At 35.6% G+C, this 69264-nt stretch overlaps 8 protein-coding genes, 1 long non-coding RNA gene and 2 pseudogenes across 27 annotated transcripts; 8 read left to right on the top strand and 3 right to left on the bottom strand.

Moving 5' to 3' along the window:
- The first annotated feature begins 928 nt into the window (after positions 1–928).
- LOC145030623 (protein HOTHEAD-like) lies at positions 929–6697 on the top strand. The gene is made up of 6 exons (XM_078979004.1): positions 929–1154; positions 2098–2500; positions 4946–5256; positions 5345–5730; positions 5822–6390; positions 6506–6697. Exons 1-6 carry the CDS (start codon positions 1082–1084, stop codon positions 6555–6557), a joined length of 1794 nt encoding a protein of 597 aa, XP_078835130.1. The 5' UTR covers positions 929–1081; the 3' UTR covers positions 6558–6697.
- Positions 6698–8502: 1805 nt separating this feature from the next.
- Positions 8503–12876, top strand: LOC145030659 (chaperonin CPN60-like 2, mitochondrial). 3 transcript variants are annotated; one of them, XM_078979058.1, is made up of 11 exons: positions 8503–8643; positions 8740–8761; positions 8890–9077; positions 9147–11219; positions 11315–11490; positions 11565–11660; positions 11738–11842; positions 11938–12024; positions 12134–12223; positions 12315–12395; positions 12581–12876. In XM_078979058.1, the coding sequence occupies exons 5-11, from the start codon at positions 11392–11394 to the stop codon at positions 12665–12667; spliced, it is 645 nt and encodes a 214-aa protein (XP_078835184.1). In that variant the 5' UTR covers positions 8503–8643; positions 8740–8761; positions 8890–9077; positions 9147–11219; positions 11315–11391; the 3' UTR covers positions 12668–12876. The 3 variants fall into 3 exon arrangements, with proteins under 3 accessions (XP_078835184.1, XP_078835191.1, XP_078835175.1); XM_078979065.1 differs by having other exon boundaries at positions 8946–9077; positions 12475–12876; XM_078979049.1 differs by having other exon boundaries at positions 8946–9077.
- Positions 12877–13201: 325 nt separating this feature from the next.
- Positions 13202–17990, top strand: LOC145030679 (protein HLB1-like). 15 transcript variants are annotated; one of them, XM_078979156.1, is made up of 14 exons: positions 13203–13809; positions 13970–14208; positions 14379–14460; positions 14548–15205; positions 15317–15445; positions 16006–16218; positions 16312–16341; positions 16432–16489; positions 16587–16656; positions 16754–17046; positions 17120–17248; positions 17319–17389; positions 17518–17609; positions 17840–17990. In XM_078979156.1, exons 6-9 carry the CDS (start codon positions 16051–16053, stop codon positions 16613–16615), a joined length of 285 nt encoding a protein of 94 aa, XP_078835282.1. In that variant the 5' UTR covers positions 13203–13809; positions 13970–14208; positions 14379–14460; positions 14548–15205; positions 15317–15445; positions 16006–16050; the 3' UTR covers positions 16616–16656; positions 16754–17046; positions 17120–17248; positions 17319–17389; positions 17518–17609; positions 17840–17990. The 15 variants fall into 15 exon arrangements, with proteins under 15 accessions (XP_078835244.1, XP_078835282.1, XP_078835297.1 ...); XM_078979171.1 differs by having other exon boundaries at positions 16432–16473; XM_078979163.1 differs by having other exon boundaries at positions 16432–16473; positions 16587–16666; positions 17840–17989.
- Positions 17991–18492: 502 nt separating this feature from the next.
- On the bottom strand, positions 18493–21494 carry LOC145004308 (putative glutamyl endopeptidase, chloroplastic; annotated as a pseudogene). Its single transcript, XR_013662347.1, has 7 exons — positions 21116–21494; positions 20355–20562; positions 20111–20221; positions 19998–20053; positions 19795–19908; positions 19229–19742; positions 18493–18743 (listed from the first exon to the last, which is right to left on the bottom strand). The product of XR_013662347.1 is annotated as a putative glutamyl endopeptidase, chloroplastic (transcript).
- Positions 21495–28998: 7504 nt separating this feature from the next.
- Positions 28999–35087, top strand: LOC145030633 (Vps51/Vps67 family (components of vesicular transport) protein). The gene is made up of 21 exons (XM_078979015.1): positions 28999–29110; positions 29245–29769; positions 30600–30739; positions 30859–30913; positions 31016–31123; positions 31214–31312; positions 31417–31494; positions 31589–31666; positions 32259–32402; positions 32479–32579; positions 32664–32731; positions 32811–32884; positions 32981–33047; positions 33178–33296; positions 33386–33673; positions 33746–33853; positions 33947–34018; positions 34111–34161; positions 34234–34458; positions 34519–34701; positions 34789–35087. The coding sequence occupies exons 2-21, from the start codon at positions 29602–29604 to the stop codon at positions 34879–34881; spliced, it is 2319 nt and encodes a 772-aa protein (XP_078835141.1). The 5' UTR covers positions 28999–29110; positions 29245–29601; the 3' UTR covers positions 34882–35087.
- A 1368-nt stretch (positions 35088–36455) lies between these two features.
- On the top strand, positions 36456–38046 carry LOC145030767 (DNA replication licensing factor MCM7-like). Its single transcript, XM_078979182.1, has 5 exons — positions 36456–36583; positions 36646–36772; positions 36875–37028; positions 37157–37317; positions 37412–38046. The coding sequence occupies exons 3-5, from the start codon at positions 36973–36975 to the stop codon at positions 37453–37455; spliced, it is 261 nt and encodes an 86-aa protein (XP_078835308.1). The 5' UTR covers positions 36456–36583; positions 36646–36772; positions 36875–36972; the 3' UTR covers positions 37456–38046.
- An 11673-nt stretch (positions 38047–49719) lies between these two features.
- Positions 49720–50235, bottom strand: LOC145004336 (uncharacterized). The gene has a single exon (XM_078963231.1). The coding sequence runs from the start codon at positions 50233–50235 to the stop codon at positions 49720–49722; it is 516 nt and encodes a 171-aa protein (XP_078819357.1).
- Positions 50236–50696: 461 nt separating this feature from the next.
- Positions 50697–55078, top strand: LOC145004345 (protein HOTHEAD-like; annotated as a pseudogene). Its single transcript, XR_013662351.1, has 5 exons — positions 50697–50771; positions 51003–51070; positions 53829–53955; positions 54047–54615; positions 54721–55078. The product of XR_013662351.1 is annotated as a protein HOTHEAD-like (transcript).
- Positions 55079–56745: 1667 nt separating this feature from the next.
- HSP60-3A (heat shock protein 60-3A) lies at positions 56746–60410 on the top strand. Its single transcript, XM_078979027.1, has 17 exons — positions 56746–56897; positions 56994–57015; positions 57200–57331; positions 57401–57560; positions 57656–57831; positions 57906–58001; positions 58079–58183; positions 58279–58365; positions 58475–58564; positions 58653–58733; positions 58817–58885; positions 58983–59156; positions 59229–59328; positions 59432–59535; positions 59619–59724; positions 59831–59909; positions 60117–60410. The coding sequence occupies exons 1-17, from the start codon at positions 56860–56862 to the stop codon at positions 60226–60228; spliced, it is 1731 nt and encodes a 576-aa protein (XP_078835153.1). The 5' UTR covers positions 56746–56859; the 3' UTR covers positions 60229–60410.
- LOC145030649 (uncharacterized) lies at positions 60410–62390 on the bottom strand. The gene is made up of 2 exons (XM_078979038.1): positions 61304–62390; positions 60410–61220 (listed from the first exon to the last, which is right to left on the bottom strand). Exons 1-2 carry the CDS (start codon positions 62287–62289, stop codon positions 61046–61048), a joined length of 1161 nt encoding a protein of 386 aa, XP_078835164.1. The 5' UTR covers positions 62290–62390; the 3' UTR covers positions 60410–61045.
- Positions 62391–62735: 345 nt separating this feature from the next.
- LOC145048959 (uncharacterized) lies at positions 62736–63383 on the top strand. The gene is made up of 3 exons (XR_013683119.1): positions 62736–62937; positions 63011–63065; positions 63158–63383. It is a non-coding gene; the product is annotated as an uncharacterized LOC145048959 (long non-coding RNA).
- Positions 63384–69264: the final 5881 nt, after the last annotated feature.

Genomic DNA, 69264 nt, shown 5'->3' on the forward strand with positions numbered 1-69264 from the left:
TATGCCGTGACCCTGTGCTATATCACCACGATACCGCCAACTATGAACATAAAATTAAGTTAGGTTTTTTTGAACAATTGGATTTTATTAAGACAAATGCCTCGGCAAGACATTAGAGGAAACGAGTGATAATTATACTAAATTGGCATCGAGAGGGTTTTGCAAATTGCAGCCACTCAATCCAAAAAATAACATTCCTTCTATTTCTACCCTTGTACCAAGTAAAAAAAAAAAAAAAAAAGACCCTTAATAGAATCACGACTCATTTGTTTCGGATACTTGTTTGCAAACTACAACCACTCAACCCAAAAAATAGCGTTCTTTCTATTCTCACTATTTCCGGTTAATTGTTGATCGCTATTAGTTGGTCGTTAGAGTGTTTCTTAGACTCGACACGAAATCCCAAAGTGATACACATATGAAACCTCACATTTCCTCCAAAACAAAAAGAATCAAATTTAAACTTGAATTCAAAACTAGAGGTCAAAAGTTAGCCAATAATTAATAATTCGAGTAGATAGCTTTCATAAACTCAAAGTTGAACCGCTTATATGTTTCAACGTCGTAGTAGTATCTCGAACTTCAATGACTCAATAAAAAATTTGACTTATTATTATAACCTTTGTAAGCTTGCCTTAAATCCAACGGCCATGATTGCATCCATACCGAACTCATCTGTAAACATTGATTCATATTTCATAATATGTGTGTAGTAGGAGGAAGATGGAGCGGTCATTAAATGTTCTCCTCTCTACCAGTGGTTCAGTTTCTCCCTCATTTATTGCTCTCTTCTCTCTTTATCTCCTTCTTCACATTATTGATGCCATAATTCCTCTCTTGATACAACTCTACAGAATATAATTCTTGTAGCTCAACCATAAGTGACTCCTTTTTAATATTAATCATATATTTTACAGTTGTATATGCATAGAGTGGGGGTATTATATAAGGGTATGAGTGAGTGATGATTTGAATGTAAGAGGCAGGGTGTGTTTGCACTTTGCACACACAACAACACCAACCACAGTTTGCCACACAACTCAAATTCAGATTTGGAGGTGGTGCAGTGTCTCCTTCTCCAATGGCATTCATCATCAACTACAACAAGCTCTCTCTCTTTCTGTTTCTTGCCACTCTACTCACCCTCTCTCAAGGTTCTTGTTTTCCTCTCTCTCTCTCTCTCTCTCTCTATATATATATATATATATATATATATATATATATATATATATATATATATGTTATGTATATACTATCTTCATTCATATCCTTTAAATATGCCTTGTTTTTAGGTCATTTAGTTTCTGGGTTTCTAGAGGAAAGTTTCAAGCTTTTGTTTACATCTCTAAATTTAAAGGGTATTAGTGACGGATGGTGTCGCATTTGTACTTCAATTTTCTAGTAGTGTATGTGTGTTTTCTTATTATGGGCTCATTCTATTTCTCGGTTTATGTAGTGAAGGCTTCAACTTTTTGGAACAAAAGGTCGAGCCTTGATCGGGGAAAAAGATTAATTTCTTTGGATATTAATTGCTGTTAAGTTGGAAAAATTTAGGGTTTTATTTTAAAACATACACGCACATATTTATATAAAACATTATTTAGATCCATATATATATATATAGATATTAACTTACTTTTTAGTACTTGCAGTTCTCGGTTTTAGCTCGTTTTAATTAACTCTTATCTTCTTCTCTTTTTAGCATTAACGTTAATTAAAATGGTAGAAACCCAATATTGTACTACATTCCCGTAATACTGTTGATATGATAGTTTCAACTGTTCGATCTTTGAATAGTTAAAGATAAATAAAACAAATTCATTGCATTTCTTGATTTGTTTTTTAAAGATTCAAGCTTTTGGAACAAAAAAACTAACATTTTATCTATGGGTTTGTCAAAAAATGCAATCTTTTTTCGTACACCACCACTGTAACAAATCACAATTTCTTAATCTTTTCGCACATTTTTATGTCATATTATTTCGGATATATGTTTGTCCAAAAATGTAACTTTTTGTAACAAAAGGTGGCATATCCGAAAAATATACATATATAGTCAAGGGCAAAATAGTAATCTTACTTTCTGATCAAATCCAGGTGATAAGATACCCTGGCAAACCAAGTACCCTTTCATCCGCCCATCGAGTTCATTCTCATCACCATCACCACCGTCGTCATCGGCAAAGTCAATCCCATCCAACGGCGGAGGAAAAAAGGAGGAGTATGACTACATTGTTGTCGGAGGTGGCTCTGCAGGGTGTCCATTAGCAGCCACATTGTCTCAAAACTATCGGGTGCTCTTACTTGAAAGGGGTGGTGTCCCTTTTGCGAATAGGAATGTCTCATTTTTGTCAAATTTCCATCTTACCCTTGCCGATACTTCTGATTCTTCTGCTTCACAATACTTTGTGTCAAATGATGGAGTCTTCAATGCAAGAGCTAGGGTTTTGGGTGGTGGTACTTCCATCAACGCAGGATTTTACACCCGAGCAAGCACAAGGTACAACTCTCTCTCTTAATCAAGCTTCCTTTATTTTTTTAAACAAGCACTCTTAAACAATTAAAGAAGGATTCAAAATTGTCTTGAAAACAAAGTTTTTTTCCCCCCGAATCATCTAAGATGTGTATTGAGAAAATTTGACAGAATGATAGGCCGGGGGTTGGGTGATGAGTTAATAAAATATTACTACGTTTTTTATTTTATAAATAATTGATGCATTTAATATGATTACAAACGTTATCTTGTTAAGGCTGTTTTATTTGGGGTGCTGGTTTATTTATCGACTTTTTTTTTTTTTAGCAACTCAAAAAATAACTAAGCCTGATTTTTAGAAACCTATTTAGAATAATTTTTCAAATAAAAAACTAAAATTTTAAATATACTTTAATTAACTATAAAAACATATTTTTTTATGTCCTTTTACATATCAGCTAGTTTATCAGATATTATTTATTTCGAATGTTATTTTTATCGTTAACTTATAAACCAACAACCAAAATAATACTAGTATTTCAAATATAGCTTAAATAACAAGACAATTCTTTTTTGACGTGACTTTAAGTTTAACGCATTTGAAAGATTTTCAATATAGGAGTTTAATTTCTCTTTTCAATTATGTGCAAGTCATTTAATCGGTCAATAATAAAATATGATTTAAATGAAGCTAGTTTCTATTTAAATTCCATGATACGTGTTTTGAAAGTAGTGGTGGTTTTGTGCATTAATAACAAGCATCCATGTCCATCATAATGTACGCTTAAAGTTTACTTTTATTGTTTACTTTTTAGCAACACGTACGAATTTTATCACCTGCTCACTTTTTTTTTTTTTTTTTTTTTTTTTTTTTTTTTTTCACCTACTCACTATTCACTAATTTCTTTTTTTTTTTTTTTTTGCTTTTCCTGCCTTTGCTTTTTTTGGCAGTGGTTTAATATATTTCCGCTGTTTCAGAAAAAAAAAAGATACATATGACTTTTACCAAACGCATTAAAAGCTTTATTTTTATTTTTGAGAATTTACTTTCTAGCAACAATTATAATATTATATCATTCATTTACCACTACTTTCAAAATTAATATATAGTTTTTCATCACCACTTTAATTTCTAATTAATCTAATTTTGGTTACCAATCTTACAAGATATATGTTAATCTCATGGACTCATGGTCATTAAAATTTTGCTGATTTAGGTATGCATAACTTGATAAAAGATCGAATTTATTGTATAAGAGAAAATAGTAATAAAGTAAAATGTAGTAATAAAGAAAAAGTTAAAATGTTATTGCCTAAAAAATACTTTCTATGTACAATCTTTTTTTACGATATCTTTTGATCGATTATATATTAAATACATCATCATTGTCAATACTATCACAATCATCATCGTCAAGGGACACAATACATGCACAAGTCATGGACACCAGGTATTGGAATTATTATTGTGATAATGTTCATCATAAAAATCTTTATTTTAAGCCTTTAAATGCTTAAATAAAAAGAACATGGGAATGTTTATTTATATTATTGTATATACATTCTATATTTTTTGTGGGGAAAAAGTTACAAAGAAAACATCAATTTTTTTTTATCTATACTTTCTAAGGGAGGAGTGGGCATATATACTATTATAACAATTAGTTGTTTTGACATATCTTTTTTGCATATTAGCACGGAGTATATTTTTAAAAAAAAAAATCTTATATATATTGTGGAGAGGGAAATGTGTAGAATCTTTATCTTTGATGTAGTGCGCTAGTGTGATTCAATGAAATATTATCAAAACAAATAGGTGTAAATGTCTTATTTATTTGTTTTGTTATCATTATCCATTTCGTTCTAACAACAATCATTATACTATAAACATTTGGAAAAACAATGGTCCCATTTATCTCTTCCATTATCGATTGGTTACGTTCATTGAATTCATTTTATACTGAATTTAGTTATAGATGTTGCGTTTATATAAAACAATCGAAAATCTAAAAGAAAAGAAGCAAAATTTCAATTTAAAAAATAAATGCTATGTGAATGTGAGGCCCCTCCTCCTGTCCTCCACCCGTCAATATTTATTATGAGGAGCGGGTAGTGGGTAGGTGATCAATGATGAATCATCAAAAGACAAAATATAACATTAAAAGTGACATGTGACACATGGATTATACATTTATTTCGGACCCATTTGTACCAATTCACTTCAATGTTACTGAGCAAATTATTTGCTCATTTCCTATCTTACCCCTCTTGTTTTCAAAATCCATCAAACCTATCAGATGTTTATTTCTAATTTCATAAAAGTTGTTAACATATAACTTAAAATAACAGTTACAAAATCAGCTCTTGTGTTTCATTTTTCAAAACGGATGATTGTATGATCAAAAAATAAAAACAATTAGGAAAATTAAACTTCCCTTTTTTTATACTTTGTAATCATTTTTGTCTATGTAGTTATGTTAAGAGCGTAGGATGGGATGCAAAATTGGTGAATGAATCATACCCATGGGTCGAGAAGCAAATTGTTCACGAACCCGTTTTCGAACCATGGCAAAGAGCAGTTCGCGATGGGCTTTTGGATGTCGGTGTTTCACCCAATAATGGGTTCACATATGACCATTTGTATGGTACAAAGGTTGGTGGGACCATTTTTGATAAATATGGTCGTCGACACACTGCTGCTGAGTTACTATCTTCTGCAAACCCTCAAAACCTCGACGTGTTAATTCATGCACGAGTTCAAAAAGTAACATTCGACACAAATGGTATACACATCACACAAATGAAACTAAAACTTTTTTGTAGCAAGTAATTCATGTTTATTTACATCTTTTGTTAATTTGAAAAATGTAGGGAAGAAACCAAGGGCGATTGGGGTGGTTTTTAAAGACGAAAATGGGGACTTACATGAAGCATTTATTTCTAGGAAGCGTGGAAGTGAGGTTATTGTTACAAGTGGAGCGATTGGGAGTCCTCAACTGTTATTGCTTAGTGGGATAGGGCCAAAAGATGATCTTGAGAAACTAAACATTTCGGTAGTGCATGACAACGAATTTGTTGGGAAAAACATGTCGGATAATCCCATGAACGCGATTTATGTTCCTTTTAATAGACCTGTCAAACAGTCACTGATTGAAACAGTTGGGATTACAAAAATGGGTGTGTTTATTGAAGCCAGTAGTGGTTATGGTCAATCTTCGGATAGCATCCATTGTCATCATGGTATCACTTCAGCTGAGGTTAGTGTTACAAAATCTTGTATCAATAGATAGTGTGATAAAGTTTGTGATTTTGTTCTAGGTTGATAATATTATGTGTTGTTTGTGACAGATTGGACAGCTTTCAACCATTCCTCCGAAGAAAAGAACAAAAGAAGCGATTGAATTGTACAAAAGAAACAAGAAGGATATCCCACATGAAGCATTTCATGGAGGTTTCATCTTAGAAAAGATTGGTTACCCAAAGTCAAAGGGGGAGCTGAAATTGATCAACACCAATGTCGACAACAACCCATCTGTTGTATTTAACTACTTTAGCCACCCTGACGACTTAAGGAGTTGTGTTCATGGAGTCCGGATGATGGAGAAACTCGTGAGATCGAAACCTTTCCTTAACTTCACTCAGTGTGACAACGAAACTGTCAACAAACTGCTTAATATGAGTGTCACTGCCAATGTCAACTTGATACCTAGACACACGAATGACACAGAGTCACTCGAGCAATTTTGTAAAGACACAGTGATCACCATATGGCACTATCATGGTGGGTGCCACGTTGGCAAGGTGGTGAACAATGATTATGAGGTTATGGGTGTGCATAGGCTTCGAGTCATCGATGGGTCCACTTTTGAGCAATCCCCTGGCACTAATCCTCAAGCGACTGTTATGATGATTGGAAGGTATACTATACTACTATAACGCATTTAATTTTTGAGATTGTTATTGTTTGCTTAAAATTGGTGTATATTATTGATACAAAAATGTGTATTAACCCATGGGTATTGTGCAATGTAGGTACATGGGAGTGAAGATTTTAAGAGAAAGGTTAAGAAAAGAAGGATCGTGAAAATAAATTAATGCAATGTGGAATGGTGATCGTGATGCTGATGTTATTTTAATTTTGTGAAAATTAATTAAAATAGAAATTCTTTGCAAGGATTAGACATCAAACATTTAGTTTGATGGTATCTGAATCGGTCTTCTAGATATTAATATCTTTAAGATAACGACTTCAAATCCCCTACTTGCATTCTTTGTGAGAGATGTAGAATATATATTAACTATGAGACTTTTAATTCTCCACTCCTATTGTATTCTAAGTGCTTTTGATATTTAAGTTGGGTACCAAGTTTGGTAGAGTTTCATTTAATTTCTTTTTAAGAACTTTTTGACATTTTAGTTGTATTCTTGTTGAAATTTTGATGCTTGAATACAATGTTAGAGAGACAACAGCAAATGCTTCAAGCTCCAAATCCATGAAACGTGATGCCATGCATGTAACTTCATTATAGTTCGATTTGTTTTCTAATCATGAGGAATATGAATTTTGTTGATCATAAGTGTATTAGTTTGGATTCTAATGATTGGCTGGTTTTTTGACAACACCATATAGTCACCATTTGCTAATAGATAGTTGAATCTCACCTCCTAGTGTAGAATTAGGGTAATTCAAGCTCTAACTTCATGAACAAGTTGTACTATAGCATAAATGATTTGTACCTTGTGTTCCGGACATTCTGGGGATCATATATCATAGATTAGACGTTAAATTATTTCTTGCATCCCAATCTGGAAGTCAAAATGATGACCTAGAATGAACTAGAGTTTGATCCTCAGAATTGGACATTCCAAAGAGGATGATTGTGGATTGAGTTCCAGCGACCATTATGAAACGATTTGCCCCCTTATTTAACTCATATAATCTAGTTGAACTATGGTTTTTGTCTGCAATTTATGAGACTCCATGAATCCAATGTAATTCTAAGGAGAATAGTGGGAAATTATGTCTCTTGAACTATGGAATGGGAATTGATGATTCCATTGCTAGAAATAAAGGATTACACTCACTTGGAATGAAGTTTAAGAAATGATTGTGTATCCTAATAAGTCATACATTACCTTTTAAAAGGAAGTTAGATTGCTCATTTTGGTCTTTGGTGGACATCATTGCAATTGATGTCTAAACTGAAAAGCTTAGCTTAATCCACAATCCAACAATGACACGGATGTTAAAGAGTGTTAATTCATGTGTAATGAAGTTGTTAAAATATATCAATCATTGAAAATGGTTTAAAAAAGGGGTTCGGAGGTTTGGGTGCAAGATGATCATAGTACATTGTCTAAAAAGAAAAGGAAAAAAAAATGCCTAACTCACGCGGTTCGCGTGAGATCCACATGAGCCGAGTATGCTTTCACAAGGTTATGGATATCCCATACACCTCAAAAGTCATGAATCATTTTATCTATTAATTTCTCATTTTAACAACATACTTTGGCAATATGCATATTCAAGCAATTATCAATCGTATAGACTATACTTTATCTCTTATAAATACTTCATATACCATTTTAGGTTACTTTAACATTGTCGAATACCCAATTTATTTCATCAAGATTTTCACCTTCCATCCTTTTTGTTTTCATTTTCCTAATAGAGCATCATACTTTCCTCACACTATTTTGTATAGGTGTTCAAGCTTACCTCTCACCATCATTATAATTTTCATCATTTTAGTATTATTATCTTGTTTAGAAGCTTAACTTCCATTTACACATTCCTCCTATTTTGACATCTTTCCTTGTCCTCATTACCTAATTATGGTAATGTACATATCTAAGATTTCCTCGTTCTTGCGCATAACAATTGCACATGGATCTCATCTTTATCAAGATAAATTCAAGACCACAAGCTTAAATTCTTTTTTTTTTGATAGATTTCCTCGTATTTGACCAGAATTGACCATAATAGATTGGGCTTCAACGTCTTCCACTTAAACCCTACTTTCTTAAAACCCCCGTGGTTAGACTCATTTTACAGTGATAGTAGACTCATTCGGTTCGCTTTGTTTTTGGCTTCAACATCCCTACCACTCTGTTTTCGGCTTTTCACCAGCCATGTATCGGTTCGCTGCAGCGTTAACTTCCTCGATCAAGTATTCGTCTTTCTTTCGATTCATTTCTTGACTTATAATTCATAGCTTAATTGATAATCAAAAATAGCTGATTAATTTATCATTATTTGTATGTAGGTCGTCCACATCAAGGAAGCTGGTAAGAATCCCGTTCAATTTTTTCTCCGTTTTGTTAGGTTTTCGAACTAGGGCAAATCTATGGCGAGGTTTAATGTTTGGTTGTTGTTGCTGTTGCTTCACTATGTTCATTATTCTAATTCATTGAAGCTGTCGATCTTGATTCTGTTGAAATAATTGACATGGATGATTGGAAATGTCGGAAGGTACATGGTAGAGTCATTTGGAGCAGAAACTATGTTGCAAAGGATATCGAGTTTGGATCTAGGGCTCGTGCTGCCATGTTGCTTGGTGTAAACCAGCTTGCTGATGCTGTAAAGGTCACAATGGGACCAAAGGTAGCTTTCTTCAGCCTCCATGTTCTTTTCGCCAATAAAATCATTCTTACACGCTTATGTTGCAATCAGGGCCGTAAGGCTACATGAGTAGTCACACTCGTCCCACCGGAAAAGTGCTGCCACTTATGCGCCACGTCAACTTCACACCACCCCACCAAAAAAGTGTTGCCACTTATGCGCCACGTCAGTTTCACACCCAACCCACCACCAACCCACTAGACCTTGGAAATGGTTACCACTATACAAATTCCTTTTTTTTTTTTGACATTATATTAAATAAAAAACAAATTACAAACCATAATTTAAAATAAAACCATAATTAATATAAAAAACACAAATTAAAAAACAAAAACACACATTACATTAAAATTAAAAACACATTACATTAATATAAAAAACACAAATTAAAATTCTAAAATTCTTAAAAAAAAACATAAAAAATTAAAATCCTAAATTACTTAAAACCATAAATAAAATCCTAAATTTCTTAAAACCATTAAGATTAGAACCTAAAGTCCATATTTTTTCCGGACTTGTCGTTGAATTTTAAGAAATGTCGCATGATTTTCCGGGTTGAGATCCGGTTGGGGCTTCGTGTTTATGATTTGAAGATCGGTAAGAGCTATTTTTTGGCGGTTAGCGGCCTTCGACGATTCGTATTTTTTTTTCTAGAAAAACTAGAGCTTTATCTATGGATGTCGCAAGCTCGCTGTCGCTAGTTGCCGGTGCTTTTCCGCTTGAAGACGCTCATTTTCTTGCTTTGTCCCGTCCGGTGGTCGACGAAGTTGGACGTTCGGTGGGCCCTCCCCCTCAGTGGCGTCGAAGTCATCGTTGAGGTCGAGTCCAAAACCCACGTCCGACTCGGACGTTCTTGCCCTTTTGTTGGAATCGGTTGTAGATCCCGAATGCGCCATTTTCGGATATAGAACCCATTTTGGACCGTTACGACAAACTTCTCACGCTTTTTGGTGGCCGAACGGTTTACCGTTAGTGGTAACTTTGTATTCGTAGGACGCAGCCGCTAAAATGTTGAAGTCGTTGCTACCACTTCTATGCATATTTTTAAGCTTGTCAAATATGCCATTGATTTTGGTGCAAGCTGCTCGTAAGTCACACTATTTTGCGTTGATTGAGTCGTACGTCCGCTCCGTTTTCTTTCCTAATAACGCGTGGAAATGATCTAGAATACGACACCAAAAACTTTTACCCGATTGTGCGTTGGCGACATCCCTGTCTTGGGATATGAAAATCCAAGCTTTTACTAAAGCTTCCTCCTCGTCTTCGTTCCATGCGGTAGTCTTTTTTTTCTTGGATCTTTGGTTTTTTTTTTTTTTGCCTTCGACGAGTTGGTTGTTGTGTTTCTTGGACCGTTCGTCGTCGTCGTCATTGTCAAGATTTATAGGTTGAGATTGAGATGGTTGAAATTGTTGAGAAGGTTGTTGAAATTGTTGGGAAGGTTGTTGTTGAAAGGCTTGGAATTGGGGTTGATTGAATTGTTATGGTTGTTGTTGGTAGAAAGTTTGTGGGTATGAAGTGGTGAATAAAGTTTGTTGTTGGATTGGGGAGGTTAGCAATTGCATGTAACTAACATTTGCATTTGGAGTGTTTGGAGTGTTGGGGGTGTTTGGATTTGAATCCATGTTGAGAGAAAAAAAATATGAGAGATGAGGTTTTTTTGTAGAAGGTAATAAAATATAGAGAGTGTTTTTTGAAATGTAAAATGTAAGTAGAATAGTGGATAATTTATAGGTGTAAATATTTGTGTTTAAATGGTAAAAAGTAATTTTTTTTATGTTAGAAACGGCTATATAACCGTTAGTTTACAAGTTCCGACCGTTACAAATTAAACGAATTGTGATTGGGCGTCCTCTTGCGTCTTTGGCACCACGTCACCAGCACCCCACCGGCTTTGGGGGCTGTGTTCACGCGTAGGAGAGGTTGTCACCTCAGCCCAAGACGCGTGAAACTACCCCCATATTGGGTAGCCTAATGTGATCATTGAGCAAAGCCATGGAAGTCCTAAAGTCACAAAAGATGGTGTCACAGTAGCCAAAAGCATCAACTTTTAGGAAAAGGCGAAAAACGTTGGTGCTAATCTTGTAAAGCAGGTTGCAAGTGCAACTAATTCTGCTGCTGGAGATGGTAAAACAAAGTCAACATATGTGTATCCATTTGAATTATTAAACCTTTATGTTAAATGCCAAATTCTCATTTCATAAAATACAATGTCATTACAGGTACAACTTGTGCTACTGTTCTGACACAAGCAATATTCACTGAAGGCTGCAAGTCTGTAGCTGCAGGTGTAAATGTTATGGATTTGAGAAGTGGTATTAATATGGCTATTGATGCTGTTATAGCTGATTTAAAAAGTCGAGCAGTAATGATAAGTACACCAGAAGAAATTACACAGGTTTTATGTTTTTCTTTAAATACTTCATGCTTAAAAAGCAATTGACAACTGAGTTTTTGTTGAATTTGAATTAGGTGGCCACTATATCTGCCAATGGAGAGCGTGAGATTGGTGAACTTATAGCAAGAGCCATGGAGAAAGTTGGAAAAGAAGGAGTCATTACAGTTGCTGTAAGATAAGAATTTAATTTATCATATAAGTATAATTAATTTGTTTTTTCAGATTTAATTGTTCAATAATCGTGCAGGATGGTAATACTTTGTATAATGAACTAGAAGTTGTTGAAGGGATGAAGTTAGGCCGGGGTTACATCTCTCCTTATTTTGTTACAAACACAATGACACAAAAATGTGTATGTATAAGCTATCAATTATATACATGAAGAATGTGTTTAATCAAATTTAATAATCATCAATTAGTGACATGTCTGTTTTTGCATGTAGGCAGGAATTAGAACATCCATTGATCTTTATTCATGACAAAAAGGTTTCAGACGTTAACTCGCTTGTCAGAATTTTGGAGCTCGCTTTAGGGGTAAAAAAGTCTTTTCTTCTCTGTGGATCAGTGACACATTGGATTAAGCTCCCTTTCTTTTAACCATTTGTTAACTTTTTATATGTTTTGAATTAAATTATTGGAACAGAAAAACAGACCCCTATTAATTGTGGCTGAAGATTTGGAAAGTGAGCTGTTGGCAATGCTGATTATTAACAAGCGACAAGTTGGACTCAAGGTGAGTGTCGTATTAAATACCATTAACACCATTATATATTATTATTTCCATGATAAATTCAAGTGAAATGATTTTTATTTTTTACACATAGGTGTGTGCAATTAAAGCTCCTGGCTTTGGAGATAACCGAAGAGCCAATCTAGAAGATTTAGCAGTACTTACAGGTGGAGAGGTGAGAGAAGCATCTAAATTCTTTAAATCATAACCATTGATCTTTATGCACTCATAAGGGTAATATCGTAAATATCCAGGTTATCAGCGAGGAACGTGGGTTGACCCTTAATGATGTGCAACTTGAAAAAAAAACTCACAACACTGAAAATTGTACTTAGGACTTGATTTTTGTGTGTGTACTAGGTTATTGTTTCTCTTGATGATACAATCATTCTACATGGTGGTGGTGATAAGAAGCAAATTGAAGAAAGGTGTGAGGAATTAAGGTGAACCATGTTTGACAAAGAGAAGGCACAAGAGAGATTATTAATCTGATATTACAAAGTTGGTTTTTGTTTTATGTTGGATTGATTACAACAGTAGCCTTCCCTTCACATCTTGTACAACATCAAGCATGTAAATTGTTAAGAGCTAAACGGCATGCCAACAATTTTATTCAAATAACAATCAGCTCCAACCCAAACCAGAGAGGTTTGAAACATGCAATATGTCAAAAAACCAATAGGACATACAACCATACTAGTTGTTTCTCACTACAACACTACAAGAAAAAGACCCTTTAACAAAGCGCAAACCACGACACTCAGTGATTTATGTTACACAAAAGGGAGTGATATTAAAAAAGTGTCATCTCTTCAAAAAATTTAAGGATTTATGTCACGTGTTATTGTGTGCCCTTAGATTAATGTCTCATGTAAAAAAAATAAAAACATGGAGGGCACTTTATCTAAAATGTGCGCCCTCTGTGAATGTCGCTTTATGTTTTCCTCAAAACGCGCGTTCTTGAATGGGGGAAATGAAATCCCCAAAAATTAAAACCCCCCTATTCCATGTGAAAAATTAAAACCTGCTCATCTTCGTCTTCCTCTCTCTCTCTCTCTCTCTCTCTCTCTCTCTCTCTCTCTAACCTAAAAGGCCAACCTGCGATTTCATAGAGATTGTTATTAAGATTTAAGAAGAAAAGAAGAAGACAAGCAAGGATAATACTACTAAATTCCACAAAATCGCAGGGACTAGGGCTTTTTTTTCAAGAACAGAAACACTTGGTGCTCTCTGGCCTCTACAACAATCGATCGATGATCTCGCCTCACCTCGTTGGCAACATCTTTGCTCACTTCTCCTTCAACGACCTTAGGGGTATTTTCCTCCGGCGACCTCGGGCTCATGTGACCTCGTCAGAAACTGCTCAAATTTCCACACCCTATCCCGACTAAGATATGCTATGTTTATTCTCTCTTCCTAATGTTTTTGTTCTTCTATTTCTTTAATCTCTCCTCTATTCATAGCTTTGATTTCGATTTTGGATCTTCTCATCTTCTCCTGTGAAAACCCTAACTGAAAAACTATGCAGGTTTCAATGGTGATTTCCTCATCATTCCACGGTTCTCACTTCTACTCTCTAAGCATCTCAGGTATGCTTTGTTCCTTCTCCCTTATTTTAATTCTTCTTGTTTGAATTCTTAGGTGTGTTAGGGTTCGGATGTTTCACCTTTTCCTAAACCAAAATTCCATTAATTCAAGATACAATCTTCCGTGCTAAATTATATTAATTCAATGACATATGTCGGTTAGGTTTTCACAAGGTGAAATTTTAGGAATCGAAGATGGGTAGTTACAGTGATAACGAAGGTGATTTTTTTGACGCCCGTGAGGCGTTTGCTTCAATGTCTGACTCAAGCTCCGATTGCTCCCCAGAAGACTATTCTACCTCTGGATTTGACTATGATTATTGGGTTGGGAATCTGGAAAAGGGTTAGCGAACCATATGATGTTGTACATCACGCTACATAGCAACTTTAGGGGCATTTAAGGTATTATACTACTTATATACTCACAATATGGGTTGAAACCTGTAAGTTTACTTGAAAGAGTTTTCTTACAAACACACAAAAGAGCTTTGTTACACGTATACACCTCTCATTTCAAGTTGAAACAAATCTATCTATCCCCCCTTCTCATCCTCGCACAAATGGTTGAATAGGTACTATAGTGTGGAGTTCTAATGCAGTGTGTGGAAGAACTAACAACAATGAAGGTCAGTTTTATAACACGTGCAAATGAAGGTCAGTTTTATAACATATTTTCTTTATTTAAGATTTTATGATTGATTTCATTTCATTATCTTTTAATCATTTGTTATTAATTTTCAGATATCTAATACACCATATAACAGGTCGTGAGCATATAACAGGTCTCATGTCTCAGGCAGGTTCGTGAGCATATAACATGTCTCAGGCAGTGGGTTGGCCAGATCAGAATCTGCATTTTACTTTATGGAGTTATGCTTGTTTTGTGTTTGTTTTTGAATCTCTCGTTTTATACAGAGCAAAGCAAAAGTAGAAAAGAATCAAGCTCTGGAACACTCGATGAGTGAGAACTCATGTCAACTATGTGCAGTTGAAAAGCTGAGTTTTGAACCCCCGCCTATATATTGTACACCTTGTGGTGCTCGCATCAAGAGAAATGTTATGTTCTAAGTATACATCTATATATCTATATTCGAATTTCTTGTGGGGTTGTGCACTGCAGTGGGATCAATGTGACAGGTGTGAAGCCTGGCAGCATCAAATATATGCACTATTTAATGGTCGAAGAAACGATGGGGGGCAAGCAGATTATACTTGTAAAAATTGTTATATGGAAGAAGTTGAAAGAGGAGAGCGGATGCCTCTACCATAGAGTTTTGTACTTGGAGCAAAGGATTTACCTCGAACCATACTTAGTAATCACATAGAGAGCAGGTTGTTGTGAAAGCTGAAGTAGGAGAGACTAGAGCACGCAAGGTTCTATGGGAAAACGTATGATGAGGTGATGTTATAATCCCCCCCCCCCCAAAAAAAAAAAAAAAAAAAGACAACTCCATACCATACATTGTGAATGAACAATAAAGTATGCATCTTATATTTTCTTTATTATCAGGTTCCTGGAGCAGAAGCACTTGTTGTCAGAGTGGTCTCTTCTGTGGACAAGAAGTTGGAAGTCAAGTAACGATTTCTTGAGATCTTTCAAGAGGAAAATTACCTTGTGGAGTTTGGGTATAAGTCTAAGGTGTTTCAAACGTAATACTTTTGTTGATTTGTTTATTATAGCATCTTTCCCTACATTTCTTCCTATTACAATATTATACTTTTTTTTTGTCCCCAAAAACAAACCCGTCTTGAAATTTATCGTTTAAGATGATCTTAGGACATGTTTGGTTCATGGATTCCAACGGAATCTAAAGGAATTAGATCTTGAATTCCATTACTGGAAATGGGTGCTAAGAATTGAATTCCATACTTTAGTTCATTAAATGACTAAATTGTCCTCACAAACACACGTTTTTTTTACTTTCTGGTTTCTTGAATAAGTTTACAAACCAATCAAAATTCCATTCTGGGACATGTTTGGTTTATGAATTCCAACTGAATCCAAAGGAATTGGAATCTCGGATTCCATCACAGGATGTGTTCAGTTGTGGTGGCTCATATAGCTTTTTGTTTCATTTATTACCCAAACATGAGAACACTTCTTGGTGTATGTACTAATATTGTTATATTATTAACTTATTACTACGAAATGTTTTGTAAAAAAAAATTAATTGATTCAAAAAAATTGTCAATTTTCAGGTTATAACAACAGATGCTCGTGTAGATACTGACATCTGGAAAAAGATGGTACATGTAGTTGTGAAGGGGCAACTACAGGCTTATTATAACTGGGCTATTGCCATATCTGATAGAGTCAAACTCCATGGACACACAAAGGAAGCTGAAGAACTATGGAAACAAGCAACAAAGAATTATGAAATAGTTGTCAAACTAAACTGGAACAGTCGACAGGTAACTTTTAAAAAAAAAAAAAGATAAGTAGCTCTATTTCATTTGTAAATTCTCTGCTTCTTGTTTATGACTTTGTGATGAAATTAAATTCAGGCTCTTAACAATTGGGGACTTGCTTTACAGGTGCTTCATTTAAAACTTTCTAATATACTCCTAAACATTTTATATGTTTTATTTATGTACATTGATTAACATCAATAATGGGTGTTACAGGAATTAAGTGCAATTGTTCCCGCCCGTGAAAAACAGACTATAGTAAGAAGTGCAATCAGTACGATAAACAAATATTATAAAAACTTCACCTTTTTTCTTATAATTTTTCACCATGAATGGATTGTTATTAACCGCATTTATAACCACCTATGAAGTTTCGTGCATCAATATAGTTGCAATTTGACTTCCACAGAGCAATTTACAACCTTGGCACTGTTCTAATCAGTTAGTCTATGTAATCTTTTTCCCAATATAATAAAATCATTATATACTATTTATGAAATTTTATATTTTTATCATGAATAATCTTGTTTTGTTGCAGTATGGATTAGCAGAAGACACATCAAGAACTGGAGTACCAATTGTTGGGAATGAGATTCCTTTCAATGAATTTTACAGTCAATCTGCTATCTATATAGCATGGGATGGAGAAGGGGCAACATGTGTGATAGAGGTTTGTTTTTTTTTTGGGCAGAAGGGTATTTATGGAAATGGGAAATTATGCAGGTGACAGTGAGTGGTGCAGGGAGTGAAAGTGAAGCAGCAATGATTGCACGTTTAGTGGCATCTTCTCCACTTACCAAGGCATGATGGTTAATATGTTGTTATTTGAAGGTGAAATAACTGTTTCCAATGATATAATGATGATTTTTTATGGTATGTTTTATTAGGTGGTAATTTATGGCAGGGATCCAAATTGGGGGCGGATAGCATGTGCTGCAGGGTATGCGGGGATTTGTTTTGACTGAAATACCCTTAGAATAGCACTTGGAGATATTCTACATATGTAAGGAGGCCAACCACTTCCATTTGATAGGTAACAGTAACACCATACATGATACATGATACATGATAATTGAAATACTGAAAATGCGGGTGTGTTCCAGGTCAGGAGCTAGTAATTACCTAAAAGAGGCTGGTGATGCTCATGGCACTGTCAAAATTCAAATATCCATAGGTAACTTTATTATTAAGTCATTCTTTCTGCATTAAATCAAAAAGAAACTTGTGTTATTTATTTGTTTATTTTGGGTGGAACGTGAACAGGGTAACTTTTTGTTTTACGACACGAATTGTTATTTGTAGTTGAACAATTCGGACGGAAGGGAACAGAGGAAGAATATGAGGACGAGGGGGATTATGAACAAAAGTTGCATTCAACTACAAATAAAAACTCGGTATAATTTATACTTTTGTGTGGTACGTGTTTTTTTTAACATCAATCATGGATATGTTACCTGAAGTAAGACCTCTTAATCCTAAAACTTGTATGTATGAGACAAGTCTTGAGAAATTAAGAGATGAAAGTTGTAATAAAATCAAAGTAAAATCTTACTATTATGAAACTCTTTTGGTTAAACCTACCTCATTGACTTGTAGTTGATTACACATTAATTTAATTATGCAGGTTTTTAAGTTTTTGATGGAAAAGAATAGTGTTAATGCTCTTCATAGAAAAGTATGTTGGTATGTTAGGAAATTTGGCTAATAATTTAGTTAATTATATAAAAATTGTTGAAATGTTACATTTGTCTATTATTGGAATGATTATTTGATGTATTAGAATTGTCTACTATTAGAATGATTATTTGTATGATATTAATTTTTGTGCAATGTATTGTATTTTTTGTATATGGTATTTTATTTTCTATTATGAGACATGAAATGCAAATTTAATTTGAAAATCAGTAAATCTATAAATAATTTAAAAAAATTAAAATTAAAATTACGATACGCAAAAATGTGTGTCATCTTCATTTATGACATGGCCTTTCTTGACAGGGGCTTCTTTGATACGCATTGCGTGTCATAAACATGCGCGTCGTAAGGTTACGACACACAAATGCGTGTCGTCTTCCTTTATGACAAGGCCTTCCTTGATACGCATTGGGTGTCATAACCGCGCGTCATAAATGTGCGTCATAAATGCGCATCGTCTCTCTTTATGACATGGCCTTCCTTGACGCGCATTTGCGCGTCATCTGAGCGTTTTACGGCGCGCAATGAGCATCGTAAAAGGCTGTTTTTCTAGTAGTGCAAGTTGTATAATGAGCATAGAAATTACCAAAGTGATGATCTTGTATTGTAATGAAGAGTATCAACTCCAACGTCTTCAATCTCTGCAACTGCACCATCACCAGAGGCAACAATTGCTTTGGTTTCATCAGCATCTTCTTCTTGTTCACAAGAGCTGGAAACACAAAATTTATCTGTCTCCCAAAGGACATGCATTATGCTCTCCCGTGATGAATAACCATGACTAGGCGAGAGAGTGCCCCATGCCCCTTCAACGCATTGAAGAAACGATCCGACTGCACAGATTACAGAATAATATAATGTATTTTCACAGGATATAACTCAGGAACACTGACAATGCAGGTGGATGAATGCATGCCTCCTTGCGAGCCAAAGCAGTGGTGATGTTGGGCCTATGCCTGCAAACTCATTAGCTAGCTGCTTCTTTGTTTTTAAACTCTCCAGGATACGACCACACCAGACAAGGCAGAGGCCCGTCTCGTACCCAGGTGGCAGGTATAAAGTTGCAGTCAGCTGGACTCCATCCTTTCTCTCGTACCTCACCATCTCCTTCTATAATGAAGCCAATTTAGGGTATGGATGTGGGAACCTTGTGATTTGGCATGCTTTCCTCTCTGGCCATCTCTGTATGTAATACTGTGTGTTTTCAGTCTTAGACTCTTTGGAAGTCAGGAGTCCACCCTTTACCAAAATATAATATTAGTAGTTATTATTATACAAGACACTTTTCAAGGTTTTCAAGTAAGTTATTACATATTACATATTACATACCGATAGAGAGTTGAAGGCTTATCTGCCCTCCAGTTCAAGGAGCGCATGCCTTTTCGGACACTGTTAAAAGCAATTGGGATGTCCTAAAAAACTTTCCATCAGCAGCAGACCAGAGATCAATCTTTTTGGGAAATCTGCCACATGGGACAGTAAAAGAGAAGGGTCTATGAAGCGAAGTAAGTAAAATGTATTTCTGATCAGGGGAGGGATCAAGTGATGTGTACAGAGCTGGCTCCCCAAATAACTTCAGACTCCCATCTAAAGAAACCAAAAAAAGAAGCTGTGAGGTGGCATAATACTCAAACAGATCTTCATTATATTCATCTTTAAGAAGATCTTGGAAGGTTCGAACTTGAACAACAGTTTTCTGCTCATTGGATTGGATTTTAGGACTAACGGTTTCTTTGGTGGCTTTCCTCTGGATGCTGGGATTGTACAAACCAACAGAGTCGAATCATTCACCCACACGTAATTGCCAATCAAATTTCAAAACAAACATTTTACTATTTACCAAACAAGATATAAAAAAATATAATATTTCAAGATAATCCACACTTGCATTCAGGAACACATCCGGTGACTGAAACAAGGGTTTAGCTTTTCCTATCTCCACATCTGCAACCCATACTCTCAGCTTGCTGCCAACATCATCCTTTTCCTCCTGTTTCACTTAAGCTCATCAAACAACAGAATGGATACAACTATTTTCTAGTTGCCAAAGGAGCTATAATCATGGTGGTTCATTTTCAAACACCAACATCAGCTGTATGTTGGCCATTACCTGCTGAAGGCTAAATGACGACCATCAGTTGACCTAACATTAACACACAACACATAGAATAACATTAGTCTATTCAAATTCCGAGGTTACCATGTAACAAAATTGAGTTTAGATCCATCTGGAAAGCCATGTATCAATTTTTCTGGGCCTAATGTGCCATCATCTCTTAGATCGTGGATCCCAATACCAGTATAGAATGACCTACATGTAAACAACCAAAAATATTTATTTATTTATTAACCAGTCCACATGAAAGCAGGCAACATAAAAAGTTGACATTGTATTACAATTTACAAATTAACAATAAGCAAGAACAAGCATCCTTATCACCCACATCCTGCTGCGGCTATTAGATTTCCCATCAATACCAACGCATGCAAGCTTGTCCTCTGGTTTCGCAAATTCTGACAATGGAGGTAAAGATCTTCGCTTCAAGAACAAAATTTTATCTCTCTGTGGAGAAAATGATAAAGCTGGTAGTGGTGGAGCATCAACAATATCTCTGATCTCTGCTGGAGGAAGATGGTATCCACTGTATAATTCTGATTGCACATTTAAAATGAGAAATAGACTCCATTGCAGACTTATGTCAATTTCTCAAATACCTAATGAAACCATAAGCATGTTAAAAACAAGTCGTGAGTGAATTTAACAAAGTTCAAATTGTATTCAATCGATTGCCTACCCAGGTTTGAAACTATCAGTATCAGAGCAGATTGACAACAAGTCTAAGAAGCCGATTTTGATTTTATATGCGAAAGACTTGTATGGATTTTATTCCAACATAAGAAGTCTCCCTATCATATAGATTAAATTGTAACTAGCCTAGCACCAAAGTCAGGGTGGTAGTGAGTATTTCACTTGTTTTTTACTTGGAACACATCTGTTAACATTAGCAGTCAGCAGTTTACAGAATCCTTGAATTCCAATTTCCTGGCTACAAACCAAATTTTCAGAGCAGACTCAATCGAAATGAAATTTCCTATACTTTGGGTGGGACATTAAACAAAACTATCGGATTACAAGCGATCATCCAATTTAATAACCAGTGCTTCCAGAAAGAATCAATTCAGATGAATATCGAAAAACAAGTACCATCATCTTCAGGCGTAGCTGTTGACCCATTAGGACCAGTAGCGTCTTCGGTAGCGATTGCGGCAAGAGGGACAAGATTGTGTAATTGTGAGGTAGACATGGTTTGAAGAAAAGGGTTGAGGGTGGAAGGCGGTGTTGATGATGATATTCGACAACGTTTGGAAGATAGAAAAAAGATGGGGAATAAGAAGTGAAGAGGGTTGAAGATGGATGAGGAAGAAAAGGGGGTGAAGTGAGGGAAAAGAGAGAGAACCAGTGATAGACTTTGTGTAGGCGCATGACGATGGAATCTTGTTGGAGTGTCTAATATGTAAAGCGTCTTGTCTAATGCGCATCCGTAGAATGAACCGCACATCATACATACTTCTAAAGCTAGCATTTTTTCTTGAATCTCATGCATTTGAAACCCCCATTCTTTTTTCCTTTCACCACATTCATTTGAAACTCCTATGACTTTTCAATTTCCTTATAATAATAATTATAATTTGGTAATTAGGTTAAATAAATATCAAATCTAAAATGTATTCATATATAAACTAAATTTCAATATTAAAATAATATCTTTAATTCTACTTATAAAATTATGTTTTTTAACTTTTAACATATTATACTTGATTTATTAGTTTTAATATATTGTTGGATGTAAACCATTATCATTTTAAAGGTATAATTTTTGAATAATTTGTATAATATACTTAAATTATTAATAAAAATATAACATTATAGGCTCAACTTAAATATAAATTTTATTTAACTTAAACAACTCAAAGATTATTTTATAAATAGTTAAAAGTGATAAATTGTAGTGTCTCTCTAATAATGATTGTAAGTTGGTTAATAAGGTTAAATAAATATTAAACCTAGAGTGTAATCATAAATAGACTAAATTTCAATTTTAAAATAATATATTTATTTCTATTTATAAAGTTATGTCTTTAAATTTTAACATATTATACTTAATTTATTAGATTTAAAATGTTGTTGCATGTAAACCATTATCAGTTTAAAACTATAATTTTTGAACAGTTTTGAGAAAATACTTAAATTGTTAATTTAAATATAACATTACAGTGTCAACTTAAATATAAATTTCAGTTCCACTAAAAAACCAAATAATATTTTGAAAATATTTAAAAGTGATAAATTATAGTGATAAATGCAAAAACTAAATTGTAATATGAGTTTAACTAAAATATTTCTTAAATATATTTATATAATCGTTAAAAAATTTCAAATAAGTAGCTTAAAATAACTTATAATAACAATAATTAAAAATAACTCTATATAAATGATTATATTGTTACCTTTACAATCAAAAAATAATGTTTGATATTTTAAATTATTATAATGATAGAAATTAAAACATTAAGCAAATAAAATTTAAAAAAAAAATAGTTAAAAATAACAACTATAAATAATATTAAACCATATATATAATATTTAATTTTATTGATGTGTAACTCGCGAGTAAAAGTCATTCAAATGATTGAGATTGTGACATTATAATAGATTTATATATTATCATATAATTCAAAATAATCAATATATATATATATATATATATATATATATATATATATATATTATATCAAATTAATATCCGAATTATTATATCAAATTTGATAACAATGTTATTGTTATATTTAAAAAATCATATATTTGTAAAGACTTCAACTGTATAGGTGTTTATGCGCAACGCGCGGGCATTTGCCTAGTAGAGTAATAAACAGTGGATGATGTGCTCATCCCTAATTGAATTCAGGATTTTTGTTATTGGACCCTTCCCCTCTTTTTGGATTATGAAACCATTTTCTCCCATTATTTCTAAAAAAGGGTAAATTACATGGATGTTGTAGGTTAGGGTAATCTATGTATTTGTTTAGGGTAGTTTATGTATTTATTTTTAAGATTTTATTTATTTATTTATTTATTATTATTTTTTAATTCGAACCGTCTTTATTTTATAATTTTGTTACATGTTTGGTCCCTATCCGTTTAAAAAGACTATTTTACCCTCATCTATTTATATTTTTAATTAAATTTTTATTTATTTATTTATTTATTATTTAAATATTATTTATAATTTAATAAAAAGTAATTTTCCCAGACCTACTGAAAACTGTAACGATCCAAAAATTATAAGGTAAAATTTTCATTAGTTTAATTAGAAACACCAATTATCTTTTCCCAAAATCATCAAGTTGCGAAAACATTGATGGATGCGTTGTGATCAAGCGGGGTTCTTCCCTTTCGAATCGGAAGTACCTGAAACCATAATCATAAAATCCGTAAGCACAAAGCTTAGTGAGTTCCCTAAATACCACATACCATATATATCATTGGGTCTAGCCCACTGTGACATCCCCAATTTCAAGGCCAAAAAAGACCGATTTGTTTATGATTTATTTGAAAATCAGAGTATCCTTTAAAAGATATATGTTGCGAAATTTGTTCCTAAAAATATGACGCGATGAACTCGCGTAGCCTCTCATCTGCTAGCTCAGAACCTGATCCCGAACCCGATCCGTCTCCAGAACTGCCAACTGTTGACCTCTGACGTAGTACCACCATTCTGCAATACATACATGCAACTATTAGTGATACTGATATCTTTAAAGGGATCACATCTATTACAAGTTCCTCCGTCTTGTCTTAGCCTTCCTCAAGTCGGGTACGGATCCTCTGCTTTCAGTAGTACGGGCCCATACTACCTTCCACATATATCCGTACCTTCTTCAAGGACCGCCTTGACTCCACCAGATCCCTTTTACCACAGCTGATATCTGGTACTCTTATCCTAGGCTTACCCTAGGAAACCTCTGACCCCACCTAAACCAATCCTCAGCTGCTGAAGGTCTCTTTGTAATGCCAATTATCCATTACCTGAATACAATCACATGCAACGAGGCCCGGATAATCATTCGAGTAAGGGACTCATCCCTACAACGGTTAGGACTCAAACAAGAGCTACGCAATAGGATCAAATCCAACACTCTGAGATTATTCAACCCTGATCACATGTGACTTAAACGTATTCACCTAACAACTAACTCCCATCACTCAAAGCCCATAAAGCACAAAGCAAACAACATTCAGATAAAATGAACAATCTCAAGCAACTATATCCTCATAACAGGAACTGCACTAGCATACAATGCTAAGCTAATACTATCATGCATAACCTATACAAGCTATCCTACTGCTGTCTACTCAAATCTAGCATGTAACTCTCATAAGCTGAAGCATATAAAGCAAGCACATAAGGCATCACTCCTAGATCCTTAGTCCTATTCTAGCATGTTGTTCTACTGAAACTGATAAACGTAACATAAACTTGTATGGGTACTTTGGGAAATACTCACTTGAGCTCGACCGGTCGCGCACATCACATACTTCGTTCTTTCTCAAAACTCTTTACTTAACTTATAGAAAACATTTCTTTTTTCAAAATCTTTTAATCCCTCGATTTGAGTTCATACACCCCCGAGGGTGTGTCCGAATCCCTCAAACCAGGGCTCTGATACCAACTTGTAACGACCCAATTTTCACGCCCAAAAATTTCATTTAAATTAAGTAGTTTGTAAAACATTTGTAGTAAAACATCATCCGATCATATCATTTCATAAAACATATCTCGTGTCTGAAAACCCAAAACATGAAAATAATAATAATGTCATAGTACAATCCCATAACATCTCATAATGCGGAAAACCAAAGTGTGTGTGTATGATGTGTCGCTACCGCGCCAGCTCCTTCCCCTTCGCTGAAGAGGTAACTAAAACCAGCAAAACTGAAAACTGTAAGCACGAAGCTTAGTGAGTTCCCCCATCGTACCACATACCATACAATCATATCACATACATATTTCCATACATTTTGGGGTGCCCGACCTACCCAGTACAACCATTCTGGGGTGTCGACCTACCCGTACGACCATTATGGGGTGCCGACCTACCCATGTGGCCATTATAGGGGTGTCGTCCTACCCGTGTCAAGCCATTCTGGGGCGCTGACCTACCCTTGTCGAGCCATTCTGGGGTGCTGACTACCCTTCGGTCCTAATAAACGAACCTCGGGGACTATTTCACCCCTACTACTACTATCACATATATCATAGCATAATCTATTGTCAGACATATTTGGGGTGTCCGACCTACCCTTCGGTCCTAACAACCGAATCTCGGGGACTCTTCCCCCTCCTACTACCTCTATCTTATGTAACATATCATGCTAGCAGCTAAACATGTCATAACATACTGTTAGGCATATCTGGGGTGCCTAACCTACCCTTCGGTCCTAACAACCGAACTCTATCACTATCATATACCATATCACGCTAGCATATAACATATCAGGTAGTCACAACACAGATGAATATCACAAAGAAAAACATCTAGCATATGATCCCTACTGGTGGGCCGACATTGTGGCCGTAGACCCACCGCTACTAGAAGGTAACTCACCTCGTAGTAGTTGCTGAACTATGCAGGAATCCTCCGACTGCTGCTGCTACTGCTATGGAAATCCTCTGGCTAAAATTCCCACAAAACACTTAGTCAGAAACTAACACTTACTCTTAGGGTAAAATGACTCTTTTACCCCTTGACCAAGTTAAAGTCAAAGTCAACTTCTAGTTGAACTGACTCGCCGAGTCCCTATCCTTCCAATAGACCTCATACCCATCTCTACTCATCGAGTTTTCTTTCTAAATGAACACTGACTGAATCCTCATCCGACTCGCCGAGTTGTATGAATAACTCGTCGAGTTCATCATTAACTGATACTCATGTCCTGCCTCTGACTCACCGAGTTATATGAACAACTCGTCGAGTTACTCTTCATCCTATGAACATGTTCTGTCCTCGACTCGCCGAGTTGATGAACAACTCGTCGAGTTCTATGAAGATTGCCTTGGACTCGCCGGGTTTGTTTATGCACTCGCCGAGTACCATGAATTTCTAGAACAATTTTCTTAGTTCAGAACGTTGGGTCACTCCCCGGGACTCCTTAAAACCTTTCCACACTCATCTGGTTCTTTTGACCCTCACTGATATGGGACAGAACCCTTGGACTCGCCGAGTCGGTCACATCCCTTCTTAAGACTTCGATTTCTGATGTACAACACTTGACCAGAAGGTAGATCCAGGCCCCTAAACTCGATCTAGCACGTAAAGTTACAAACTTTATGTGCATGCATGGGACTTTTGAGCTTAAAAGGCTCTAAAATGGTTCTTTTGTTGCATGGGGCCTTCCTCGAGTGCAAAAGCAACCCAAATCTGTCTTATGACTCCAAAATAACATGATCCAGAAGCTCAAACCCCCAACCATGTTTGCAAACATGGTTGGCCACCAAAAATGGCTTATAAAATGGCTCGATCTAGCACGTAAAGTTACAAACTTTATGTGCATGCATGGGACTTTTGAGCTTAAAAGGCTCTAAAATGGTTCTTTTGTTGCATGGGGCCTTCCTCGAGTGCAAAAGCAACCCAAATCTGTCTTATGACTCCAAAATAACATGATCCATAAGCTCAAACCCCCAACCATGTTTGCAAACATGGTTGGCCACCAAAAATGGCTTATAAAAGCCCTAAATCACCCCAAAGAGGGATCTAGCAAATGAATGAGCAAGGTTCGGATTTTATACCTTTTGTAGACTGCAAATGGTGAACCAAACTCGAATCCTTCAGTCTACTCTTAATCCTTCTATGATCTTCCTTCTTCCTTGAGGTCAAAATTCACAAGAATCACTCAAAAGCCTTGGATTTTCTCAAAAACAGCTAGGGTTTTCTATGAGAAGTGTTTGGGAGCATAAAGGGGGAATGAGGGCTGCATAAGGTCATTTAAATAAGGTGCAAACCCCTGGATTAGGGTTTTTGTCCAGACAACGGCTACTCGCCGAGTCCGAGACCCGAATCGCCGAGTCCGCAACTTAAACTCCGCGCCTCATCCCGCTTCTACTCGGCGAGTTAGTCCTTCGACTCACCGAGTCCAAGGCTAAAAATGCAAAAATAAATGAAGATTTAATAACAGAATACGTACCAAGAACTAGGTGCTACACCACAATTGGTGGCTATAAGCCCCTTTAAATAGGCCTCAAACCCCGGGGATTAGGGTTTCATTAAACAGCGCGGACTCGCCGAGTCCACTAGTCGACTCACCGAGTCCGGTCATTAACCCGGATGGAATTCACGACTCTACTCGGTGAGTCTAAGCATCAACTCGCCGAGTCCCTCCAAAATCTCCAAAATAAATGAATAAATAATGTACCTGGAAATCCGGATGTTACAACTATAATTGATATGTACTTGAATTGATAGTGACACAATCCTTTTGGGTTGCCTTCATACTAGCAACTAAACATGATGACCTATTGAGAAAAAATGAAGAATTTATTAATTTGATTAATAAATCGTAATAAATGATTTATTAATATATTATGGAAGTAATATATTAATTAGAAATCATATTATATATATATATATATATATATATATATATATATATATATATATAATTCACAATGTGAATTTTTGAAAATTCATAACGTGAATCCGGATTCATACGGTGAATCCGAAAAATATTTTTCACATTCACAATGTTAATATATGAATTTAGATATTTTTAGATTTTTTTTTTCGATAAAGAATAAGCTCTAGAAATTGAAAAAAAATATTTGGTTGCTTGAAGAACCAATAATTATGGTTCTCTATTGAACTTTTCCATATATATATATATATATATATATATATATATATATATATATATATATATATCTTTACTATCTTATAGAAATCCCACTATTTCTAAAAATAGATTGAATATAATAATATTATTTTCTTAAAACGTTCAAATCATTAAGCTAATAGTACAAGTAGTCATCAATAAAATAATATTAAATTTTAACCTGTGTTTTGAATCCTTATATTTCTCAACAAATTCTATCTACTTCCCTGAATTTCGGATAATTCAAAATTTGAAACCATAAGAAAATACATGTGTATTCAAATATCTCTCCTGCAGATGACTCTTTCTTAACAGTTTTTTATTTTTCTTACTTGTAATTGATTTCATCATTTTTAACTTTTTGTACTTTTATCTTATAAATATATTGGGTGAAGGATTTATTATATCAGGTTTGTTCATAAAAAAGTTTTTACTATGTTTCTTTAATGTGTTGGCTTTGCAGGTTCAAAGAACTATACCAAGAGGGGCAGTTAGAGCATTGTATTATCATTAGTTTGTATATTTTGGCATCTTATTTTGCAATAAAGAAAGGTTAAACACAAGATTTGACATGATTAAGGTAGTTTGTATATTTTTCATCATGTTTAGTCTAAAAATGAAACCTTTTTCATTATTGGTCCTTATAATATCAAGTTTCATCACAGGGACTTCCTGATTACGGTTATTATTGCTGTTATTATAAGGTTCTATATAGATTTTGTTCAATATTTTAAGGTTTCGAGAATCTAAATCAATATGAATCCTTGAATTACATACCATCGTTGAAAATGTTTTAATTTGTGACTAAACTTGGTTTAAAATCACAATGAACAAATTGACACCTGAGTATTTTGGCCTTCTCAAATGCCTATTTATCGATTTTTGAATCACAACACCTAATATTCTAAAGGTTTATTTTTATAAACTATTATTTATATATTTTAGCATTTTACTTAGTAGGACATTAAATTAATAAAGGAATTAAGAAAAACGAAAAAAAAAGAGGACGATAAACAGTATAAGTGGTTTGGGTATGTATAAATGGAAGTACTAACCATTTAGGGGGTGTTTGGCAAAAAAAAAAAAAAAAACTTATTGGTTATTAGTTAATTAGCTTATAAGTTAATAAGTAAATGTAGGGTAAGTTATGAAAATATGAAAAATTGACGTATGAATATTCAGTTAATTTAATCCATACCAAGATCCAAATGCTTTGCAAACCTTCTTTGGCCCATCTTTTGGCTCGCCCACCTACAGTCGTTTCTTCCCCAGGTATGTTTTTCTCTCTCGTTTTCATTGTTTATCTTCTTATATTCATTTTGATTTGATTTTGCCCTGTTTACTTTGTTTTAATTTGTTTTTCATCGATCTGATTCTGCTGTCTTTGTGTTTCTGGATCCTTGCAGATTTTTTGAGCCGGCTTCTTGTTGTTCTGATCAGAAAATTATCCGAATTCGCTCTGCTTCTTCGATTACATATAGGGTTTATCTGAGGTTTGAACCGGAATCAATTGGTTAGATGAGTCCTACTTATTCATGACGTATGCTATATTGATGCACCGGATCCGAATTCTCCACTCTTTTTCCGTTGTTTTTCTCTACTGGTTTCACGAGCTTTCATGAATTGCCCCTTCTTGTTCTGATTACTTATTCAATTCCTTTAATTATTTATTGTAACCGAATCAATTTTGAAACCTAAAACCACCACCGACCGATTGTACAAATTTCCGTACAGGTGAAGAGGGACTAGAAAGAAAGAGAAAAATGGCAGTAGAGGATGATAAGGTAAAGAGAACTCGAGATCTGCTGTCGAGTTTCTATTCACAGGATGCTTCTCAGACTTCTGCTCCCACCAACACCACATCAAGATTCGCCACTCTCGACACTATCAACACCACCTCCTTCGATGCCGATCAGTACATGAACCTTCTTGTACGCCCTCTCATCTCATCTTAAAGATTTGATTAAATAAAAACTTCTCCCTCTCTTCTTTTATCTCTTAATGTTGTATCAAAATCTGGGTTATATTACAATTTCGTTGAGCCCATTTCATGTCAGAGGTAAACTGTTTCTCTCTACGGGTATCAAATGTATGTACATGTCACTATGCTATTCAAGACTTACAATGAAGGTTCCACATTACCTTATTCCAGATTTAGAAATCTGGATTTCTCCATCGGCCTATGTTTTTCCCCTTTGAGATTTTGGTCAGGAGTTTTGTTTAGGGGATTTTTTCTTCTTAATTTATCAACAAGGAATTTTGGGTGGCAAAGACTGGCTTTCGTTAACAAAAAAATCAATAACACTTTACAACGATTATCTATTAATAATATGATATTCAACATATTTTGCTGAAGATTAGGGTTTCGAAAGTGCCGTGGTTTCTTGTGGTCTTATGAGACTCCCAATCCATCCTATTAATTTTCTTTAAGATATCAAATATATTTTGATATATATATATATATATATATATATATATATATATATATATATATATATATATATATATTATATATGTATGTAGCAAGAAAGGGCTATAAATGTATAACCTTTTAGTGCACCACCAATGTGATCTTTTATGTCCCAAGTGGTTAATTTTATACTTCCAAACATTTACGAGGCCTCCATATAAGAGGTTTATATGAATTAAAGTTTATCCAAGTCTAAGGCAGTTTGAATAATGAAGAGTGATAAGGACATCAATCCATGGCTACATTGTCAGCTTTGAGCACCTTTTGATGCTTCTTTCCCTTACGTATCAGGTACAAAAGTCAAATCTGGAAGGCCTCCTTCAGAGACATGTGGAAATGGCTGCTGAAATCAAGAATCTCGACACTGACTTGCAAATGTTAGTGTATGAAAATTATAACAAGTTTATCAGTGCTACAGATACAATTAAAAGGTTAGACAGACACTATCTCTCAGTTACCAAATCTGCTTTATTGGTTCTTTGCCCAGTAACATTGATTGGTGTTGGATATGTATATTAATAACTTTTTTTTTTTTTTTTTTGTGTGGCAGAATGAAGAATAATATTGTTGGTATGGAAGTAAATATGGAGCAACTCCTTGAGAAGGTATTTTGGGAACACATTCACATTGTTGACCCTGTGAGCAAGAAAAACATAGAAAGTTATATAAATAATACCACTACTTATTACTTTTTTTTTTTTTGGTAGATAATGTCAGTGCAGTCACGAAGTGATGGGGTCAACACTTCACTTTTTGAAAAGAGAGAGCATATAGAGAAATTACACCGCACCCGTAATCTATTGCGCAAAGTTCAGGTACCAAAATGACCTTTACACTTCTACTGATTGTTTTGTTTTTGCCAAACATATAATATATAATATCTACTCATTACCTTTGTTGAGCAGTTTATATACGATCTTCCTACCACGCTTGGAAAATGCATCAAATCTGAAGCATATGGTGATGCAGTGAGGTTCTACACTGGAGCCATGCCAATATTTAAGGTCATTTTTAATCAACTTTTGTTTCTTCTGTCAGATCATTATGAACCAATGCAATGCAATGCAATTCATTTATCTTTTTGCTCTGTATGTTGAACTTTCACCAGGCATATGGGGACTCCTCATTCCAGGATTGTAAGAAAGCATCTGAAGAAGTAATGTCAGTTATCGTTAACAAGCTTCAGGTACATTCATTGTTAATTTATTTCTGAGATTTATTCAGATCCTTATGTTGTATATTATTTTATTATCAAGAATAATGTGCATCTTGTCTTTCAGGATAAGGTTTCTTCTGAATCTGAATCAATACAAGCAAGAGCAGAGGCTGTAATGCTTCTTAAGCAGTTAGATTTTCCGGTTTGTAACTCTGATTTTAGCAACAAATTCAATTCAATTCAAGAGCTTTGTCCTGCAGTATTTATTCTGTGGACTTGGTGAATATTATCTTCTACATTGAATTGAAGAAAGGATACACACCTTGTGATGTGCATACATGCATCCAATCATTAGCCTACACACATGGAAACATGGAAAGCAAAACAGCTTGAATTTTGCATTTCATGTGCTCTTTTCAGCTGTTATGTATAGTTACTATTAGTTCCATAGTCAAAATGATTGTCACTTTGATTTACTTTAGACCTCTAGTAGTGCCTGGTAACACATGTTTGAGAGTACATATGGAATCTTAAAAACAAAAAGCCAAAGAGGAATAAATATATGATTTCACAGAGTATGGTTATGTGAAAGTTTGATATATTCCTGTTACTAAAAGATCAAAATTAAAAAAAGAAAGGATACTAAATTACTTTTTGGAGGATTTGAAACATATTTTGAAGCTGTAGAAAGATGATGTAAACGATCAAGTTGTCATGTTTTTTTTTTCCAAGTATTTTAATGAAATGCATAGAGAAAGTATATGATTGACTAGGTAAGGTATGCATGTTGGCAGGTTGAAAATTTGAAATCCAAGCTTCTTGAAAATCTAGAGCAGTTCCTTGGGGAACTTGATCTCTCTAAAGAGATAACAGGCATGGGTTCTCGTGAATCTACCAATGAAGGAAGTGAATCTGATTCCATTCCTTGTGTTCCCGAGGTAATTACAAATACATAACTGTTTTCAGTTGCAAGTTGATCATGAGCATGAGCTGCCCAATTTGTTGATTGAATAGGTTCCCACTCGTGAATTTGTGGAAGCTGTTCACGCATATCATGTCATTTTCCCTGATTCAGAGCAGCAACTTGTCAAACTCATGCAACATTTAACCACAAGGTAATAGTAATAATAATAATAATAATATGCATCTGCATCTTGTTGTGTTGATGATACCTAATTGGTGTTTGGTTGGTTTATCAGGCACTTTGAAGCTGCCAGACAACTCATACAGCAACGGATATCTCCAGAAAAATTATCCAACCGACTTCGTATGTATTATTATTGTTTATGGACAAATACAGAGTTAATAGAGAATAATGTGAGATGAATAAAATGTGTTACTTACAGGGTTTATATGGACTGATGTCCTCCTGATGGATGAAGTCTTACCAGAGGCTGGTGTACAAGATTTTGGTTTCGAGGTCATCATTACTATCTATCTATGAGTAATGAGTTAGTTATGTTTATACTTTATAATTTGTTTAGTTGACTATTAAAAATGTTGTTGATGGGTTCAGGCTGCTTGTGTTGCTGTGAGTGAGTATGTTGCTAGTGCTTTTACCCATCTTCTTCATGAAATATCTGGTTAGTCTGTCTCTGTCTCTGTCTCTGTCTCTGTAAACAAGACATGCATATGGATAATATGTATAGAAAGAAAATTTTGAATATGAACAAAGGATAAAAGTGTAATCCTTTGGTTGGTTTTCTTCGCCAGACACTCTCCTGCAAATTCAAAAGGAAGATGGCACAGGCAAAGAGAAGGAGTATCCTTTGGGAGCTGCCCTTGAGGCCACCAAAAATACTTTGATTCAAGGCACTACAAAACTCTTATTGGTAAATCAACATACATACATACATACATACATACATGATACATGTGGTATTATTAATTAGTTGATATTGTACAACGGATGTGAGTGTAGGATTTCCGTGTTGTTCTTGATGAAGAGTTGGGATTGATATTGAAGCTAAGAGACATGATGATTGGTTGGATACATGAAGGGTTTGAGAGCTTCTTTAGACGACTTAATGATGAGTTACTGCTGCTCTCCGGACAAAATGTCAATGTTAATGCTGTACAACAATATCAACAGCAAGAGCAGCAGCAGCAGGAGAGGTTACAAGGTGACAAGGTCCCTGCAGGGGTTGTACTTGTGATATCCCAGCTATCTGTTTTCATTGAAAGAGAAGCCATCTCAAGAGTTACCGAGGCAACGCCTGCTGCTTTTCTCTTTCTATCTTTTATATTTTCATTTTCATGACTTGTACATGTTACTTTTCAGGAAATTGGGTCGTCATTGTCATTGTCATTGTCAGGTGGTGGTTATGCTTTTGATCCTGCTGAAGTGCGTCACACCTTTAGAGCAGCCGGAGAAAGGTTCTTGCAGCGTGTATGTTTCTTGTTGATGTTCTTGTATATGACGCACATGTTGTGTATTGTTGAGTTGAGTAAATTGATTGATTGAGGTTTCCTTTACATACAGTATGTAAATATGAGAACCCAAAGGATTTCTGTTCTTTTGAAGAAGAGGCTGACAACACCGAATTGGGTCAAGGTTTGTCCCATTTCACATCTTGCTCTGCTGTTGTAATATGAATATGAATATGAATATGAATTGATTTATCTTTGTGGCAAACATGCTGACAGCATAAAGAACCAAGAGAAGTTCATATGTTTGTGGATATGTTTCTTCAAGAGGTATTATGTTCAGCAGATAATAATAATAATAATAATAAGATTAAGTATGTATTTAATAATGTGGTGTGGCAGTTGGGGGCAGTAGGAAGAGAAGTGAAGCAGATATTAGGTGAAGGAGGAGGGGTTGTGCGTAAACATGCACGCACGGAGAGCAATGGAAGCACAAGCTCTTCACGCAGCAATACGAATACTAACCGTTCAAACACCAACAGGGCTAGGAGTCAGCTCCTGGAAACTCATCTGGCAAAGCTGTTTAAACAAAAAATGGAAATCTTCACAAAAGTCCAACACACACAGGTAGGGACTACTCTAGATAAAAATATCCAATTCATCAACACTGATAATGAAACATTGCAGGAATCTGTTGTGATGAGCATCGTCAAACTTTGCCTGAAAAGCTTCCAAGAGTTTGTTAGGCTTCAGACATTTAATCGGAGTGGGTTCCAGCAGATTCAGTTGGACATGCAGTACCTCAGAACCACCCTCAAAGACACCACTGATTCTGAAGATGAGGCTGCTCTCGAATTCCTGCTTGATGAGGTACTTACTTTACCACTAAAATAAATACCAATATCTCTGCATCTCATGTTTTCCTTTTCCTTTTGGGGTTGGGGTTAAACAAAACAGGTGATTGTTGCTGCTGCAGAACGTTGTCTTGACCCTAGTCCTCTGGAGCCTGCCATCCTAGACAGACTTGTACAACTCAAATTGGCTAGATAGGCCCACCAAATGTATCCATTTCCATTTTCATTTCCAATCCAGGGATTTTTTTTTTGCATATCTGTTTGTTGTATGCTTAACGTATAGAGAGACTGAGAGAAGAGAGCATCACAAGTGCAATTCCAGTCAAATCCATGGTGTTGGGGTCTGGATTCTTGTTTTCATATACAAAAATTAAATACCAAGTAAACTGTTTATTCGGATCATATCCATCCATGTATTATTATTGTATTTAGACTGGTGGCTCAAATCAGATAGATTATCACCACCCTAAAAATTACAAACTCATAGGATCGCTCTCCTTTTCTTTTGTCTAGAGCAAGTGATGATAGATGAATAATTGTTGTTTGTTTCTCTTAAATCAACCATTAAATTGGCATTTCATGTCATTATCTTTTTAACAAATTATTTGGAATGCACCACACATGCAAATCTTTTATGTATGTGGTATTCGATTATTTAGTAGGAGTTCCTTGTGTTTTGTTGATTCATTTTCTCTTATACAATACAAGCAAACGGTGTATGTGTATGTACTCTGTAGTAGGTTCTGTGAAGTTACTTGCATCATTTAACATAGGATAAGATGCCAAATCCTAAACATGTATTTCCATCATCAAATCATTTGATTTACTTCTAAAATATAAATTGCTATCAACTAACTACATTGAACAAAATGAAATATCATGAAAGATTCCTTTTGATTTGTTTTTTGTGTTGTAAACATTGGCAAAACTTAATTGTTTTGGTGGTCATATATTCGGAAACCAGTTAAAACACTTGAACTCACACCTACATAATCACATAGCCTCAGTTTCATTTCATACCATTGGATCAAAGGACTCTTGGCAAATGGTTGAGGTTTATTAATACGATTTAGACTTTTATGAATTTTAATTGCTTATTCAACTAGACCACTGACATTGACAAAAAATTTATAGGATTTGAATCTAATTTGTTCAGTTGTTTTTTTCTTAAAAAAATCATAATAAAAGTATGATTGCTGGAATTCAAATAGGAAAAGGAGCAAGTGTAATAAGGGTTGTTTTTTCTCGACTATACTCTCTTATTAACATAGAAAATAACTAAATTTGTTAATCAAGAGTAGAGTACTTGTTGTAGGCTGTAGTTTACTTGCCAAGAGCCCAAAAAGGTAAAAGCCGTAAATGGCCTTTTGATCCAGCTGACGGCTCACGCTTTACCGTTTTGGGCGGAAATGAGACTCTACTAACTGATGCCGTAATCTTATTTTCCCGCCAAAAACCCAACCTCCATCCCCATTTAGGCGCCAAATCTCATTGAAGGTAATGCATGGTCAAAAGTAGTCTTTTTGTTTCTCTTTAAAACCATGTGAGGTCTATTTCCTCTTAGAAGCAGCAGTGTTTATTTAAATAGATAGTAAGGTAATTTTGTTTCAGATAAGAGGGGATCTATATATATATATATATATATATATATATATATATATATATATATATATATATATATATATATATATATATATATATATATATATATATATATATATATATATATATATATATATATATATATATATATATATGTTTGATGGGTGATCCTGGAGTTGCAAAAAGTCAACTGCTTAAGCACATAATTACTGTTGCACCAAGATGTGTGTATACAACTGGCAAAGGAAGCAGTGGTGTTGGTCACAAATGAGTTTGTGCTGGAAGGGGGAGCATTGGTGAGTCAGGATTTTGTTTCTAATATGTAAAAAAAGAAATTAAAATAAATGGATGGGTGTAGGTGCTGGCTGATATGTGCGATTGATGAGTTTGATAAGATGGACGAGTCGGACATGAAGTCATGGACGGTTAGCATTGCCAAAGCCGGGATCACCACTTCTCTCAATGCAAGAACTGCATCCTGCCTGGTATTCACTCTTTACTCTTTACTCTTTACATATACATTATTATTATTATTATTATTATTATTATCATTTTTTAATTAGTGAATGTTTTGTTTGATGGTTCAGGGGGAGATATACTCCAGCTGAAAACATAAACCTGCCTCCAGCACTTCTATCAAGATTTGATCTTTTGTGGTTGATCCTTGACAAGGCAGATATGGACAATGATCTTGAAATCTCCTGCCCTTGGCTTTGCTCCACTTGAAGCTTCTGTTCTCAGGTATATATTCATATTCCCTTGATATTAATTACTCAATGGTAAAATTAAAAAAAAAAAAAAAAAAAAAAAAAAAAAAAAAAACAAGTTTATAGTATGAGAGTTGTTGATATAATAAATGATGATAATAGGGCATACATATCAGCTGCTCGGAAGCTGTCTCCTAGTATACCAAGAGAGCTGGAGGAGTACATAGCCACTGCATATTCAAGCATCAGGCAAGAAGAAGCAAAATCAAACAGCCCTCACTCCTACCTACACCACTATCAGAACGCTTCTCAGCATATCAACTGTGAGTTGTTTATTAATTTATTATATTATATTATATTATATTATATACTAGCAATAGTAAATTAGTAATATGAAAATGTGGATTGATGACACAGTCACTTGCTCGGCTGAGGTTCTCGGATGTGGTGGCTCAGAGTGACGTGAACTGACGTCAAAGTTTTCATTGTACTCTGAAAACCGCCAGAAATCTGGTCTTGATGCAATCTCAGATATATACTCAATACTACGTGATGAAGCTGCAAGGTCCAACAAGATGGATGTAACCTATGGACAACCTCTTAACAGGATCTCAAGAATCTCTCTCTCTTTTTTTTTTTTTTTTTTTTTTTTTTGCTTAATTATAGAGATGAATGTTGCGTTGTCAACAGGGGTACACCGAGGCTCAGCTCAAGGAATGCTTAGAAGAGTATGCAACATTAGATGTGTGGCAGATTCATCCCAACACCTTTGATATTCGATTTATTGATGCTTGAGTTAGATGATGTCTATCTATCTGTCTATTTTTATTTAAGATTGCCAATGGATGCCCTTCTTTCATGTGTCTTTTGATCATTCAATTCAGTAACTTCATATCAATATTACCTTCAAACATTTGCAACTACCCTTGTATTTTTTTTTTCTTTGCAAAAGCTATGGGAGAGGTGTATGATGTGTGGTCTTGATGATATTGTTCAGCTTGCATACCGCTTCTGCTTTGATATGTGAAATGAAAATCCAACTAGATACACAATACCATAGTGATTTATTTGCAACACTATGATGTGATATACTGGTATACTTGGGCTTGTGAATAAAGTGTTCCTATTTCCTGACGTCCCAAAAAAAAACTATATCATACTATTCTAGCAAAAGTAGGCCAAAGGACAACTTTGGTATCGACTTTAAGACGCCCAAACCACTTACCTTCTCCTTTACCTCCATACAATGCACACATACGTTATTTGAGACCCTACAATCATTGTCTTCCTCGTAAACCTATCTAAGAACAATTATCGACTTTAGCTCCAAAGCGAGCCTCCACAAAACATCTTTAGCCTATAAGGTGATATCTAGCCATGACCTTCAAAATCACATGTGTACATAATTGTTGGTGATACACAATTAAATCCGCCTCCAACTCTATTGTTACTTCTCCCTCAGGGGGATACCTCTAGTATCTAGTCAACAAGATGTCATTTCTTGCTTTCCATATACATGTAACATGGTGTGGTGTGGTGGCTTTGTAGATTTAGGCAGAGTACAACATGACCAAAGGGTCCGAAGGATGATCTTTGTTTAAGGTAAACCACCTTTGAGGTCAATGAGAATCACGATAGATTTTCAGGAATGACATTGTTGTATAAGTCATAATAGAGAGCAATACTTTTACTAATATTTCACTTATATCTCATATCGAAGCAAATAGCCCCATCTCATTCTTTGCACATGATAAAAACTTCTAAAACTTTTATATCTTATATCGAAGCAAAATAACTCCATCTCCTTCTTTACACATAATAAAAACTTCCAAAACTTATGTCGAATGTGATGGAAGATTTTCAAATAGACCTCAATAGAATCTCACATTCTTTGCTCCTTTCCATTCTCAGCTAAAACTTTTTTTTTTTCTTTCAGGTTTACATCTAAACCCCAACTTATTTTTTTGGATCGGTATGAAATGTGCATTCTTGGTCAACCGATCCATGATGATCCAAATAGAATCTACCTCACGTGCAGTCCTAGTAAGCTTTGTGATGAAATCCATAGTAATGTCTTCCCATTTCCACACAGGAATCTCCAACAGTTGTGTCTTGTCATGAGGTCACTGGTGCTCGACATTGACTTTCCTACAAGCCAAACATCGCTCCACATACCAAGTTATGTATCGCTTCATGCAAGGCCACCAATAATCAGGGCGAAGATCCCGATACATCTTCGTTGCCTCGGGGTGAATGGAGAATCTCGACTTGTGCGCCTCCTCCATGAGACCCTGGCGCACACCACCCCAGTAAGGAACCCAGACCCTACAATGTAGGGTCAACAATCCACGACTATCATAGTCGAATGAAGCCACCTGCCCGATGATCCGCTCGCACTTTAGGCGCTCCACCTTCATACCCTCGACCTGAGCCTCCAGAATCCACTCATTCTCAAGCATATATTCCGAATAGGAGCCGCGACCGCCTTGCGGTTGAGTGCATCGGCCACCACATTGGCCTTCCCCGAGTGGTAGAGGATCTCGCAATCGTAATCTTTCACTACATCCAACCAACGTCGCTGCCTCATGTTCAGATTTGGATGATCCATCAGATACCTCATGCTCTTGTGGTCTATGTAAATAGTACAATGGACCCCATAAAGGTAGTATCGCCAAATCTTGAGGGCAAAACAACTGCCCACAACTCTAGGTCGTGTGTCGGGTAATTCGCCTCGTGAGGCTTCAGCTGTCTCGAGGCGTAAGCGATGACGTGCCTTCTCTACATCAATATTGCACCTAAGCCTGTGATATACACGTCACAGTATACTACGAAATCCTCAACGCCCTCTGGTAGGGTCAATATCGGCGCCTCGCACAACTTTTGCCTCAAGGTCTTGAAAGCTGCCTTCTGCTCAGGCCCCCAGCGGAATGTCACCGACTTCTTGGTCAGTCGGGTCAGTGGAACAATAATCTTGGAGAAATCTTGGATGAATCTCCCTTAGTAACCCGCCAGACCAAGAAAACTTTGAATCTCGGATTAGGGTTTTTGTCCGGACCGGGTCTACTCGTCGAGTCCGGGACCCGACTCGTCGAGTCCATCGCTTAAATCCTGCATCCCATCTCGCTTCTACTCGGCGAGTTGGTCCTTCAACTCGCCGAGTCCCAGGCCAAAAATGCAAAATACTTAGATAAAAATAAAAGAAATATGTACCAAGAACCAGGTGCTACAAATGTACTCTGATTTTCATAAAGCATAAACAAAATCAGTCTTTTCTGGCCGTAAAAATATAGATGTCACAATTGATAGGGCTCACGTGATTGTTATGGCTTATGTGATTGATATGCTTTATGTGATTGATACAGATTATATGGTTATGTGGGGCATGCTATGGGGAACTCACTAAGTTTCGTGCTTACCGTTTTGCTTATGGTGTCAGGTATCATCGATTTGGAAAGGAAGAGCCCGACATGATCGCAGCGCACACACCCGTGTTTTCCGCATTATGTGATTTTGGGATGAAACTCTGATAAATATTTTAAATAAGGAATGTTTACTCTTGATTTTGGGTAGTTACACCAAAAAAGAAAACACAACTACAAATTAACGTTATCTTCAAGTGTATATTTTGGGTTTCGAGTTTCTTCTTCGATCGAAATAAGTTACTGATTATCAACAAATTATTGTCTTTTGTTTTGTTAACCGAACAGATAAACACAAATTGCGGTCCCTGAAAATTTAAGATCAAACACATGACGTATATTGTGTAAATTAATATTAATTCAAAGAAAAATAATAAAATGATAACCCACATACCTCTTTATGACAAGTGTAAAAAAGCCGCCCAGAGTTATTTCTAGTTATTGATGTTCTTATAATACCTTTAGAGCCACAATCGTAGTATGCTATTTTTTTGGATTATGAGAAATGAATTTTTAGTAGTAAATTTAACAAGGTAAATGGTTTTGATGCTTGAATTCCTTTATATAATGACATTTACTATGGTTATGGTTCCTGACACTATTCCGGAAACACCTTTCAGAGCCACATTCCGAAATTGATATTTTAGACCCAAACTTTGGAACAATAATTGTCCTAGATTCTTGACACATATGCAGTCATTCCGAACAGTAAAAGGCATAAATTCCTGACATATGTATAGTTATTCTGAAATGGTAAATGTCATATATTCCTGACAATATTTCGAACCATTGTTTCGAAGCCACGTTCCGTACTAGCTATTTCAGAGCCACGTTCCAGACCAACTATTTCGGACCATTGTTCCGGACATTGATTTTGTGTGTAATTGTCGTAGATTCCTAACATCTGTGTAGTTATTTCCAGTAGTAAATGTCATAGATTCCTGACAATATGTGTAGTCATTTCGAACAATAAATGTCACATATTCCTGAAAATATTTCAGACCCTTATTTAGCAACATCAATCTGGAGCCACTTTCTGGGACGACTATTTTGGACACTTGTTCCATACATTGCTTTTCGACCTTAAAATGCACCTAACATGAATCCTCAACTTTGAAATGAAATTAGAATGAGTTCATCTCACGATGATGTTTGACACTGTGAAGAAGAATATTGTTATGTTTGTTTAGAAAATAACCCGTTTTCGGAAGAACCAGATTTCCCACTCCCCGATAAAATGTCTGATGATGTTTTCCAAGCTATGAAGGTTGCTGAAGAAGCAAACAAAAGGGACTCTGAAAGAAGTCGCACACTTAATCAACGTGCAGACGATCTTGTGGAAAAAGTAAATGAAAAAGAAAAATGCGTTGCTGAAGCGATGAAAGAAGTAAAACAATCTAAGAAGTGGATTGAAAATGCAAATAAGGAGATCAATAAGTTGCGTGCAGAACGGGATCGTCTAACAGATGTTATTAGAATTAGAGGATGTTTTATTGACCGGGAACAATATATATATCCCTTACAATTTTCTAATTTGTGGAAACCAATTTAAGTATCTATTAGGTTTTATAACGCTCTTTGCAATAATGTTAATGAAAAAGGATAATCGTCATTTTAGATAAACATACCGTTTCTTTTACATAATTCAGTTTGAAAAGACATTACAATATCCATATTTAAAAATAGATTACATTTCTGACCGATAACTGGGATATTGGATCCGATGCAAACTAGTTGTGTCTACGTGATTTTCAAAGAATTCCATGTAGGTCTCAGTTAGTTCGAAACCATTATCAGTTAATTCGACTCGATCTTATATTGTTGGAGTAGTCCTACGTGTTTCTTCGATGATGTCTATTGTGTTCACAAATTGTCATATATCTTCAGTCATGGTAATGAGGAACATTTGCATGTTATACAATGCTACTTTTCTTCGGTCCTCAGCTGATGAAGGCAGTAATGAAATTTCCAGTATTACCATTCGTTGTTTAGCACGTTGATAATCACAAATCATTTCTAATACATCCGTATCAACAAGACGTCGTTGCTCGTCTTCAATACGTGGTATAACATACTCTATAAGCAACTCATTCTCATTGTTCGACTCACTGGATGTTGGAGACTGAAAATAGAATATACCTAAATTATATTAATATACTATTTAAAAACCAATGCCATAAAAATATTTAATAATAATTAAAAAACACTTCTTGAAACATTCATAAAAAAATACAATTGCAACTAGTCCATCATAACTATGCCCATGGAAGACTGGGTTTTTCATCAGGTCAAGGTGTAACCGAAGATCAAGTTATGCAGTAGCCAAGGGCATTCCACATGATCCTCGACGAAGCAGAAAACCGTGCAAGGAATCAATGATAAGGACTTCATATCCGAAGATCAAGTTATGCAGTAGCCATAGTGTCATATGATGTAGCCTATTAGAGGCATAATCTAGGGTGAACTTGGACACATATGTAATAGTTTCAAGAAATAATAAATCCTTCGTTCTGTTATCTGATGTGTTAAAATGTTATGTGATTTTCTTGTATGGTGACTTGGGAAACTGCAGGACAATACTTGGGACGAGTATGAGTAGGTGTGAATGGTAGTAGAGGCCTATACTACCGAAAGCACAGGACTCACACTTGGATCAGGGAAAGTCACAAGGTTACCAAGAAGCTAGTAACTGATTCTATTTTTTTTCAAGTATGTCATTACCATCGTTTCGATAATGACTAAAAAGATTGTTAATTTCCGAACCTAGTGGTCGTACCGAATTGAGTCCGACTACGATGAGTATGTTGCGTGGTTCAGGGAACCAAGTTCGATGTAGCGTCCGACTTAAACCAAACAATTGAAATCAAAGCGATCAATAGATTATCGCGTTCGTTGTTAAAGAAGTTGGTAGCCAGAAACGCTACATGTTAAAGTGTGATTATATCACATTAGAACATGAAGGAAGGCATAGTCTATTTTAGAATTTAACTCTAAGAGACCTAAGTCTAAACGTGCATCACATGATGATAGGTCATAATTTGAAGTCTAGCCTGAGGTAGAGAGCAGGTGCACGATCGAGTACTGCTTACAGTCAATGAGTCTAAGAGATAGACTTGAAGGAATATAGAAGTTATAATTATTACCTAGGATGAAGAGATGCCGTATGGAGTCATTATACGATCCCTGTTTCGTTGATGATTCCGGGACGTAATCATCCTAAGGGGGAAATAATTGTAACACCCGCAGATCCGGGCTAGTCAATTTAGAGGCAATAGGGGTCGAAAACGATTTTTCTACAAAAAGATTATTTAGAATAAATAATCTTAACCAAGTTGTAGAATATGTCACAAGGTTTCCGTACATATAAAGAACGCCGGAATCCGAGTTATAACGAAGAAGTTATGACCCGTCGAAGTTTCGCGTCGGAACCGGCACGGCGCCGGGAAGCGTAACATAGTAAATTTATGATAGAGAGATATTTAGCCTTAGCGCTCTAAACGAAAGTCGTATAATATGTTAAACTAAGAACACCGATAAAAAGAACGCCCAAATCTGACTTTGTATGAAGAAGTTATGATTTTTCGAAGTTTCGGATTAGCGGTGTACAACCCGAAATTCGAATTTTAGATCGATTGATTTTTAGCCGACACAACCTAAACAAGAATCGAAGATCTCGTTATTAGTAGTGTAACGATAAAAATACAGACGAAAATGGACATCGGATAAAGAAGTTATGAGATTTTAACGGACCAATCCTGTCCCGGCCTGTTAAAAATATAACTTTAAAAATAAAGTCAAAATTAACCGACGGAGTCTAAAAGAAAGTTGTAGAGTACGTCTCCACCTACGCGTGGATATAAAGAACGTCAGAAACGGAGTTCGTATGAACGAGTTACAAATTATAATAGCATATTTACGTATTAAAATAAAGTATAAATCATGTATACGTACACATATATATACATATGTATATATCATTAGAAAGGTATCGATGATGCGGTCATTATAAGACTAATGTTGAGTTCTTTGGACATTAGTTTAGTACAAATATCATTAAATCCATTTAAAATAATATTATAGAGGGGTGTTTAGTTGTTTATATAACTAAAAGGTCATTAAGTAATTATGGAGGGTAGTTTTTGAAAATTCAATTAGTATAAATAAGAGCCTTGGGCTCTCATACTTCTTGCACCATTCTCTTTATTCAAGAGTCTTTCTCTCCTTATCCCCCGAGCATTTCGGTCCCTCGTGATTCAACTTCTCTTTCTGTAGTTTTAGTATAGTAAGGTGAGCGCTGAAGCGCTGCACGAATCTTTCTTAGAAAGATTCAGCGACGAAGTTCTGCCCCTGCAGAGCCTGACTCCTAGCTAAAATCCCCTTGAAAGTAAGTTATGCTTACCCTATTTTAAATATAGTTTATATTTAAAATTAGTATTGTTATTATAAATTTATAATAAATATTTGAGCTATTATTATGACTTATATAAGTGTCGTTATAATATCTTTTAACTACTCGCGGTACGGGGAATCTGGTTTAAAGGGCCGCATAGGGTTGTTGGATTTCAGAAGTGCTATACGCCAAAATGGTCCTGCCCTCCGGTGTTTTATGTCTGGCCCCTGTCTGTACATAGTAGTTGGAAAGTATTGTTTGAACATTTATATAATAATAATAATAATAATAATAAGACTAATAATTAGTCACGGTAATATTAGACTAAAATCTAGTGGTGATAATACTAGGTTTCGTCAAACGAAATTATTTTAAAGTAAACGAAGCGTTGTCCGAGTACCGAGTCACCACCTTCTCAGGTGAGTGCATAGTCTCTTTCATCTTACACATAGATATGAAGTATTTTAATATAAATTACGTGCTATGTGTGCATATTGTCTGAATACTTGCTGTCTATGCTGAGTGAAAGATTTTATACATGTTATAAATGATTTAAACTATATATGTATTTTATATCTACGAAAATGTTGGGGTAAAACATGGGTAGATATAATAGATGAAATATGAGTTGGATGATGAGTTGAGAGGTGATATAGACTATAAGGTGTGGGTGAGAGGTGTACGATGTGACAAGCCTTTTTCCCAAACGATGTCCCCGTCATTCAGCAGAGTATGGATGACAACCACGGACTATCCTAGATAGTCCAGTGGAACAACCTGTAGGTGTTGTGAACGATGTGTTCACCTGGTGTACTCTAAACCTTGGTGATCATGCAGACTTGATACCTAAACCCTGGCGATCATGCAGACTTGGTGCCAAAACCTTGGCGACTATGCAGACTTAGTGCCTATTGTATAAATTCTGGCGACTATGCAGACTTAGTGCCTAAACCCCGGTGACGATGGACTTCATGCCGATTCCTTAGGATGATCCTTAGGAATGTATGAATGAGGAATAGTTGATTCTTAGGGTAGATCCTTAAGAATAAAGCAGATAATAGGGATGGGTAATTGGGTTGATTGTTTGATTGTTTGAAAATAATAATTATATTATTGTGGGTTGAAAACCCTATGTACTCACCAGGTTTCCCAACCTGACCCACTCAGTTTATTTATATCACAGATGTTGATATGAAGTCACATTACACTGAGAGATTTAAAGAGATGTAGATTACTAGTGTAAATAAATGTAAGTTCTGTTTATGCTTATGTTTCTGTATTAACGATGACATCCCAAATGTTTTAAAATGAACAAAATACGTTTCTTCGAAAATGTTTTAAAAACGTATTTATTATGTTTTTCTGGGAACAAATTCTGCAACATTTTTATTAAAAGAAGTACTCTGATTTTTATAAAGCATAAACAAAAATCGGTCTTTTCTGGCCGTGAAAATGGGGATGTCACACAAGGGTTGATCTGTTGTCAACAAGTAGTGTTACTGGTGGCACCTTTTGCCCTGTTATTTCTGTGAGCAACCGACGAAGCCAAATTCCTTGACAAACTGCCATAGTGGCAACCATGAATTCAGCTTCACACGATGACAGGGCTACGCTTCTTTGCTTCTGTGAGGTCTAAGTTACCAGATTCCCATTCATGTAGAATGCTATCCCCACATGTGCTCTTCCCATCTTCCAAATCTTTTCCAAAATCACTATCAGAATACTCTGTGAGGTTGGCTTTATAGTCTCCTTTTGCATATAACAAGCCATAGTTTAGAGTACCCTTTATGTATCTGAGTATCCCCTTCACTGCTTAAAAATGTTTCACAGTTGGTTTCTCCATATAATGACTAATTGCACCAACTGCGTATGAGAGACCAGGGCGTGTGTGTAAGGTACCTGAGTGATCCAACTATACTCCTATATTTAGTGGGGTCCACGGGTTCTCCATCTTCATCTTTAGTCAGCCTTAGTTTGTGTTCCATTGGGCTTCTTGTGGCATTGAGTTCATCATACGTGTCTTGTTTAGGATGTTCTTGGCATAAGACTCTTGCTTTAGAGTTATTCCAGTATCTTGTTGGCTGACTTCGATTCCCAAATAGTTGGTTAACAGACCAAGATCACTCATTTCGAACTTGGCTTTCATCTCCATCTTGAATTCGCTTACATCCTTTGGACAGTTACCAGTGACCAACATGTCATCGACATAGACACCTACTATTAGGATTTTTCCTTCTTTCTTTCTTGTGTACACAAAATATTCGTGATGGCATCTCGCAAATCCCAAGCTCTTTAGGTATTTGTCAAGACATGTGTTCCAGGCCCTGGGTGCCTGCTTCAACCCATACAGGGCCTTGGATAGTTTGTAGACCTTCCCAGCTGCGTTTTGCTTCTCGAATCCTTCAGGTTGTGAGACGTATACTTCATCTTCCAGTATTCCATTCAAGAAGACTGTTTTTACATCAAGATGGTGCACCCGCCATCCACTTGACCCTGCAAGAGCTAGAATTACACGAACGGTTTCAATCCTTGCCACCGGAGCGAAAACTTCCTCATAGTCGATCCCTTGTTTTTGCACGTACCCTTTCGCCATAACTCTTGCTTTATACTTTGAGATTCCTCCGTCTGGACCTCTCTTTACCTTGTAAACCCATTTTAACCCAATTGCTTTTCGACATTTTGGGAGTTCAACTAGGGTCTAGGGTCCACGTCTTATTCTTCTCGATTGATGATATTTCTTCCTTCATCGCATTGACCCATTCGATTTTGTTTTTCGCTTCCTGGTACGTACTGGGCTCATCTTCATTCTGAATCATCATAAGCTCTTCCATGGGAATATGAATTTCATTTGTATTCTCATACAGATCTGTGAGAAGACGATAACGTCGTAGTGCACTACCACCTATGGAGCTAGAGGCGGTGGTGGGAGATGCGGTCTTTGAATCGAGTGTGATTGGTGAGATGGGTGAGCTTTGCGTATCCGACTGGATTATGGGAGTTGTGCTATGTGGGCTTCCTTGGGAACCCAATGGGGAACTTGTGTGCTTATCGTCATTAGCCCAATTACTATCACTATTTAACCCGTAATCATATTGTGGAGTATATGGATTCGGGTCAGCTTCTCCTCCTTGAACATCATCCAAATCAAAGCCTTCCACCGTGAAACTCATTCCAGGAATTACTTTTATTTTGGTTGTCTTCTCCTAATCCCAAGCTTGATCTTCTTCAAACACCACATCTCTACTCACATACAACATTACTGTGTTAGGATCCAGCAATCTATGAGCTTTCGTTCCTCTTTCGATTCTGAGATACACAACTTTCTTGCTTCTATCATCTAGCTTCTTCAGGTGGCTCTTAGCGATTTTCATGTGGGCAGTGCACCCAAATACCTTCAAATGGCCAACATGTGGCTTTCTTCCATTCCACATTTCATATGGTGTAGAATCCTTTATGGCTTTTGTGCTTACCCTGTTGAGTATGTAGACAACGTGAATCACAACTTCTCCCCACAACACATCTGGCACCCCCATTGTTTTTAAGCTGATCCTGACCATCTCTAGTACCGACCGATTTCTCCTTTCTACCACCCCGTTCTGTTGTGGAGAATGGGGTGATGTGTAGTGTCGATCGAGCCCGGTCTCGTTACAATACATGGTGAATTGATTTGAGAGGAACTCCCCTCCTCTATCTGTTCTAAGTATCTTCATCTTCTCACCCGTCTCTACTTCAACTTTGGTTCTAAAATTCTTGAAGGTCTGAAATGCTTCATCTTTTGTTTTTAACAGGTACACCCACATTAATCTACTGAAATCATCTACAAGCAACATGAAATACTTGTTCCCAGCTGGTGTTGGTGGTGAAACGGTCCCACACAGATCACCATGAATGCGCTCCAATATTTTCTTTGCCCTGAAATTTGTACTCGATGGAAATAGGAGTCGCGTTTGCTTCCCACTGAGACACCCTTCACACGGTCTTGATAGGAACACCATCTTGGGAATTCCTTTGATCAAACTCTTTTTGGACATCAATTTTAGTGAGGTAAAGTTCACATGACCTAACCTCGTGTGCCATAGCCACGTTGGATCTCTAGTTTCAACAACCAAGCAATTTTGATTTACTTCTTCAAGTTCTATTTTGTGGAGGCGATTTTGGGACTTCTTGACCTTCATAAGCAATCTACCAGTTCTGTCATGTATCCACAAAAATGGCTCCTTTATCTTGATCTCGTCTCCATTCTCTGATAGTTGACCAAGGTTGATGATGTTACTGCACAAGTCAGGTATGTAGTACACTTCTTGGAGTTTTCTCTGCTCTCCATTCTTACACTGAAAAATTATTGACCCTTTGCCCTCGATTCTGACTTTGGATTCATTACCAAACTTGACATACCCTTGTATTTTCTCATTCAGATCAGGAAACTTCTCTACATCACCGGTCATGTGATTTCTTGCACCTGTGTCGAGATACCATAACATCGACTGATTTGCGTCCCCACTTTTAGTTTTTAGTTTTGGGTTTACCTTCTCTTCATTTAGGAATACTTCACCAACCTCTTCTTTATCTTCAAGGGAGGAAAATATCAATGCAGGTTCGTTGTCTTCTCGTATCAAGTTAGTTTCATGGCTCCTCTCCTTTCTTGGATTCTTACACTCAGCTGCGTAGTGCCCGAATTCCTAGCAGTTATAGCATTGTATCCCACTTTTATCTTGACTGCCATATGCTCCATTACCTCCTCGTTGGTGATGCGAGCCACCTCTTCCTCGACCGCCACGACCTCCATTATTTTGACCTCTACCTCTGCCTCGACCTCGTGAGCCTCCAAATCCTCCTCGATTCGACTTAGATTTGGAGTCACCTTCTCCCTTTTTCTTTGTTCTTTCGGACCACTCTTGATGAGTTAAGAGCAGTTTTCAATCATCACTTTCTCTATGCCCTTTCAATCTTTCTTCATGAGCTTTCAATCGGCTTATTACTTCCTCCACACTCATTGTGTCCAAGTCCCCAAATTGCTCAAGAGTTGAGGCAAATTGAAGGAACTTTGACGATACTGCCATGAGCAACTTCTTCACTACATAGCCTTCTTCTATAGTTTCTCCCAGAGTGCGCATGGTGCTGACTACATTGGTTACCTTCGCGGAAAAATCATCAACACTTTCTGTCTCTTTCATGATCATGGCCTCAAACTCAACTTTCAAGGTCTGAACTCTTGCAGTCTTCACTCTATTTGCCCCTACAAACATCGTTCGCAGGGCTTCCCATGTTTCTTTGGCCGATTTCTTCTCAGATAGTGACATTACAAACTCTTCAGGAATCCCTTGGTAAATGAATGCTAGTGCCATCTTGTCCTTCTTTACCTCCACCACCGTGTTGGCTGTTTGAGGCTCAACAACATCCCATACACCATGGGCTTGCATGAACACGCGCATCTTGATTGCCTATGCCCCGTAATTACTCCTGGATAACATCGGATAGTGGAGGGTGATTTACCCATCCTTTTCACCATTGCCATTGCTTCCCGACATCTTTTCACGAGACTGATACTTGGGCATACACCAGGTTGGGCTCTGATACCACTTTGTTGGTTTTGACAGGCTCTTCACAAGGTTCGTGCAGAAGAGAAGTAACAGGGGATAAAAGAAAGTTTTACAGAGGGGTAATTTAGGCAAAGGTTTTGTGATGTATTATTCAACTAGAAGAGATGATTACAACATACACAATGCCTAGGTATTTAAACCAATGAAAATGCAGAAAAATCGGGAATACTAACTACTAGCTAGAGACCAGGTAAGACATTCTTACGTGGCCTTGATTTATTCTTCCTAAACAAAAAAACGTGCTTAACAACTTTTGAATTACTTCAACAAGCTAACTCCATGTTACTAAACAGATGGGAAAGTTTTACGAGTTATTTGAAATGGATGCACATGTTGGAGCAAAAGAACTTGATTTGCAATATATGAAGGTAAAAAAGCTGTTTGATTTTGCCATTTTGGTGTAGAATAAGAATACTCTTTCCAATTTACATATATTCACAGAGGCTACTGTTTCTCAGGGAGACCATGGATTCCCATAAAAGAACTTTGCACTAAATGTAGAGAAGTTGTTGATATTCTTACATACATGTATATCAACCTAATATTCTTGTAGTCATGATATTATATGATATGATTGTAATTATTATTTGCTTGAACAGGGCTACCGTGTTCTGGTTATTGAGCAGACAGAGACACCTGATCACCTTGAGATGACACAGAGTGCAGTGTGTTGAGCTGCCTATTGTCCCAACTAAGACCAATGGAAATCATAAAACCTATCAAATCACTAAGCCCTGAACTGAAAGAGTACTACTAAGACAAACAAGAAGCCTTGTCATAAATGAGTTGATACCACTTGAAGAGTTCTGGGATGCAGAGAAAACTATGTGTGAAGTGAAGGAGATTTATAATCAATCATGTTTGAATGAATTCATGTCATGCTCATCTGATTGCCTACCAGAAGTACTCTCTGATCTAATAATGAATACAGGAAATGTTGGTAGTTATGCTCTATCAGCCCTTGGGGGCACTCTGTTCTACCTCAGAAAGGCCTTCCTGGACGAGTCATTGCTTCGATTTGCAAAGTTTGAGCCACTTCCATGTTCTGGATTCAATGACCATACATGCTTCTTGATGCAACTACTCTAGAGAATCTTCAAGTTTTTGAGAACAGTGTAAATGGAGACTCTAAAGGCTATCTTTTAAGTTTTTGAGAACATCATTGATTTTTTCACATTTACTTCCTAATCTCATATTATATCATATATCCATGATGCAAAGCAACTAAATCTTTGAGGTTTCTAAAATGTTTTTGGTCTCTGTACCAAGTGAAAATGACTATATTTGGGACTTCAATTGCAAAAATGAGATATACTCGGGGACTAAAAATGTAATCTGGTCATAGTTTTAGCCCAAATTGATATGTTGTGGTTGTTGAAATGGTGGTGCATGTAGTGTATCCTTATTGTTAACAACCATAGAGGCAACTGTTGTGGATCGTCAAGGAGAGAAAAACCCACTTGCAAATCGTATGCCAAACACGGATGATATGGGAATGGGATTCTGATTTTTACATTTTGAGGGGCAATAAATGGGTTATATCGAAATTAAATGTACCAAATTTTGATGTTTTATCTTCGAATATATATATATATATATATATATATATATATATATATATATATATATATATATATATATATATATATTTGATAATTTGATTTTTTACAACTGATACCAAATAGAGTATTTGAAGAATCATGACCTGGCCTATATAATATTATCTAGTATTATTACCAATTCATTATATAACCTTGTTCTTTTGGGGTATATCTCTATGTTACTAAATAACTATCATGATGATATACACCGAAAAATGTGTATTGTTTCATTCTTAAAACCGACTGTCATATCTTCATTTTCTCATTATTTAATCCATGTCAAAATCATATATATATATATATATATATATATATATATATATATATATATATATATATATAGATAGATAGATAGATAGATAGATAGATAGATAGATAGATAGAGAGAGAGAGAGAGGTTCAAATGAGAACCAAAAAAGGTTAAGAACCGTAAGAACCTTTAACTTTAGATGTTTATAAAGGGTTTAGGGTAACCCTAAACCCTTTATAAACACTCTAAACCTTAAACCCTAAACCCTTTATAAACATCTAAAATTAGAGATTCTTACGGTTCTTAACCTTTTTTGGTTCTCATTTGAACCTTTACCTATATATATATATATATATATATATATATATATATATATATATATATATATATATATATATATATATATATATATATATATATAATCACTTTAAGAGCATACATTGAAATGCGTAAGTGATACAAAAGGAAAACCAAGAATATTAGCTCAACTTAAAACTAACTCGAAACAAAATAAAGATTGTTCGATTACAGCTACCTTAAATAAATATATAAATCCAAAATCGTTTATCCTTGAGTCTCCATCTTACCTCTTGAATCAAAATTCCGCCCGTTTTCCTTATTATGTAATTTTATATCCCTCTTCCAATTTTCATGCCTTATCAGTCTCTTCCTTTTCATTTCTGCTACATTTTGGTGAAAATCTCTATTGCCATGTGAGATTTCTTTTGCTTTGCTTCCAATTTCCATACCCTTTTATGGCTTTTCCATCTAATTGTAGTTTCCAAATTTACTTCTTTTTGCTTTAAGATTTTCAAATATGAATTTGGGAAGATTAATTTAATAAGATCCAGATCAACTTCCCCAATCCTTATTCATGTTTCTGTATCTATATATGCTAATGAGAAGAAGCAAGAACATGGGCCTCAAAAACACTATAAAATTCTTGTTTTGCTGAGTGTTTTCTATTTGTTAGTAGCTGCTACAATTTGTGAGAGTAAACAAAGTAGCAACACCCTTGAGATCATGATCTTCATTGTGTTGTTGATAGGATACATTTACATTCTCTTCTTCTTTTGTGAAGAATGAAACATTATCTTCTTTATTCAATGCTTTCTGATTTCCTTCATTGAAATGCTTCATGTGGGAACATAATGGAAAATTCATTTTCTTGAGGGTGATTATGGTAAAACTAATGAAACTCATTAGTTTTGGTAACCCTAATCCGAATTAATATTGCTTGCTTCCAAAGTAAGTAATGACGGCCCTACCCTAATGAAACCCTAATCGTGTTTAGTATATAAACAACTCTTCCTTTCCAGAAGACGGACGGTTTTTAGCTCTCGTTTTTCCATCACACATTCACAGAACCCTTTAGCACAATAGCTTACATTTTCTATGCCTAGAAACGTAGGTGTCCGCTTGGATTATCCTAGGCTGAATTTCTTGTAATGCAGACATAGGGTAGAAATATCAATTCGGAAAGTGATATCACGATCCAAGTTGGTATCCAGATCTCCACTGCTAACCCTAACTCTCCCAACATCCCATGAACGCCATTTATGTTCCTTTAATAGACCTGTCAAACAGTCATTGATTGAAAAAGTTGGGATTACAAAATTGGGTGTGTTTATTGAAGCCGGTAGTGGTTATGGTCAATCTTCGGATAACATACATTGTCATCATGGTATCACTTCAGCTGAGGTTAGTGTTACAAAATTTTTTATCAATAGATAATGTGATAAAATTTGTGACTTTGTTCTAGGTTGATAATATTATGTATTGTTTGTGACAGATTGGACAACTTTCAACCATTCCTCCGAAGAAAAGAACAAAAGAAGCGATTGAATTGTACAGATGAAACAAAAAGGATATCCCACATGAAGAATTTCATGGAGCTTTCATCTTAGAAAAGATTGGTTACCCAAAGTCAAAGGGGGAACTGAAATTGATCAACACCAATGTCGACAACAACCCATCTGTCGTATTTAACTACTTTAGCCACCCTGACGACTTAAGGAGTTGTGTTCATGGAGTTCGGATGATGGAGAAACTCATGAGATTGAAACCTTTCCTTAACTTCACTCAGTGTGACAACGAAACTGTCAACAAACTGCTTAATATGAGTGTCACTGCCAATGTCAACTTGATTCCTAAACATACGAATGACACAGAGTCACTCGAGCAGTTTTGTAAAGACACAATGATCACCATATGGCACTATCATGGTGGATGCCACGTTGGCAAGGTGGTGAACAATGATTATGAGGTTATGGGTGTGCATAAGCTTCGAGTCATCGATGGGTCCACTTTTGAGCAATCCCTTGGCACCAATCGTCAAGCGACTGTTATGATGATTGGAAGGTACTATAACGCATTTAATTTTTGAGTTTGTTATTGTTTGGTTTAAATTGGTGTATATTATGTATACAAAAATGTGTATTGACCCATGGGTATTGTGCAATGTAGGTACATGGGAGTGAAGATTTTAATTAAGAGAAAGGTTACGAAAAGAAGGATCGTGAAAATAAATTAATGCAATGTGGAATGGTGATCGTGATGCTGATGTTATTTTAATTTTGTGAAAATTAATTAAGATAGAAATTCTTTGCAAGGATTAGGCATCAAACATTTAGTTTGATGGTATTTGAATCGGTCTTTTAGACATTATACCTTTAAGATAACAACTTCAAATCCCCTATTTGCATTCTTTGTGAGAGATGTAGAATATATATTAACTCTGAGACTTTTAATTCTCCACTCCTATTGTATTCTAAGTGCTTTTGATATTTAAGTTGGGTACCAAGTTTGGTAGAGTTTCATTTGATTTCTTTTTGTATTCTAAGTATTTTTTGACATTTTAGTTGTGTTCTTGTTGAAATTTTGATGCTTGTTTACAATGTTAGAGAGACAACATCATATGCTTCAAGCTCCAAATCCATGAAACGTAAAGTCATGCATGTAACTTCATTATAGCTCGATTTGTTTTCTAATCATGAGGAATATGAATTTTCTTGATCATAAGTGTATTAGTTTGGTTTCTAATGATTGGTTAGTGTTTCACAACACCATATAGTCACCATTTGCTAATAGATGGTTGAATCTCACCTCCAAGTGTAGATTTAGGGTAATTCAAGCTCTAACTTCATGAACAAGTTGTATTATAGCATGAATGATTTGTACCTTGTGTTCCAGACATTATGGTGATCATATTTCATAGATTAGACGGTAAATTATTTCTAGCATCCCAATTTAGGAGTCAAAATGATGACCTATAATGAACTAGCATTTGATCCTTAGAATTGGACATTCCAAAGAGGATGATTATGGATTGAATTCAAGCGACCATTATGAAACGATTTGACCCCTTATTTAACTCATATAATCTAGTTGAACTATGGTTTTTGTCTACAACTTATGAGACTCCATGAATCCAAAGTGATTCTAAGGAGAACAGTGGGAAATTGTATGTCTCTAAACTATGGAATGGGAATGGATGATTCCATTTCCAGAAATAAAGGATTACACTCACTTGGAATGAAGTTCAAGAAATGATTGTGCGTCCTAATAAGTCATATGTTACCTTTTAAAAGGAAGTTAGATTGTCCGTTTTGGTCTTTGTTGGACATCATTGCAATTGATGTCTATCAACCCTTTTTGATGAAGTTTTATGTCTAAACTGAAAAGCTTAGCTTAATCCATAATCCAATAATGTTAGTGATGTTAAAAGAATGTTAATTCATGTGTATTCTGTAATGGAGTTTTAAAAATCTATCAATCATTAAAAATGGTTTAAAAAGGGCAGATGATCAAAGTACATTGTCTAAAAAGAAAAAGAAAAAAAATGGCCAACTCACGTGGTTCGCGTGAGATCCACATGAGCCGAGTATGCTTTCACAAGGTTATGGATACGAGGATATCCCATACGCCTCAAAAGTCATGAATCTTTTTATCTATTAATTTCTCATTTTAACAACTTTGGCAATATGGACTATACTTTATCTCTTAGAAATACTTCGGATACCATTTTAGGCTACTTTAACATTGTCAAATACCACAATTTATTTCATCAAGATTTTCACCTTCCATCCTTATTATTTTCATTTTCCTAATAAAACATCATACTTTCCTCGCAGGCTCGCAATATTTTGTATAGGTGTTCAAGTTTACCTCTCACCATCATTATAATTATCATCATTTCAATATTATTATCTTGTTTAGAAGCTTAACTTCCATTTACACACATTCCTCCTATTTTGACATCTTTCCTTGTCCTCTCATTACCTAATTATAGCAATGTACATATATCATATCTAAGATTTCCTCGTTCTTGCGCATAACAATTGCACATAGATCTCATCTTTATCAAGATACATTCAAGACCACAAGCTTAAATTTTATTTTTTATTATTTTATTTTTTTTAGATTTCCCCATATTTGACCAGAATTGACCAGAATAGATCGGGCTAATCAACTTCTTCCACTTAAACCCTACTTTCTTAAAACCCCCGTGGTTAGACTCATTTTACAGTGATAGTAGACTCATTCGGTTCGCTTTGTTTTTGGCTTCAACATCCCCACCACTCTGTTTTCGGCTTTTCACCAGCCATGTATCGGTTCGCTGCAACGTTAACTTCCTCGATCAAGTATTCGTCTTTCTTTCGATTCATTTCTTGACTTATAATTCATAGCTTAATTGATAATCAAAAATAGCTGATTAATTTATCATTATTTGTATGTAGGTCGTCCACATCAAGGAAGCTGGTAAGAATCCCGTTCAATTTTTTCTCCTTTTTGTTAGGTTTTCGAACTAGGGCAAATCTATGGCGAGGTTTAATGTTTGGTTGTTGTTGCTGTTGCTTCACTATGTTCGTTATTCTAATTCATTGAAGCTGTCGATCTTGATTCTGTTGAAATAATTGACATGGATGATTGGAAATGTTGGAAGGTACATGGTAGAGTCATTTGGAGCAGAAACTATGTTGCAAAGGATATCGAGTTTGGATCTAGGGCTCGTGCTGCCATGTTGCTTGGTGTAAACCAGCTTGCTGATGCTGTAAAGGTCACAATGGGACCAAAGGTAGCTTTCTTCAGCCTCCATATCCTTTTCGCCAATAAAATCATTCTTACACTCATGTGTTGCAATCAGGGGCGTAATGTGATCATTGAGCAAAGCCATGGAAGTCCTAAAGTCACAAAAGATGGTGTCACAGTAGCCAAAAGCATCAACTTTGAGGAAAAGGCGAAAAATGTTGGTGCTAATCTTGTAAAGCAGGTTGCAAGTGCAACTAATTCTGCTGCTGGAGATGGTAAAACAAAGTCAACATATGTGTATCCATTTGAATTATTAAACCTTTATGTTAAATGCCAAATTCTCATTTCATAAAATACAATGTCATTACAGGTACAACTTGTGCTACTGTTCTGACACAAGCAATATTCACTGATGGCTGCAAGTCTGTAGCTGCAGGTGTAAATGTTATGGATTTGAGAAGTGGTATTAATATGGCTATTGATGCTGTTATAGCTGATTTAAAAAGTCGAGCAGTAATGATAAGTACACCAGAAGAAATTACACAGGTTTTATGTTTTTCTTTAAATACTTCATGCTTAAAAAGCAATTGACAACTGAGTTTTTGTTGAATTTGAATTAGGTGGCCACTATATCTGCCAATGGAGAGCGTGAGATTGGTGAACTTATAGCAAGAGCCATGGAGAAAGTTGGAAAAGAAGGAGTCATTACAGTTGCTGTAAGATAAGAATTTAATTTATCATATAAGTATAATTAATTTGTTTTTTCAGATTTAATTGTTCAATAATCATGCAGGATGGTAATACTTTGTATAATGAGCTAGAAGTTGTTGAAGGGATGAAGTTAGGCCGGGGTTACATCTCTCCTTATTTTGTTACAAACACAATGACACAAAAATGTGTATGCATAAGCTATCAATTATATACATGAAGAATGTGTTTAATCAAATTTAATAATCATCAATTAGTGACATGTCTGTTTTTGCATGTAGGCAGGAATTAGAACATCCATTGATCTTTATTCATGACAAAAAGGTTTCAGACGTTAACTCGCTTGTCAGAATTTTGGAGCTCGCTTTAGGGGTAAAAAAGTCTTTTCTTCTCTGTGGATCAGTGACACATTGGATTAAGCTCCCTTTCTTTTAACCACTTTTTAACTTTTTATATCTTTTGAATTAAATTATTGGAACAGAAAAACAGACCCCTGTTAATTGTGGCTGAAGATTTGGAAAGTGATCTGTTGGCAATGTTGATTATTAACAAGCGACAAGCTGGACTTAAGGTGAGTGTCGTATTAAATACCATTAATACCCTTACATATTATTTCCATAATGAATTCAAGTGAAACGAATTTTACTTTTTACACATAGGTGTGTGCAATGAAAGCTCCTGGGTTTGGAGATAACCGAAGAGCCAATCTAGAAGATTTAGCAGTACTTACAGGAGGAGAGGTGAGAGAAACATCTATCTTCTTTAAATCATTCATAACCATTGATCTTTATGCACTCACAAGGGTAATATCGTAAATATGCAGGTTATCAGCGAGGAACGTGGGTTGACCCTTAATGATGTGCAGCTTGACAAACTTGGCACAGCTAAAAAGGTTTATGCTGATTTTTTTATTGTTGAAAAAAAAAAAAAACAAATAACTGACAACACCGAACCTTGTATTTAGGATTTAATTTTTGTGTGTGTACTAGGTTATTGTTTCTCTTGATGATACAATCATTCTACATGGTGGTGGTGATAAGAAGCAAATTGAAGAAAGATGTGAGGAATTAAGGTCAACCATTGAGAACAGTTCTGCCATGTTTGACAAAGAGAAAGCACAAGAGAGATTATCAAAGTTGTCAGGAGGTGTTGCAGTCTTTAAGGTATATATTAAACCATTTGGTTTTTTTTTTTTTTTTTTAAATTTTATGGATTAAAAATAAAATATAATCCAGGTTGGAGGGGCTAGTGAGGCGGAAGTTGGAGAAAGAAAAGATAGGGTTACTGATGCTCTTAATGCCACAAGGGCAGCTGTAGAAGAAGGAATAGTTCCAGGTAAATTCTTTTTGTATCTCATGCTATTTTTTTATTTTATAAATAATATGAGATACAAAAACCCTTGAAATTGAATACATATAATGCAATATGCAAATCATAGGTGGTGGAGTTGCCCTTTTACATGCTACTAGGGTTCTTAAAACCCTTCAGACTGCAAACGCGGATCAAAAAAGAGGAGTCGAAATTGTCGAAAATGCCCTTAAGGTTTGCTTTCCAACATCCAGCTTCCAGTGTGTTTTTTATAATTTTTGAGTTTTTTCTTATGTTTATTGATTTTGGGCATCCAGGCACCTACATGCACAATAGTCTCAAATGCTGGTGGTGATGGGGCCATGGTTATTGCCAAGCTTTTGGAGCAGAATGATCTTCAGTTTGGATTTGATGCTGCTCAAGGTTAATAAAAAAAATATATGGCTTTATGCATAAATCTGTGTTGTTTATTGATCAATAAAAAAAGATTTTGTTATAAGTTGTAAAATTGGTTCTTTTGTTTCATCAGGGAAATATGTTGATATGGTGAAGGCTGGAATTATAGATCCTCTAAAAGTTGTGAGAACAGCCTTAGTAGATGCTGCCAGGTAAAATTATTATTTCATTTAATGACTGTTTTCTAACCTGTTATCAGTAAATTATTAGAAAAAATTTCCATTTTGGTCCCTGAAAAATTACTATATTTGGGACCTAAATTGCAAAAATGAGATATACTCGGGGACCAAAAATGTAATCTGGTCATAGTTTTAGCCCAAATTGATATGTTGTGGTTGTTGAAATGGTGGTGCATGCAGTGTATCCTTATTGTTAACAACCACAGAGGCAACTGTTGTGGATCGTCAAGGAGAGAAAAACCCACTTGCAAATCGTATGCCAAACATGGATGATATGGGAATGGGATTCTGATTTTTACATTTTGAGGGGCAATTAATGGGTTATATTGAAATTAAATGTACCAATTTTTGATGTTTCATCATCGAATATTTTTTTTGATAATTTGATTTTTTACAACTGATACTAAATAGAGTATTTGAAGAATCATGACCTGGCCTCTATATAATATTATCTGTATTGTTTCATTCTTAAAACCTTCTGTCATATCTTAATTTTCTCATTATTTAATCCATGTCAAAATCGTATATGCATGCACTCATGCATATATATTTATATTTTTCTCATAATCACTTTCAGAGCATACATTGAGATGCGTAAAGGAAAAAACAAGAAAATTAGCTCAACTTAAAACTAACTTGAAACAAAATAAAGATTGTTCGATTACAACTGCCTTAAATAAATATATAAATCCAAAATCGTCTATCCTTGAGTCTCCATCTTACCTCTTGAATCAAAATTCCGCCAGTTTTCCTTATTATGTATAATTTTATATCCCTCTCTTCCAATTTTCATGCCTTATCAGTCTCTTCCTCTTCATTGCTGCTACATTTTGGTGAAAATCTCTGTTGCCTTAAGAGATTTCTTTTGCTTTGCTTCCAATTTCCATACCCTTTTATGGCTGTTCCATTTGATTGCAGTTTCCAAATCTGCTTCTTTTTGCTTCAAGATTTTCAAATATGAATTTGGGAAGATTAATGTAATAAGATCCAGATCAACTTCCCCAATCCTTATTCATGTTTCTGTATCTATATATGCTAATGAGAAGAAGCAAGAACATGGGTCTCAAAAACACTATAAAATTCTTGTTTTCCTGAGTGTTTTCTGTTTGTTAGTAGCTGCTACAATTTGTGAGAGTAAACAAAGTAGCAGCACCCTTGAGATCATGATCTTCATTGTGTTGTTGGTAGGATACATTTACATTCTCTTCTTCTTTTGTGAAGAATGAAACATTCTCTTCTTTATTCAACGTTTTCTGATTTCCTTCATTGAAAAGAGTCTCCTCACTGTATCACAAGCCAGATTATTAATTATAACACTGATTCTTCAAAGGTAAACAGGTGTTATGGAGGAGAGATTACATACATACCTGGGTTCGTTAATCTCATCGAATTCAAATTTAAATTCATGTCTGTCTCCATCCGGAATCTCGTTGATCATAAGCGGTTTGAAATCCTCACATTCATCCACCTGCGGCTTCACCTCCACGCAAATAGCGGAAGAATTCGGCGGCGAATTGTTCATGGTGGCCGCCCATGAATTTATCTCTTGGAGCTGCGCAACGTTATCATCTGCGCAACCGTCATCCTGATCGTTCAAATTCTGTTGTCCCAAAATATACTGTTCTTGATCATGATTATTATTGTGAATTTGCACATTATGATCTTCGTGTTCTTGTTGTTGCGTTATTTGGCCCAGGTCGAGATCAAGTCCGTGATTGTGATGATGATTAACGTTTTCGGTATCCAGATCGTCGTATAACTGTGGATCATCTGGATTGCTAACGAGATGAATGTCACAGTCTACACCATCGATTAATATCTGATCATGATGATGATGGAGGTTTTGGTTTTGGTTTTGGTTTTGATTTTGCACGGCATGTGCTCGACAAATTGCCAGCTGATGCAGAACGATCTCGAGCTCGGCTCGAGAATATTCGATTTGGCGATGGAGTTCCCGGATGATCCGGTAACACCCCTCGACGGGGTCCTGCGCACGGACGTCCGATTGGTAAATAATCGTCCGCATAGCTTCGTCTTTTTGGGGAGGATCAAGATCACGAATCAGTTTCGTAATGTTGCTAACACCGAATAATTTATGAGCGTTTTGGAATTGTCGCTGGCGATCGTGCGGAAAATATGGTGCGAGAATGCAGTCCGGAGCGCACTTCCGTCGTTGGTAGCGGCAGGCGGCACACGCTTGGGTGGTGGAGTTTGAACGGGCGGTGGTGATGGTTGAAGAATTGGAACGGTTGGTGGTGGTTGTGGTTGTGGTGGTGGTCGGGGACGGGAGGAGTTGGTTGTGGTGGTGGTGGTGGTGGTTAATGATTTTGTTTTGATTGTGGTTATTGGTCATAATTGGGTGTTGATTTAAAAAAGTTTCTAGAAGAGACGCGGGTGCGGCTCCGGAGGAATTGGAGGTTCTGGACAAGGAGACAAATTTCTGATTGCAAAGAAAATGACGGCAGCAATTGGGGGTGGCGTGGGGGTTATTTTTGAAGAGAAGAGGTGGTGAGGCTAACGGTTTTATCGTGCCACGTGGATATTACGGTTGCTTAACACGTGACTTTTATTTTATTTTCTTTTCTACTTTTATTTTATTAAATACGTGTGTGGCTAAAATTATAAATAAAATACTTCCCCGAAAATAACGGTAACCTCTTTTACTCATTCCTTTGGTCAACTTATTCATTTTTAAAATCATTGCATGTAACTAATTTTAATAAAAATAAATAAATAAATAAAAGGTTTGTTGATATATCGATTTTGCTTATAAGTTTTACCTTTTTTTGGCATGTAACTATTTACAACGTACAAGAGTATCTCAGTGCATGGAATATACAACAAGGTAAAAAATGTGTATCAAGTCTATGCGTTATCAAGAATAACAAACATTGAGTTTAGTGGAAGTGAGTGGGAGTGGGAGTGGGAGTGGGATTGGGCTAGGCCAATCATTTCAGGAACTCCCGCTATACATCGTCAACAGATGCAAGAACTACTTTCCGTATGTCAATTTTCGAATTCTTATCATAAACGGGTTTGAAATTCTGGTTTAACCGATAACTTTTCTGTTGCAGAAGTTAGAAGAGGTATTGATGTTTTTATTCTTACGGAAAGTAACATTTCTACAAGGTGAAACAAGTTCATTCTAAATGAAGTAAATATATCCAATTGGCGTCTTCTATTAATGAGACTTCCTAATAGGTTAAATTTGGATTTAAAAGGTTTGGATATTCCTACTATTGTTTGTGGCATTTGCAATTCGGATATTGAAGACAACACACATGTTTTTCTTAAAGTGGTGTCGCGCCTAAGGAGATTCATTGAGAACTGGTGTGACATGAGCATTATGGCTGACATTGAAGTTGTTATTCTTTGGATTGATACGGTTCCTTTTTCCATTATGAAAATGAAGGGATTGGAAGCTATTGTAATGGTAATGTGGTCGCTTCTTTGGAATTTTCGAAAGAACATTCTTTTTAGTCAACAGAACAGTTACTAGGAATTCTTTGATTGATAGATTGATCGACTGTTCTTATAATTGGTTTGTTATTAAGAATAAACGAATTAATATCAATCAAGTATCATGGATGTTAAATTTGATTTTTTTTTATTCCTATGTAATTATATGTTATCGTTTTGCTAACATTTCTAATCAAATTATTTAGCCGTTCAAAAATAATGATAATAATAACTAAGATTGATATTTATAGCATAATACTTTGTACTTTGTGACTAATAGTTATTAGTATAGAGGAGGATTGGGTAAATGCTTTAAATTCAAATCATAGCTTGTAGTTTAGACCAAACTAGGGAAGAGCCCCGCTTTGCGGGGTTGGATCCGTTATAAAAACCTCTCTAGGGTCAAAATGTGAATTTAAGTTTTTGCAGAGACATTAATTTGCTTTACAAATGGGCAAAAAAGGAATTTTACAGAATTTCAAGGTTGATAAAAGATCTAAAGACCAAACAAACTCATTCTACTCGGATAATCCATAAAAAGAAAATTAAAAAAATACACTTGTAATGGTTTCAAAATCTCTATCACAATAAACATTTACCTAGAAATACCCTAGAAGCATCTACAAGACCTGAATTTAATAAAAAAGAGCATTAGTAGACAACAAAATGACAAAAATGCCCTTGTTCAAGTTACAAATTTACAGTCACTTCCATTATAGTATTAAATTTGTGTGTTTGCTACACGATTCATCCATCTGACTTGAGTCCATGTTATAACTAACAAAACAACATAACTAATTAATTTACTCCCCTAAGACATTAAACAAACATATACACAAAAATACACAACAATATTATGCAGAAAAAATCTTCAGTATTTTGATTTTCTGGAGATATATTCATGCTGATAATGTACAAACAAATCCTTCTCTAATGGTTGCGCCCCATCCAAGCTTACTATTTTTGTCATCTAAGGGAAGTAATTTACAGATTCTTATTGTTTAAATTTGCTCCATAAAAGAACAAATGGAACAATGAAGATGGTTGTAATCGGAATAACAGCTAGCTATTTTGGATGATAAAAAAAAAAGTATTTTTTCAACAGGATCAGAATAACAGTAAAAAGTTTTTTTTTTGGATAACATTGCTATTAGTGGATAATTTGTTAAGAATATCTCAATGATGTGATTGGTAGAATAACCATATTCAGTGATGCCAAATGCGCTACTAAGAAGGTACTAAATATGAAAAAATGACTACCTGTTTGAAGTTTAGCACCCAATCATGATTCACATTTGGTTGTTTTCTTTTTGGTTTTACCCTTTCTCCAGGAATCGTATCTTCTATAGTTTCATAGATAGGCAGAATATCCTGAAGATAATCAAAGGGGTGTTAATGTGGTATCACAAGAAAGGCATATCTAGTATAAATTGTATAAATTATCAAAAGGTTCCCGATCCAAATCTGATCAAATAAAAGGTAACTGGTACACGTCTCTAGTTTAGGTCTTATGTTACGAAGATGGAAAAATAACTAAACGAACGGAACCATAATGTAAGTTAATATTAAAGAAAATAACCCAAAAAAGTTGAAAAATAACCATAAGTTCGGAATGGAATCGTTTAAAATTGAATAAAAATGGTAATTTAAGAGTATATTCACATTAAGGAAAACTTAAAGTAATAACTAACCAAATAAAGGCACATAAGAACCTGAAGACAAAAGATATCACAATGGATTTTGTGAAACTACACTAAAAAATTAACAAGAATTTTGTTTTTTATGATCTAGGATTGCACCAATCAGGTCAGTTGACTAAGTGACTATCTATTCCCCGGTGTCTTTTTGTAACCACAAAATTTTATAATGACAGATTTTTTTGATCAGAAATGTCATAATTTGTTAGGTGATGGTGGTCTTTTGATTCCTTTCTATCTTAAAATGTATAAATAAAGTATGGTAGCTCTTTTGTGGTTGTTAGGGTTTTAATGTGTTAAATGTCAGAGTATGAGGTAAAATTAAGATGGCCATAAAAATGACCTCTAAAATTGTTTAAAACCCAAATATGATTTCTAATATTGCATCTTATGCACCTTTCTAGTTTTACATTTGATAAGTAGTACCAAGTGAATCATATCAAATACTAACTTTGTTGTTTTGAATCCAAGGTGCCAATATAACACAAGCAATCACAAATTCACAGTCACAATATATATGCAGTAGGGAACCAGAAGCAGACACTCAATACTCGAGAGCATTAAAGGAATAAGATGCGATGTGATGCTTTCAAGGTGACCAGGTCAGACTCGTTAGTCAAGAAAGGAAAGAAGCCTTCCTCCGTCATTGCTTAATTTAGTTTGTTGCTGCTTAATTTAATGGTAGAATTCGTCGATCAACCACAACAGGAGGGAGAGGGAAGAATAGAAAGGGCTTCGTTTTGTCTAAGTTTCTTCCATCACCCAAACTTAGATCAAGAAATTTTCAAAGAAACACCAAACAAATAAACAAATCAGTCTCTTGAATGAAGTAAACAATTCCAAAACATGTAATTAATAATAAAAAATAATTTCTTATTCTTCTGGACAATCAAAACGTTAAATTTATTTAAAAAAAAAAAAAGAAAAAAAGAGGGGGGGGGGGGGGGGGGGGGGGGGGGTTTGAGGTGTGTAGCAAATTGGGGTCGCGTCTCTCTCCCAATTTGATTTGCGTTAATTCCAAGCTCATTAAGTCTGTTGATGACGATGCAATGGAAGATGAAAGAGATGAACAATTACCTTAGCATTCGATCCTAGGGCTCCAAAATCCATCAAAGCACAATGACAATTCTAACTTACAGATACGGCCACCGGTGTTACAGACCACCTAGGCCCTTGTCCTCTGCTTCACTACTTCCTGAGGAGACGATGATCTACGCCTTCGAATGATGGGATTGAGCACAGGTCAGGCAATAACCCTTCCATTTGTAACTCCAAATAACACCACCGCCGCTACTGCCGCTTGCTGATTGCTTTGTTATTACGTTTCTGTCTTGGAGGCGACAAAGTAGAAGGGTGGAGACGGTGGTCTAGAGTTGCTTGAGGCGGAACCACTGTGGAGGATTAAACCAAAGTGGGGAAGGCGAGCAGGGGAGGATTGACCCGAGGAATTAAAGATGTGAAAAGTAATGGAGGAGATGATGGAAACAGGAAGAAAAAATCGATTAGTGGGAAGAAGCGGTTGGAGCAGGGAACAACAGGGTTGGATGGAATCTGCAGCTGGAACAAATGAGAAGTAGAAGATGCGGTCAGTTGAGCGGTGATAGAGTTTTTGTTGTCAGTATCTAATTGGTATCAGCTAGAGGTGGGAGCAACGGAGAACACGTATCAAATATATATAACAAAAAGTAAATCAGTATAAGAAAAAATAAAGAAATTTCCACCAATAGGAAGCAGATACTGTTCAAGTGACCATTAGTATGTATATATAATTATGCTTGGCCAAGGGATTTATTAGGAAATATTTGGGGCAAGTTTGTGAAAATAAAAAGCTAAAGATAGAGAACCCTCCCAATGTAAGCAGAGTGTATGCTTTTTTTTTTTGTTTTTGAACAACTAAGTATTCAAATATATTTAAAGGGTTCTAGCAAGAAAGTAGAATAAAAAAAACAAGTATTAATTACAAAGGAGAATGTAACCAAGCATTTCAGCTAATATTTTTTTTGGAAGTTCTACTGTTTACCCAATTAAAAGAATTTAAAACTATGAAATCAAAAATAGTGTTTCTATGAATTGGATTGTTATCAAACAAGACCGAATTCATATGTCTTCATAACACTCAAACTGTTTTCAAAATAATCACCTCCAAACATTGTTTTTCCACCACTATTCTCTGTGCATCATCCACCCAAGAAAGTCATTCTGAAATAGACCCTGACAACGGAAACACCACATTACACCATCGATCCACCAGCTTCCAAACTTCTTCCACTACTTCACATAGAAAAAACCGATGACATATTGTTTTAGTAACACATTCACACATTGGACAAGGTAGATATTGTTGGGGTTTTGGTCATAAGACATCCTATGTGCTCATACAAACCCTAATGCTTGGATCTAGGTTTCTCTATTGTACATGCTTTGAATCCAAGACTATAAACCCTAATTCTAGCATACATATAATCATATTAACATGAGAATAAGTTTATAGTGTTACCTTGATTGTTATGTAGCAATAACAATCCTAAATCTCCTTGTATTGACTTTGGAATGCTTATAGTCACAAGTGCCACTCCTCTAATGGCTCACAAACACCATAAGCAAGAGGATGAAGAGGAGAGAGGATGGAGGCTGCCAAAACGTGTGTAAACCCTTACAAGAACCTTAGCCACGTTTTTGAGCCTTAAGGGGTCTTTATATAGTTGGGCTATTAGGGTTATCTAACAAGAAAACCCTAATTTGGATGCTTAAGCCCTAAGCAACCCATAGACTCCTTTTATTAAGCCCATGGACGATTTCCTTATGGTTTTCCCATTAGAATTCGTCCATCCCTTAATACAAGGCAATCCATGGCCCAAATTGCAATTATCTTATAATTACAATTCCAGTCCCTTAAGTTTAATTAATCTTTTTTAGTTACAAAACTAATTACCAATTAATTATTGACTAATATTAATTAAACAATATGATTTCTCCTTTAATATATTATTCCCATAATATATTAATAAATCATATTTAATCCTTACTCTCCATAATTCATCCTATCAAGTTGCTTTGGTGAAGGCAACCCAAAAGGACCATGCACCATCGGGTCAAGTACATACCAAAATAGTTATGGACTTAGACACTAATCCAACAGTCTCCCACTTGGATAAGTCTAACAACTATTCTGCGTATGACTTCAGATCCTGATCTGCAATCGTAGCTTTCCAAAGCCGCTGTCAACTCTGATCATATCAGATACGTGTGTCCTTAGATAAGGGATCATATATTCCTCCATTCTAGATATCGTTTGAGATATGATTTCTAATCATTCTCTTTGTACTACTTCTCGATTTCTGATTTATGACGACAGACTAATTGAACAAATCAAATTAGCCCTAGCCCGGCCGAGCATTTACGTATGTCATCACTAAACCATCGAGGGGCTCAAAGATATCGCTTTTATCCTACTTTGGATAAAAGGAACGGATAAACTTTGATACAATGCTCGCTTGCACTCACTAACCAAATCACACACAACAATATGTTTTATAACACCAAGTTACTAGTGCGTTTACATATTATCAATGTGTAACCGATTCGCAAGATACAACTCACACATCTTGGTTTCAAGAATATAAGATGTTATCGTCTCACTAATCACTTGAGATAGTGATCCAAGTGAGCGTGGGTTTAATCCAATGCTCAAATCATATTCATAAGCACTCATGAACGTTGCAGCAAACATTTGCTTATGTCTAATACTCTTCTAGACAATCCACACACCAATTCACGACAGTCTTCATTCATATCTACTTCCAACATATGAACGACTGTGGCCCGTTTGAATAATTCGATTATTCTTAATAAACTCAATTATTCTGGAAGTCAAAACATGCAAGATGAAACACAAGAATAATACTAATCCCATATGACCTCAAACCTTTGAGTATAAACAAAACACGTTTTATTTATCACCATATCGATTACTCATTATTTGTCGTTTCGGGTAATCAACTTTTTACTTGAATTATTACACTTGTCCCATGCTCTTAGCATGCACACAATGTTTACCTATGGTTCTTACTTTTGTGAAATAGACAAATTGAACACATTTCCAATCATTCTCATTTTACAACTCCAAATCCATTTTCTTAAGTGTAAGAATATCAAATTCTTGTTACTTATAG

The sequence above is a fragment of the Lactuca saligna genome, chromosome 1, assembly GCF_052625555.1.
Source record: "Lactuca saligna cultivar CGN05327 chromosome 1, ASM5262555v1, whole genome shotgun sequence".
In the NCBI taxonomy this organism is placed as follows: Eukaryota; Viridiplantae; Streptophyta; class Magnoliopsida; order Asterales; family Asteraceae; genus Lactuca; species Lactuca saligna.

Excerpts from the sequence above, each read along its gene's own strand:
- LOC145030659 (XM_078979058.1), top strand. The coding sequence starts at position 11,392 with ATGGATTTGAGAAGTGGTATTAATATGGCTATTGATGCTGTTATAGCT. Across the intron at positions 11,843-11,937 it reads ACACAATGACACAAAAATGT|GAATTAGAACATCCATTGAT; the intron begins GTATGTATAAGC and ends GCATGTAGGCAG. Across the intron at positions 12,025-12,133 it reads TTTTGGAGCTCGCTTTAGGG|AAAAACAGACCCCTATTAAT; the intron begins GTAAAAAAGTCT and ends TTATTGGAACAG.
- LOC145030633 (XM_078979015.1), top strand. The coding sequence starts at position 29,602 with ATGGCAGTAGAGGATGATAAGGTAAAGAGAACTCGAGATCTGCTGTCG. Across the intron at positions 31,667-32,258 it reads TTAAGCAGTTAGATTTTCCG|GTTGAAAATTTGAAATCCAA; the intron begins GTTTGTAACTCT and ends GCATGTTGGCAG. Across the intron at positions 32,732-32,810 it reads AAAATTATCCAACCGACTTC|GGTTTATATGGACTGATGTC; the intron begins GTATGTATTATT and ends TGTTACTTACAG.
- LOC145030649 (XM_078979038.1), bottom strand. The coding sequence starts at position 62,289 with ATGACCAATAACCACAATCAAAACAAAATCATTAACCACCACCACCAC. Across the intron at positions 61,221-61,303 it reads GATGAGATTAACGAACCCAG|TGAGGAGACTCTTTTCAATG; the intron begins GTATGTATGTAA and ends CTTGTGATACAG.
- LOC145004336 (XM_078963231.1), bottom strand. The coding sequence starts at position 50,235 with ATGCGCGTGTTCATGCAAGCCCATGGTGTATGGGATGTTGTTGAGCCT.
- HSP60-3A (XM_078979027.1), top strand. The coding sequence starts at position 56,860 with ATGTATCGGTTCGCTGCAACGTTAACTTCCTCGATCAA. Across the intron at positions 58,184-58,278 it reads ACACAATGACACAAAAATGT|GAATTAGAACATCCATTGAT; the intron begins GTATGCATAAGC and ends GCATGTAGGCAG. Across the intron at positions 58,734-58,816 it reads CAGTACTTACAGGAGGAGAG|GTTATCAGCGAGGAACGTGG; the intron begins GTGAGAGAAACA and ends GTAAATATGCAG.
- LOC145030767 (XM_078979182.1), top strand. The coding sequence starts at position 36,973 with ATGATCTTGAAATCTCCTGCCCTTGGCTTTGCTCCACTTGAAGCTTCT. Across the intron at positions 37,029-37,156 it reads CTTGAAGCTTCTGTTCTCAG|GGCATACATATCAGCTGCTC; the intron begins GTATATATTCAT and ends TGATGATAATAG. Across the intron at positions 37,318-37,411 it reads CGCTTCTCAGCATATCAACT|TCACTTGCTCGGCTGAGGTT; the intron begins GTGAGTTGTTTA and ends TTGATGACACAG.
- LOC145030679 (XM_078979118.1), top strand. The coding sequence starts at position 16,051 with ATGGTACATGTAGTTGTGAAGGGGCAACTACAGGCTTATTATAACTGG. Across the intron at positions 16,219-16,311 it reads TAAACTGGAACAGTCGACAG|GCTCTTAACAATTGGGGACT; the intron begins GTAACTTTTAAA and ends AATTAAATTCAG. Across the intron at positions 16,342-16,431 it reads ATTGGGGACTTGCTTTACAG|GAATTAAGTGCAATTGTTCC; the intron begins GTGCTTCATTTA and ends TGGGTGTTACAG.
- LOC145030623 (XM_078979004.1), top strand. The coding sequence starts at position 1,082 with ATGGCATTCATCATCAACTACAACAAGCTCTCTCTCTTTCTGTTTCTT. Across the intron at positions 5,257-5,344 it reads AGTAACATTCGACACAAATG|GGAAGAAACCAAGGGCGATT; the intron begins GTATACACATCA and ends TGAAAAATGTAG. Across the intron at positions 5,731-5,821 it reads ATGGTATCACTTCAGCTGAG|ATTGGACAGCTTTCAACCAT; the intron begins GTTAGTGTTACA and ends TGTTTGTGACAG.